Source organism: Humulus lupulus, chromosome 6 (genome assembly GCF_963169125.1).
Source record: "Humulus lupulus chromosome 6, drHumLupu1.1, whole genome shotgun sequence".
Classification (NCBI taxonomy): Eukaryota; Viridiplantae; Streptophyta; class Magnoliopsida; order Rosales; family Cannabaceae; genus Humulus; species Humulus lupulus.
This window is the reverse complement of record NC_084798.1, coordinates 194,488,093-194,560,181: the sequence shown is the minus strand read 5'-3', so window position 1 is coordinate 194,560,181 and position 72,089 is coordinate 194,488,093. Positions and strand designations below refer to the sequence as shown.

General features: G+C 37.7%; 3 protein-coding genes across 3 annotated transcripts; all 3 read left to right on the top strand.

Moving 5' to 3' along the window:
• Positions 1 to 5,416: 5,416 nt before the first annotated feature.
• LOC133782897 (uncharacterized) lies at positions 5,417 to 8,394 on the top strand. The gene is made up of 3 exons (XM_062222343.1): positions 5,417 to 6,030; positions 7,498 to 7,742; positions 7,924 to 8,394. Exons 1-3 carry the CDS (start codon positions 5,575 to 5,577, stop codon positions 8,171 to 8,173), a joined length of 951 nt encoding a protein of 316 aa, XP_062078327.1. The 5' UTR covers positions 5,417 to 5,574; the 3' UTR covers positions 8,174 to 8,394.
• Positions 8,395 to 45,954: 37,560 nt separating this feature from the next.
• LOC133785813 (uncharacterized) lies at positions 45,955 to 49,296 on the top strand. The gene is made up of 6 exons (XM_062225028.1): positions 45,955 to 46,267; positions 46,355 to 46,609; positions 46,733 to 47,299; positions 47,384 to 47,932; positions 48,014 to 48,222; positions 48,571 to 49,296. The coding sequence occupies exons 1-6, from the start codon at positions 45,955 to 45,957 to the stop codon at positions 49,294 to 49,296; spliced, it is 2,619 nt and encodes an 872-aa protein (XP_062081012.1).
• Positions 49,297 to 65,252: 15,956 nt separating this feature from the next.
• LOC133785812 (uncharacterized) lies at positions 65,253 to 65,951 on the top strand. The gene has a single exon (XM_062225027.1). It carries the CDS (start codon positions 65,253 to 65,255, stop codon positions 65,949 to 65,951), a length of 699 nt encoding a protein of 232 aa, XP_062081011.1.
• The last annotated feature ends 6,138 nt before the right edge of the window (positions 65,952 to 72,089 follow it).

Below are 72,089 nucleotides of genomic sequence, written 5' to 3'. Positions count from 1 at the left end.
ATATCTAATTATAAATTAGATACAGGGATACTTGGGTAATTTTACTCCAGCACAGTGAAAAAAATCAATAAAGATAAAGTTTGTGATACGTGGATAAGGAAATTTTGCGTTTTTAAAGTTGACGTTGGACATGCCCTTATCAATTCTCAAAAACTAAAAAATTTGAAAAAGAAAGGCAAATTTGGGTATTTATGCATATTGTAGGTGCATATATCAAAAAAATATCATTCTTTAACATCATTCCAAAATAATGCTAGTATTTGTTTGGTTTACAAAAATACCCTTATCATTTTTTTAGCCTCCATCCGTCTTCTCTCTCGGGTCACCTTATTTTTTGGACATCATCCATCTATCCCTCTATCCCTTATCAATTAAGATACTAATTTATGCATTTCGAATAGATCTTAGCATAATTTTTTGGTTTTTTTTTTGTAATTTTTTTCACAATTTTTTAGATCTGAAACGTAAAAAGTTGCAGAAAACTTGATGTACCTTGATGCCCAGCTCGATAGGTCCTTAAAAATCATGATTTTCAAGAAAAAAACCATCTGCCTCAATAGGTCTCGATACAAATCAATGCAATTGATAGAAATTGCATAAATTTTCACTGGGGTGTCCGTTTGAGGTGATTATTTTTTTTTAATTTGGGTATTTTCTTGAGATCTACACATTTGGGATATGCAAACACATATTTGGGAAGTTAAAAGTTTGAAAACATACCAAACTTCATGTGTAAACATATTAGACGTGTAGATCTCAAAAAAATACTCAAATTAAAAAAAAATCACTTCAAACGGACACTCTAGTGAAAAATTACGCACTTTCTATAAATTGTATCGAGGTATGTCGAGGCTTATCGATGTAGTATCGAGGCATATGGTTTTTTTTTCATGAAAATCATGATTTCTAAGATATACCTCGATAGAACTCGATATACCTCGATGCCCAGCTCAATAGGTTCTTACAAATCATGATTTTCAAGAAAAAAACTATCTGCCTCGATAGGCCTCGATAGAACTCGATAGGTCTCGAGACAAATCAATGCAATTGATAGAAATTGCATAACTTTTCACTCGAGTGTCCGTTTGAGGTGATTTTTTTTTTGAATTTGGGTATTTTCTTGAGATCTACACGTTTGGGATATGCAAACACATATTTGGGAAGTTAAAAGTTCGAAAACATACCCAACTTTGAAAATATAATGGTATTGTTTTTTAACTTTGGTGTGTTTTATAGCTTTCAACTTCCCAAATGCATGTGTAAACATATTAGACGTGTAGATCTAAAAAAAATACCCAAATTCAAAAAACAAATCACCTCAAACGGACACCCAATTGAAAAGTTATGCACATTATATTAATTGCATTGATTTCCATCGAGACCTATCGAGATCTATCGATGCAAGTTGTTTTTTTTCATGGAAATCATGATTTTTAAGGGCCCATCAAGCTGGGCATCGAGTTCTATCGAGGTATATCTTAAAAATCATCATTTTCATGAAAAAAAAACCATATGTCTCGATACCACCTCGATAAGCCTCGACATACATCGATGCAATTCATAGAAAGTACATAATTTTTCACTAGGGTGTCTGTTTGCGGTGATTGTTTTTTTTAATTTGGGTATTTTGTTGAGATCTACACGTCTAATATGTTTACAAATGCATTTGGGAAGTTGAAAGCTTGAAAACACACCAAAGTTAAAAAACAATACCATTATATTTTCAAAGTTTGATATGTTTTCAAACTTTTTAACTTCCCAAATGTGTGTTTACATATCCCAAACGTGTAGATCTCAAGAAAATACCCAAATTAAAAAAAAAATCACCTCAAACGGACACCTGAGTGAAAAGTTATGCAATTTCTATCAATTGCATTGATTTGCATTGAGACCTATCGAGTCCTATCGAGGCAGATGGTTTTTTTCTTGAAAATCATGATTTTTAAGGACCTATCGAGCTGGGCATCGAGGTACATCGAGTTCTATCGAGGTATATCTTAGAAATCATGATTTTCATGAAAAAAAACCATATGCATCGATACTACATCGATAAGCCTCGACATACCTCGATACAATTTATAGAAAGTGCATTGTAACGCCCTGGATAACCAAGACCGTTACACTGTGTGTTTAAAAATAGTACAAGACTTGCTAATCAAGTCATTTAAACAAAGTGTGAATTCAATGTCATCAACAAATTAGGAATAAAAGATTTTGGTCACAAACAGGCTATTTTCATTAAAATGGCAGTTTACTACATGAAAACTCAAAACAGGGTTCGGATGTCTTAGTTATAACAAATTCCAAGAGTTACAAATAATTCAAGCCACTCTAATGGCAAAATATATATTTTAGGTTTCCGTCCCTGTACAATTCCTCGACCGTGGCGGCCGAGCAGCTGACAATGTACACCTCGCCCCCAGAGCTCTCCAACTCATGGTTGATTCAGCTTACCCTTGCCGTTTCCTGCACCACGTAGCACCCGTGAGCCGAGGCCCAGCAAGAAAGCATGATAACATAGCAAGATCAACATCATTAATCAAATATTTCACAATGCACAACCAGGAATTCAGCAGTTCATAACATTTATCCAGTCAGTGACATCACACAATAGATTAACAGTTTGTCATCCAAACAGCCAACAAATCATGTTCATAACACAATATTCACGATCATAATCAACAGTTCATCACATCATCAAATGATATTCAGGGTCAGCGCCCTTAGTCGCACCCTCTATTTAATACACTGTCTTCGGCTCTCTTGGGCCGCCCCCAGTGTAATACTCACTGACTCCGGCCAGCTTAACCGAGCTCAGTGATAGATAAGCTGTCTCAGCTACCAGTGGCCGAGCCGCGCCCTGTGCGTAAATATTGATTCCGACACTCTTAGGTCGGTTATCGCATGTCCCATGGCATAATAATACCATCTCATGACATGATATACAAGTGTAGGGAGCTCTTAGTCCCATCGTGTCCACATGGTTAAACACATTCACATAACAATGCATACAAACATAGGGAACACTTAGTCTCAACCTAGCCACATAATCAGGTGCAGCTTTCTTACCTTTGGCTTTCAGACGAGCTAGTTATAAGCGATGTTCCTTGAGCGCGATCCGATCCCCGAGCCCTAGCTTAGCACCTAGTCACAACCAAGATAAAGGTTACCATTAACAATCTTAAATGAGCTTCTAAACCAAGTTCTAGTCCTCAGAACATTGAACTTCACCAAATATGGTAAAAGACTTAACCCCGAGCACCCTAGGTTAAATTCCCAAGCCTGAAATCTCAAAATCCCAAAATCCCAAAATCCCTTAAGCGCCGCGGCATGGGCTATCCATGTCGCGGCATGGGCCCTGACAGAACCCTCCATGGGTACAAAAACAGGTAAGGGCCACGGCATTGCTTGGACCATGCCGCGGCCCGCCCTCCTTCCTCAGCATGCCACAACATCGAAGGGCCGCAGCTCACCAAGAACCATGCCGCGGCCCGACCCTTCGAACCCAGAAAAAACCACCATTTTCAATCTCTAAACCTCACCTAAGGCCATCCTAAAGCCCCCAACTAAAAACCAATTAATAATAACAACATTAGAATGATTTAGACAACACAACCCAACCAAAAATCCAGCCTAAGACTCACCAAAATCCTAATTCCAACTTCTGAAATTTCAAACTCACAAACTCAAAACCAGCCATGAAAACTCTCAAATTCAACCATCAAACTTCAAATTAATCCTTACCTCAGCTGTAGAATCGTTCTAGCATCCAACCAGCTTCAAGCCTTCAACTCCTCAGGTTCATATCCCTTTATTCCATCCAAAACTCAAACTTAAAAACTATCTCATTAAAACCCAGAAATTCACATCAGAAAACCTTAAAACTTACCTCAATTGACTGGCTTAATTTTGCTAGTTCTTCAAGCTTCACCAAAGTCCCTAGCCCTAAGCTCCATCCTGAGCTTGCTCTAGAATTCCAGCTCCAAAACCCACAAGGAATGGTGAAGAGATGACCCAGCCGAATGAGAGAGAGTGAGATAACTCTAAGTGTTCTGTTTTTCTTTCTTTCCTTCTTCTTTTCTTTTCCTTAAGTTTCTAGGTTTATCTACAACCTCCACTAACATCAAAAAGCAGAATATAGCCTAACCTTAAGTAAGCCAAATGACCACCTTGCCCTCCTAATAATAACTAAACCTTTAAACATTCTAAGGGCATTTTAGTCATTGCTCCTGATTCCCACATATTCCTCAAGTGTCTTAAATATTTACCACTTAATTCTCATCATCTAGTTAGTCACCAATTATATTTCTCAATACCAAATCATCTCCAATATATTCTCCAAGTTCCCAGATGCATCCCCAGGCTCACACCGAGCCGGGTATAAATCCCCGCTGTGACTTTCTCGCTAAACCGCTTGTTAGGATCGCCTCAAACCACAAGCTGCAGACATACCCACATAATAATGTGGTCTCAACGTTAACCTACCAGTATACACATAAGTATGCCATTACGCTCTCAGTGAGCCAAATTACCAAAATACCCTCACAACATAGTATATAACCCCATGCATGCCTTTATCATCATATAATAATATGACCCACATAATCATGCATATAATCATATAATAGCACAATAAATCAATTATGGCCCTCCCGGCCTCCTAATCAAGGTCCTAAACCTTATTAGGGAATTTGAGTCGTTACATGCATAATTTTTCACTAGGGTGTCCGTTTGAGGTGATTCTTTTTTTAATTTGGGTATTTTTTTTAGATCTACACGTCTAATATGTTTACACATGCATTTGGGAAGTTAAAAGCTTGAAAACACACCAAAGTTAAAAAACAATACCATTATATTTTCAAAGTTGGGTATGTTTTCAAACTTTTAACTTCCCAAATGTACGTTTACATATCCCAAACGTGTAGATCTCAAGAAAATACTAAAATTAAAAAAAAAAATCACCTCAAACGGACACCTGAGTGAAAAGTTATGTAATTTCTATCAATTGCATTGATTTGCATCGAGACCTATTGAGGCAGATGATTTTTTTTCTTAAAAATCATGATTTTTAAGGATTTATCGAGCTGGGCATCGAGGTACATCGAGTTTTCTGCAACTTTTTACGTTTCAGATCTAAAAAATTGTGAAAAAAAATTGCAAAAAAAACCAAAAAATTATGTTAAGATCTATTCGAAATGCATAAATTAGTATCTTAATTGATAAGAGATGGATGGATGATGTCCAAAAAATAAAGGTGACCCAAGAGAAAAGATGGATGGAGGCTAAAAAAATGATAAGGGTATTTTTGGAAACCAAACAAATACTAACATTATTTTGAAATGATATTATTTTGATATATGCACCTAAATATCCAAATTTCCCAAAAGAAATCCTACCTATTTGACAAGACCTCTGATGTACTAGGCGGTCGAATTTTCACCACACAATACAACAATCAAGTACACTGTCAGTTATTACCCGCTCTCGTTATTATCACTGTTAATCTACAAGTTCTAGCAGTCAGCTGTTACAATTTTCCTATTATAGCAAAATACAACACACACAACTGAGAAAATGGAGCACTCGACGGTTCCCACAAACGGAATTAACATGCACATTGCGTCCATCGGGACTGGTCCGGCAGTTCTGCTCCTCCATGGCATCCCTGAGCTCTGGCATTCCTGGCGCCACCAGATGCTCTCTCTCTCCTCCTTGGGTTACCGCTGTATAGCCCCCGATCTCCGTGGTTATGGTGACACCGACGCGCCACCGTCGCCGGAGTCTTACAGCGTTCTCCACATCGTCGGTGACCTCGTCGGCCTTCTGGACCATCTGGGTATCGACCAAGTCTTCTTGGTTGGCCATGACTGGGGAGCTTTCATGGCTTGGTATTTTTGCATGTTCAGGCCCGAAAGAGTCAAAGCTTTGGTCAACCTCAGTGTCGCTTACATTCCCAGGAACCCAGCGATGAGATTCTTGGATGAGTTTAGGGCTTTCTTTGGGGACGAATTCTACATGTGCAGGTTTCAGGTGATTATTAAATCCTTAAATCTGTGGTTTTGAAATATCTGGGATTTTTTTTTTGGTCCCTCTGTCATATTAGGCCAACATATTTACCAAAGATTTTACTTCTGCTGAACCCATCCCATAAAGTTGTGTGACTATATTACATATTTTGTCGTATGGTTATAGATCTCCGTTCCTGAAAATCCTAAATAAATCATTTTTCGTACCAAACCAAAATTATCATTAACTAACCGGTTCAAATTTATGTTTGCTCAAAATTAAAGTTGTGTGACTATATTACATTATTTATTTTTATGTTTTATAAAATATAAGTAGATAAATATTTCTTTTGTTGATCTAATCGATTAATTTTATTGATGTCTTGTTTATCGATTTAGTATTTATAGTAGTCTAATTGAGACAGAATTGCGGAGTTTCTAGTTAATTAATGTCTTTGATGAGGAAGCTTAGTCCAACTAGGTTAATATAAGTTAAGTCTCTCCTTATGAATAGTCTCATCGTTATTCTGTAGTCTGATTATCTGCTTCAGAAATAGAAGTTCTAGGGAGGAAGGATTAGTTGATTAGTATTATACTAACAATTCATGTTTTCTCAATGATTAAATCAAGTATGTTTTGTATATTTTTTAATTATTCATTGTGTTCTAAATTGTATGCAAAATTATTAAAAAGATATTGTTTTAATATTTAACACAATTCATTCTCTAGCAACTTACCCTGAAAACCTTAGCGCAATGTATTTTGACCAATGACAGCAAGATAGATTAATCTCACTCCTTTAATTTTTATCAGTGCTTGCTTTGGTACAATTTATTATTTTATTCCAGAAATGCTTTTATCATAAATTTGGTTTACTATCTTGATTAAAATTGCTATTTTTTTTCATTGGATGTCTTCCTTAAAGCTTTTCCAGATTACGAATTACTTACTGCAACTAATTAAACATTCTTATTATTTACTATCCATAAGTAACTATCTGGACTAAGTTTTTGAGTAAGTCATGTTAGTAAATAATTAATCTTACTTATTATCGAATAATTTAGTCTCAAAAAAAAATTGACAATTTTTTCGTACCCAATTTCTATCTTAAGATATAATTGGTGATACAAAACTTTACAAATTTGTATCCTATTTTTTGCATTTTACTTAATCTTTAACTCAATCTAACACTATTTCAGAGATAAATTAGATATGTACGGAAAATTTATGGAATAACACAAACTTCTATCCAATATATTTCTGAAAATTTTGTATCATGTTCAACAAAATTGGTATATGCAAATTGAAATTAAGATAATTTAAACCCGTGAAAGGGAATAGAAAAAGATGGCACTGACTCTGGTATATTGATTGACAAAAAAAGTCAAGTGACAGAGCTTTAATAATGTGTTTGGTTTTCATGGTACGTACTCAAGTCTAAGAAAAACTTGGCGTCAGTTGTACGTAGTAAATGTAATGGTTTGTTTTGTAGGAACAAGGAGAGATTGAAAAAGACTTTGCTTCTGAAGACACTGCAACAGTACTAAAGAAACTTTATACATCTTTTGGGCCAACTCCTTTACTCATACCAAAAAAAACAGAAGGAGGATTCAAGAGTTTAAAAGCTCCAGATACATTACCCTCTTGGGTGACAGAAGAAGTCATCAGCTACTGTGCCAATAAGTTCAACCAGAAGGGCTTTACCGGAGGATTGAACTATTATCGAGCTTTGAACTTGTAGTATTCTTTGTTTCTTTATTTCCTATTATTGAATATAAAATGAGCATTAACATCTACGGTTAATATCCCATGTTTTTAAAGACTTTGGAGGGTGTTAAATGGGTTAAAGAAGCTGTCAAATTTCTTATATTTAGCGGCGAATTCGAATAATCACTACTTTTTCTTTGTGGTTTTGCAGTTCATGGGAGCTCCTAGCACCTTGGACAGGAGCACAAGTCAAAGTTCCAACGAAGTTCATAATTGGGGATCAGGACACCTTGTACCATGTACCCAGCATGAAGGCATACATAGAAAGTGGTGGTGGCTTTAAAAAAGATGTGCCCTTGCTGGAAGAAGTTGTTATAATGGAAGGTGTGCCTCACTTTATCAACCAAGCAAAGCCAGAGGAGATTAGCTTTCATATATATGAACTCATTAAGAAGTTCTGAGTTTAATTTTCTTTGAATAATGTACCAACGTTTTATTTATCTATTCATCCAAATTAAGGTAAAACAGAACAGTCATGATGTACCTGAATAAAATAATTTTTTATGCTGATTGTATTTTTAGTAGCTTGTGTATCATGTTAGTTGTGTCATGAGTTTTGCTTTGTTAAAAGTTTAAGTGGAGTAAATTCTCATCAAATACTTATTTATTGCTTTGGTACTTATTCCTTTGCTAGTGTCAAACTGTCATCTAATCTTCTGTCTCTCTTTTTTTTTTCTTTCCCTAATGAACTGTCATCGTGCTTAAGAAATATTGAGTCATATTACAATTACAAAGGTTCATTGATGTAGCATATTGGAATAGGTGAGCAAAACTCAAGCTAAATTCATGAAAATCAAAGGAAAAATCCCAAGTGGCAGAAGCTTTGCCCTAAATGGGAGTAACTATCTCTCAATGCCTATTTCAATATTCAATAATGTCCTACATTACATTCTTTAATTTCTTGGGCTTATATACCTTTTGTACCAAAATAACAAAATATAACAAACTAATATAATAGACGTTTTTTTAGATAAATCACATAATAGAAATAACCTAACAAATTATATCATACTAGAATATTTCTAGCTATTATCCTACATCATTCACCATGCATGCATAGACATAAAAGAACTCGTCCTTACTCGTCCTTAAGTTCATTTTGCGAGAATAATAAACTGCAACCTAGAGATTCCTTCAAAAAGCTTACCTCAAATCCAAACTAGCATTAATTTAATTGTCGAAAGAAAACTTTTGAAGCACCAAACTACTTGCCACTGACATTGCTTTACTCAGTTTAATTTGAAAATTTCCAAAAGTAATGACTAGTGGTGGACCAAATAATCACTACAAAAAAAAGAAGATTTACCGTTAACACTATACCGAGAACACGTTCTCGGTATAGTTAATTTGGTATCGCGCCATATTTACGCGGTTTTTTCATTTTTAGTTTCTGTACCGAGGTGTTCTCGGTATAGGGTCTTTATAATCTTCATCTTCCCTAAACAAAGAGCTTATTTCTCTGAAACGACAGAACAAAAACACCGTTTTCTCCGCCTCCTTCTTCATTTTTTTGGTATTTCGGCCCCCAAAAGCTTTTGTTTTGGTCAAAGCTTCCCTTCCAAAGAGGATTTAGGTTGCTATAAGGTCTATTAAGGTAAGCATTTACATATATTTCAGTTTTTTTTTTGTATAAATTTTTCAATTTTTTTTCTGTTTTGGTCTTCTATAATGAGATTTTTGTGGTATTATTTTCAGGTTTTGCATTGTTTACAAGCGATTTTACAGGTATTTCGCATTTTCTTTGTAATTTTTTGGTTTTTTTTATATTTTTTGCATAAATATATTTAGGGTTTTTTTGTATAATTTGTTTAATATTGTTAATATATTGTTATTTATTATATTATATATATAATTTCTGATTATGTATTTAAAATAGGTAAGAATAATAATTAGTAATGAAAATTAGTTAAAAGTTTAGTGATATCCAATTTAGAGGAAATAATGTTGTGTAGTATTTTAGTAAAATACACATATAGTTTTAGGATTTAGTTAGTTTAATCATATGGATAAATAATTAATTTATTAGTATGAAAATTTATTAATATAATAGTTTTTTTTTTAGGTATATAATTTGACTTTTAGTTATAAAAATATGTTTGTATGAAAATATAATATTTGAGTGTTTGTTTTTTAGATTGGGTTAAATAATTTTAGTTTTAGATTATTAGATTTGGTTAATAAATTTTGATTATTAGAGTGAGTTTTGTTTATTTAATTTGAATTTTGTTGTTGTTGTTAATTTTTTTATTCTTAGTGTTGATAAATATTGATGCTTTGTTTTTGTTGTTAATTTTTAGTAGAATTATGATATTTTAAATAGAAAATTGAATAATTAATCAAATTTAGAGTAATAATTATAAATTATATAGTCATTTACAATGTATTTGTATTGCTTTGTGTATGTTCTGCGACTGAATATTTTTTTTATGTGTTCTTTGCAGGTTTTTAAATTTTGGGATATATGAAAATACTGTCGTTATGCTGCCCAATTTTTTATAGAATTAAAAGTACTCAATAAAATTTCTAATTTAAGAAATAGTGAATTGATAAGTAGTATAATATATTTTTAATTATGATTAAATAAAATTAACAATAACATTATGCAACCAAATTTTAATAAAAATAAACATTAATCTTGAAATTTTATTTAAATAAGTAATAAATCTTAAAGTAATTATAACGATTTAAACAAATCTTAAAAAATTTGTGTAAATTCATAAAACTATTCAATAAAACATAAGTAAAATATGTTATTTAATAAATACTGAATTTATATGTAAAAATAAAATTAACAATTATATTATTAGAAAACCAATTTTAAACACAATGTTAATCATTATTAAAATTAAAATTAATATTTGAAGTTAGAAAAAAATAAGTCAAATTTAAATAATTTTAATAATATTTACACTGAAATATATTATAGTTAGATATCATAAAACAACATAATTAACTTCAAATAGCATAAGACATTAGAAAAAACATATTTAATTTTATTTTCTTTTTTCTTTGGTAATAAGAAATTATTACCAAAGATATGATAGTATTATTATCACCTAGTGATAATATTATATATTTTTAGTGTTCATCACAAGAAGCCTTAGACCCGTTCAGAGAGGGTGAGTCATTGAAGACTCTTACATTTGCCTCTCTCTGAATTAGGACACACACACAAATTGATTGTAAGTTTGATGATTAGTGTTCCGTGCAGTGCTACATTCATACAATGACGATCGACAAGAGCTGGATTAATTTGACAGATCGATTATCCGATGAGTATGTGTAATGACCCACTACTCTAGACTCTTGGACCATTATCAAACTATACATACAAATTCTTACTAAAACGTACATTTGCGAAAATACCATAATTTATTATAAACTTGTAGAAACAAAGGTTACTTTCATAAAAATAAGTAGGATATGGGTACCCATTGTCTTTAAAACAAAAATAACTTAAAGTGAAAAGAGAGTTACATAGAAAATGCGGAAAATACATGTAAAACCATAAAAAAGTAAAATGAGACTACATCCTTGAATCGAATAACGCTCGGCCCCTTGACTCCATTCACCATCGATACACATCCTCTAAGCGTCACGAATCTTACCGCCTTTAAAGCTATTTTCCTGCACATAAAACAAAAAGGAATGAGCCTAATGCCCAGCAAGGAAAATCTAACACATAGTCATACACATAAATTTCATAATAAACGTAAAGACATATCATAACACTTAATACATACACTTATTATAATGACCATTATTACTTGGGGTCCCATAGACTAAACAAGCTTATGTCCATGAGATTAGTGGGGTCCTACTAGCTAAGTAGGCATATGCCCATAATCTTTTTGGGGTCTTGTTAGTCAAATAGGGCATAAGCCCAAGCCTACAAACATACACATTCATAACATATTCATAAAAAACACATAAGATAACATAATCATAAACATATAGATGACAGAGACTGGGCAACTTGAGTCCATCCCGGATAGCTAGATGGATACTCACCATAAATCAGGCACAGGATGGGTGACAGAGACAGCCAAAAATACTTGGGTACGTTAAGTTTTTTTAAACATTTTTCAAAATTTTAATTGTTGCAAATTTTAATTACATTATACATTGTATCATAGGAGGAATTGCGTGCATACCGCGACACACAGCAGACATAGGCAACTGATACTGAGAGTTCCACACCAGTTTCGAGTGCGCCTGAAGATGAAGACATATCTTTGGTACAAACTGTCTTCGGAAAACGACGGGGCCACCAGAAAGGATATGGACATATCCTTAACATAAGGGACCGAACTCCATTTGATTTACATCCTTCACAAACTAGAGATGAAGAGTTGTCTGAGATGAGAGAGCGTCTTCGACAGTTAGAGGAGCATGTCCGGACTCATTGTATCACCCCGGGATCTCACTGTGCCCCACCACCACCCGATGATCCCGATGTTGGAGCACTGACTCAGTAGGACTTATGTATGAATTTTATTACAATTGACTATTGCATTATCATGTTTAAGACAACTCTTTATTTTGATTCAACGAACGTACTCTTATGTTTTTATTTATATGTTTAATATAAGTGTTTTAATTTTATTCTATTTTTTTTATATTTAATTCAAAATAAATAAATAAATAAATAAGGGAATAACAAATATAAAAAAAAAAATTGGGGAAAAGTCTATACCGAGGACATTGTCCTCGGTATATACCACTAAGATGTCGGTATATACCAGTACAATGACAAATTGGGGGTGGTTGTACCGAGGACTTTTGTCACTTTCTACCGAGGACATTGTCCTCGGTAAAACCTATACCGAGAACATTTTTAATGTCGTCGGTAGAAGTTTTGTTTTACCGACGAGGATGTATCGATAACTTTCTACCGACGACATTGTGTCGGTAGAGGTTATACCGAGGACATTTGGGCTTATACCGAGGACATTTGTTCTCGGTATAGACCTTGCTTTTTGTAGTGAATTGGCCAACAATAATTTGAGATGCCACCAAGAATTTGTCAATACTTGTTTCCTTAATGGTTGACTCTGATGCCCCTGCAGAGGGGGTGGTCTTCGGTTTCTCTTTGGGGTCGGTCGTTCCCTTGCTTTTTTCGAGGCAGATAGGAGAGTCTCAGAAGTTGTTTTTGGAGCTATCTGAGGAGTTGGTTGGGGAGCAGATACATCTCTTGAATCCTTGGAGACCTGATGTACTTTAGGAGGAGGAGGCATGTCTTTTCTTGAGGTAGCTCGGCCGCGCTTCGAGCTCTTTGGCTTCGGAGGGTTAGCGAGAAGATTATCAAGATCATAATCCATAGAATCACTTGCGAAATGTGAAATGAAATAAGTATATGAGTGAATACTTATAAAAATTTCAAAAGTTAAAGTAAGAACCTAACTAGACAAAAGATAATCTAATGATATGTCATCAGAAGATATTGTTGGAAAAACATCCAGAATGCGCAAGGAAATTGCACGGTGGACCCGTTGATTAACAAGAACAAAATTTTTCCCACCGCTCATATAAATAGTTTATACGTTCAAGAATACATGCAGGAACCATTAATATACAATATTATTAATGATGCAACATATATATATACACGTCCATACATGTATATATTACATGCACATGTATACAAATATTTAAGAACAAAAATATTTACCTCTTGAAGCCTATCAAGTGTCATCGAGTCTTTTCATATAAATAACGATCATCCTATCTAACGCTTTGAGTACTCAAACCACGATCTTCCGGAGTTTTCTCTACACCTCAAGATGTGGAAGGGCACATAGAGAACAAATGTTGTAATTTAGAAATCACAAGTTTATCTCAACACATGAGAACTTGGATTATGGCTTGAGAAATGTTGGAATAATAAGAGAAGAAGATGAAGAATTTCTTGTCAGACAATGGTTTTCTAAATCGTTCTTTTCTTATCTCTTATTATCTTATAATATATATAAGTTGTATAATAATAATAATAATAATGATGATGATGATAGGAATAGATTTAGGTAATATCTAACTTATCAAATTTGAAAAATCTATTTTCAAATTATTAATTAAATAAATAAAAATATGAAAAACCAATTCTGATATTTTATCAGTATCACACGCACATGCGTGTAGTCTTATTCACATTCAGGGAATGTTACCATTTTCCTATTTTCTTTTATTTATTTAAATAAATTCCTCCTGTAAAATATGATATCATCATTTTAAGGAAAAGATCACAACTATAATTCAAATTTAAATTTTAAATTCAAAATTCAAAATTGATGATAATCATTATCATTATCTTTTAAAAAAATAATAATAAATTGAAACTATTTTGACTTACCACTTTTATTTTCTCCTACTCAAATAAAATAATTAATTCAAAAAATTTATTTATTTATTATTATATATATCTCAAAATTTTAATATTTAAATAAATAAATAAATATATTTTCAAATTTTAATAATTAATTCCAAATTAATTATTCAACATCAATTATCATATAATTGTATATTTGACCCGAAAAATAAAATTCTTCTGAAATTTCCAAATTATAGTTTTACCATTGTATCAACTCCTACATTGATATGGTATTGATAAAGTCAACCGAGGGACCTATGGACCTATAATTTCAAACTCCAATAAATATTAGATTATTAATCAAAGCTCTTTGATTAAATAATTATATTTATTAGTCTCATTATTATTTCACTATAAATATGGGAATCAATTCTTGATATAGACATATATTTACAGAGTACTTTATTAAAGAATAAAGTGTCAATTGATATACTCATTACATACAACGTTAATCCTCTATTAATGGTTCATAATTATAAAGGAATAAAATGATCGTTTTACCCCTTTGACTATATCTAGTTCCTAGTGTACCATTGACTTTACTAGTGAAGGTTGTGTCACAACAAGTTTGTGACGTGAGCGCTCATAACCTTTTCAATCTCAAAAGTCAACCCAATAGGGAACCATTATTCAATCTATATGAAGTTATAAATTTCATATCTGTTAAACTATGTCCCCATTCATATATATCATTGAGTCCACAAAACAATTGTTCTTAGCCTGATCATTCTGACAAACCTTAACGCATGAATTAAAGGATCAGATGACATATATAGGAGTTCATAGTAACCTCAGGATTAAGATCATCGTATATATGATCATTATTTTATGTGTTTGATTAATACTATGAAATGATGTTTAAACAAGTATTAACAAATCACATCTGGTCTAGTTCTGTATATCACTATATATAAAGTACATTTACTAAAGTGTCCTACTACACTAGTGACCCAGATCTAGGTCACTTGTATTCATAATACTAGTGAACCGTAGTAGAAGTAATTAATATAAAGATTAACTTTATTTTACTGCGAACTGTTTCAAGTTTATTATCTCAATCTCGATCCTCTCATACCAATATGAGATTAAGACCACATAGATGAACTTTACAATTTTTCTGATATTTACTTAATATTATGAACATAATATCGGACATAGTCTATATATATAATAATTCAATTCAGTTATTTATTTTATTTAAAATATTTGTCAACTACAAATGCTTTAAGGGAACTATTCACAATAGACATGTTGTTATCTCTAAAAAGTTCTTTATTAGTACTCGACCCTTTATCTTGAAATGTGGGAGACAGCTCGGAGAAATCACACTACTACAAATATAGGGTTTCTCTGCGCTTTTTTTTCAATCTAAAATAAAAAGCGCAGAGAAAAGGATTGAAGGACACTTAGGAACTTTGTTACTGCGGTTTTTTTTTAAAAACGCAATGTAAAGTAGGAAAAGTGGGAGAAAAACGCAGAGAAAAGTTACACTACTTTTCTCTGCGGTTTTCTCAATAAAACCGCGGAGAAAAGTCTTTATTTCTCTGCGGTTTTCTTAAGAAAACCGCGGAGAAAAGGTTCCAGACCTATATATAAACTCATTCTTCCCCACAAGGTTCGTAAACCTACTTCATTTCGCGAAAAAACTTCTTCAACAGCGGCGGTACGTCTTTCAACCTTCATCTTACTATTTTTTTTTTCATCTTTTTTAGCTAAATCTTAGTTAAAAACTGAAGTTGATGCTTAATATTTGTCTATTTTCAGGTTTTTGGTAGTAAAAATGGGTAGGATTTGGTCGAAAAATTGTCCATTTTCACTGTATTTATGGGCATGCATTGTGTTCTTGAGCTTTAAACTAGGTAATGATCTATATATCTTTGTTTGTATAGTTTTTTGTTTTTTTTTTCATCATTATTTTTAGAGTTTATTTTGTGTGAAATAGAAAAATAGAAATCAAAATTTTGAGAGGTTTTTCATAAATCATTAATTTGGTTGCTGAATTTTTTTTCTTCAGATTTTTCGGTAACAAAACCTGAAAATTTTGTTTTTTTTTTTTCAGGTTTTCAGGTTTCTTTTGTATGCAGCTAGATAGATCTCGAAAAAATACCCAAGTTAAAAAAAAACACCAAAAACAGAGAACTGAGCACAAAGTTATGCTTCGTCAAAATTTTTAAAAATTTTACTACTTTTCTCTGCGGTTTTTTCAATAAAACCGCGGAGAAAAGTCTTTCTTTCTCAGCGGTTATTTTAAAAAACCGCGGAGAAAAGTACATCTTTCTCTGCGGTTGGCTTACTACAACCGCAGAGAAAAGTGACACTTTTCTCCGCGGTTGGCATACCACTTTTCTCTGCGGTCGAATACACTGCGCTTTTCAATACTCTCGAAAACCGCAGTGTATTGAGTAAAAAAACCGCAGTGAAAAGCCTTTTTTGTAGTAGTGTCATGCCAATCATTAGAGCCGCATTGAGATCCGAGTCATTCCCATAATTCATTAATACTATACATTATTTGACTCTTAGAAAGAAAACTATCATCCTCTATGGTCTATGAAGTCTACTTCTGACGAGGTCAAAAATTTATTCTCATGATTATTAAATGATGGAAAAACATTCTGCTCGCGTTGTTAAAGGGTGGGAGACCACCCTGATTGGTCTAGAATTACTTTACCTCCATTGGTTAAGCTCGATGAGGCTTCGTCTTGGGCTTCGTGCCCCGAGCCTGATTGCTCAACTGGAGGGGAGGCTGAGCATGTTCTGAAGAACCTGAAACATGGACATCTATTATGATTGGTTAAATACAAGGTGAAATTGATTAGGCACGAAGAGGTGCAAAACCCATAATAGTTTCACTAAAGTCAACATGTGAGAGTTGAATTTTGGTACAGACATTTATAAATAATATTTTTGGGTCCAAAGTGTTTCTTTGGAGTATATAAGAGTACTCAAAAAATTTGGGAGCATTTGGAGATGATTTGAAGCAAGTTTTGGGGAGCCAAGTCAAGTCCATAGGCATTGCGTCGCCTCTCGGAGGCGACGCATCGCCTAGACCTAAAAGGACCAAATAGGTAACACATCGCCTAGCTACAGGCGACACGTCGGTTGAGCGGTCTGTACGGGACCGTACAATGACGTGATTTTGGCTCCAAAATTAAAACTAAAATGCTATAATCTCATTGGTTGAATCTAATGATGGTTCCTATACTATTTAAAGGATTCATTTGAGTTAATTGGTAACTGGATCACTCATCTCTCTCTCTCTCTCTCTCTCTCTAGAAACCTATCACTCTCTATCTAACTTTCGAGATTACTAGTTTTCTCCAAGATCTTCATCAAGAAAGCTTGACTTACAAGAAGATTCAGGCTTGTGAATTCCAATCTCATTCCATTGTAGTAACTTCAAGCAATCTCAAGGGGAACTAGGAATAGAGATTTTTGGACAACAAATCTTCATTTGTGTCAAGCCTTGGTTACATTTTTTGGTTTACATAAAATCATAGACTTGTGATTTTATGTATCAAGGTTCTTCAACAATAAAGGTCAATTCTACCACTTTTCTATTTTTGTTGTGTTCTTTGTAATTTTCTTCCATTAGAGTATAGATTATCATTATTTATTGCTTTTAGTTGTAACATAAAAAAACTTGGTATATGCCCTGAAATCCCCAAAAATAAAAAATATCTATCTCTAAACCCAAGTTTTGTATCAAAGTTTGTCAATCTCAAAGGTTTATCTACTAACCAAAGCTATGGAAGAAAGCTCATCATTCTCAGCCCTCAAGTTCATGACCCAAGATCTAGTGAGACTAGATAGATTCGAGGGCTCTAATTTTGTTCGTTGGCAAGACAAGATCAAGTTTCTTCTCACAACTTTGAAGGTGCATTACATCCTTGACAAAGATTTTGGGACTTTGGAGGCTCCAAAGGATGATGATACTCAAGAAGTGATCAAGGAAAGGAAGAAAAGGGAAGAAGATGAGCTCGTATTGTAGCGCACCGAATTTTTTTTTATTAATTTTGTGTTTTCTTTTATTTAATTGTTAAGTATTATGAATTCTTTTTATTGTTAGAATTGTTTGGTAGAAATTGTGTGAATTTAATTGTTAATTATTTTATTTATTTATTAATTTAATTTGTGAATAAAATGAGTTTTGATTGAATATACCGAGGTGCATGGTAAGTAGAGATGCACCTTAGTGATTTTGTGTGTGCATGTGCATGATTTCATGATGTGCATGCAATAGATTTTGTACACATTTTATTATTTTCCTTTTATTAGATTTATTTTATTTATTTAGAATATATATAGGAGAATTCTCCTATAGGGGCTTCAATTTAAGCCCTACTGGTGGGGCTCTCAGTGTTCACGACTCGTGAACAGTTTTCGGCACGATTTTTTTTATGACCGTGTATATTGTAGCTATTTGGAGCATCGTGCAAATTTTCAGAAAATTTCAAATAGTTTACAGTGCCGAAAACTAAGTTCAAACATGTTGTTGCACGTGTGACTAATTTTTTTTTATGCGCGTGGAAAGCAACATGTTTGAACCTAGTTTTTGGTACTGTAAACTATTCGGAATTTTTTGAAAATTTGCAGGATGCTCTAAATAGCTACAATATACACAGTCATAAAAAAATCGCGCTAAAAAACTGTTCACCGGTCAAGAAAAACTGAGAGCCCCACCAGTAGGGCTTAAAGTGAAACCCCTATAGAAGAATTGTCCTATATATATATATAAAGAAAGAGAAATTAAGAGAGAAGGCTCTAGAAGGCTTGTGTTCACACAAGAAAAAAAAAAGGGAAATGTTGGGCCCAAAATGTTTTTCCACTTTAGGTAAGTTGAAACGGATCGTTTTCACCCTGCAGAAGCTCCAACGTCAAAAGCCATGAGTTAGAGGCGGTCTGCACCTCTGACCTTTGCACATTTAATTGATCCAAATGTATTTTGGAGGGAAATTCAGTTATTCCTCCCCCCAATCAGGGAATCAACTTAACCAACTAACCACCTCACATTTTTGTTCTATAAATACTGGGCTCTTATTCAGATGAAGGTATTGAAAATCTGACTTAGGCATTGGAGTGTCTTTCTTGCAGGTACCCTCGACGGTTCAACAATCGACAAAGTTATCTTCATCATTGGAGAAGGACCGGAGAATCAGAATTCGTCTGCAAGTACCTCCAGTTAAAGAAAGGAAAAGTTGTTGCATCAACAAATTGGCGCCGTCGGTGGGAAACCAGTTCCCTCTTTAACAACATCGTTAAATCAAGATATCTTTCCTTGCAATAAAGATTCACTCGGACACAAAAGATATGCCGCCAAAGAACAATGAAGCACCAGGTATCGTCGCCCAGGTCACCCCACCAACGGACGTGGACGACCAAATCGACAGGATGTAACGACTGCTGGAAGCTGGCCAACAGAGATCCGACGAAGCCATTAGGACACTGACCGAAGTTCAGATCAGACTTGAAGCTGAGATCGCCGAATTACGAAAAACAAATGAAGTCACACGCAGGGCCCAAGACAAAGAAAATCTCGACCTTGATAGGACTGGAGCTCCGATCGTCCAGATCGACTCCCTTGAGAGGGGCACCCACCACATCAGAGAATGGTCCCAAGGTCCTCTACCCTCCTCTCCAACTCGTCTTCATCAAGGGGCTAAGGAACAATGGGCAGTTCGCTGCGAAGCACATATGCGAGCCGGTGTAGAGCCCACAAGAATAACCCAACCAGTCCCTGAAAATGGACCCAGCAGACCCAAACATGGACCATGCAAGATACACCAGCCGAGGAGCGTACCCCCTCTATCCGATTCTTGGACAGCTGGAAAGAGGAGATGACGCGAGAAGTGATGCAGAAGCTCTCGGATGGAAGCTCTGCCTAATGCCACTTCCGCCCTAACACCGCCCGTGGAAAACTCCCTAAACGCGACTTCCACGAGCTCACAAAAGCCTCTCAAGAAAATCCCCATGATACACGGAATCGTGGAGCTCACCACAGAACAGGAACGGGCATCCAAAAATCGTAAAAGAATGGAGGAAAGGGTGAAGTGATATAGATCATTAGGCCACACCGTCAACCTTGTTGCCTCGGAAGATAGATGCTATCCCACCTCTGCAATTACCTTCACAGAAGACAACTTGCGGGGTGTGCGCCTACCCCATGACGATCCTTTAGTCATTTCATTGCAGGTCGACCATTGCCAGCCGGGGAGAGTTTTAGTCGATAGGGGAAGTGGTGTTGACGTCCTCTTTTGGGAAGCCTTTCAGAAGATGGGGCTCGAAGAAAATCAGATCAGGCCATCTGTTGTCCAATCCTGGGGTTCAATAGCCAAAGGGTGTACCCAAAAGGCGCAGTTAGGTTGAACGTAGTCGCCACAGAACGCACTCTGCCAGTGGACTTCTTCATAGTAGACTTCGTCACAAGCTACAACGCTATCATGGGGAGGAATTGGATCCACAGAATGGAGGGAGTGGTCTCCACTTTGCACCAAGTTATGGGGTGCCAATCACTCAACGACAGTTACACAATCGACATAAAAGGGTGTCCGAAGCAGGTAAAGAAATGCTTCCTCACCCTGAAAGAGATAAATGATTTTGGCCCCTCCTCTCTTGACGACAACCCCACCAAATAGTAATCACATGACAGCTTACTGGCATGTCTCAGAGGCATAGATGAAGAGGAAAATCGCGAAAAGCCCCAGACCACCCTTGATGATCTAGAAGAAATCTATATAGATGATGATGACCCATCCAAAATATTGCTGGTAAGTGCCAAGCTTCCTGAAGCAGAAAAGCAGACCTTAGTCTAGTTCCTGAAAGCCAGAATTGGGACTTTCACTTGGTCTCTGCATGATAGACCCTTCTGTCATGAGTCACAGCCTCAACGTATCAAACAGCTTCTCACCCGTCAAGCAGAAGCAGAGGAGGTTTGCTCCCGAAGTCTACCAGGCCATACATGAAGAGGTGCAAAGACTTCTGAGCATAGGAGCAATCGAAGAATGCCTGTATCCCAGTTGGCTAGCCAACTCTGTAGTGGTCCCAAAGAAAAATGGGAAGAAACGAGTGTGCATAGACTACACCAACTTGAACAAAGTCTGTCCTAAAGATAGCTACCCTCTCCCAAAAATTGATCAAATGATAGATGCCACGGCGGGGTTCGAAAGAATGAGCTTCCTTGATGCCTACTCAGGATACAATCAGATCCCAATGAAGGCAGAAGACCGAATCCACACGGCCTTCATAACAGAATGCGGCCTATACTGTTACAAAGTTATGCCCTTCGGACTAAAAAATGCAGGAGCAACATACCAGAGGCTGATGCACAAACTTTTTTCTTCATTGCTTGGGAGGAACATGGAAGTATATATCGATGACATGGTCATCAAATCTCAACAATGTGTTTCACATGTCGAAGATCTAACCGAATGATTTGACATCCTTGACGACTATAAAATGAAATTGAATCCAACCAAGTGTGCTTTTGGGGTGTCCTCTGGCCAGTTCTTAGGGTATGTGGTCAGCCAGAGAGGCATCGAGGCCAATCCAACCCAGATTGCCTCGCTCTCAGAAGTTAAGGAACCTAGAGCCATCCAAGATATTCAAGCTCTGACTGACAAAATAGTAGCACTAAGCAGATTATATCCCGCATGTCCGATCGTTGCCAACCTTTCCTCTAATGCATTAGGAAATATACCAACACCACCTGGGGGGCAGAACAAAATAAAGCATTCGAGGAATTGAAATCCTATCTGAGCACTCCTCCCGTATTAAGCTCTCCCGTCCCAAACAAAGATCTCTTCCTGTACCTGTCTGTTTCACACTTTGCCGTGAGTTCTGTGCTCTTTCGAGAAGGCGAAGGCCGGTAGAAGCTAGTGTTCTACTACAATAAGATGCTACTAGATGATGAAACGCGCTACAACATGATGGAAAAATTGGTCCTCGCACTAATTACAGTAAAAAAGAAGTTGCGACAATATTTTGAAGACCATACCATCATTGTATACACGGATTACCCACTGAAGCAGGTCTTGAACAAGCCTGATCTCTCTGGTAGATTATCGAAATGGGAAATTGAACTCGGGACGTATGATATACGGTTCCTACCGCAAAAAGCAAAGAAGGCCAAGTTCTAGCTTATTTCCTAGTTGAGATACAATATTTTACACTAGAGACCTTACCTGAACTGTTGGATTCAGAAGCTGAGTGGATGTGGACGATGCACATAGACGGAGCCTCCAATTCTCAAGGAGCCGAGATCGACGTCGTATTGGAGGTACCCTCTGGACTGAAAGTTGAGGAAGCCATACGGTTGGAGCAATTTGCCACAAATAACAAAGCCGAGTACGAGGCTCTGATTTACGGTCTAGAATTAGCATGAGACATGGGCATCAGACGACTAAGAGTCAGAGGAGATTCAAAGCTAATGATAGAGCAAGTGGTTAGAAATTTCAACACTAAGGCACCCCACCTGACCAGACTATTGGAAAAAGTATCTGAATTGAAGTCATAATTCCATCAATTTGAGCTCGTACAAGTACCAAGGGAACAAAATCAGAAGGCTGATGCCCTTGCCAAGCTAGCCTCTGCGGGAGAGTGTTCTCGGCACTCCGCAATTTCCACAAGCCACTCACCAGGAGCTTTAAAATTTTTCTTGATCTCGTCAGAATCAGAATGTTGGATGGATCCAATCATTCGCTACTTGACCAAATATGAATTGTCAGCCAGTGCAAAAGGCGCAAAGCTTCTGCGCCTTAAAGCTCAATGCTACTCCATCATCCATGGAACTCTATAATGCAGATCCTGTAACGGCCCCTATCTTCGATGCTTACGTCCCTCATAAGCTAAAAAATTATTAGAGGAGATCCATGAAGGGGCATGTGGGAACCACACATGGGGACGAAGCTTGGCACACAAAGCACTCACAGGAGGGTATTACTGGTCATACATGATGACAGAAGCGCGTGACTATGCAAAGATATGTGAAAAATGCCAGCGGTTTGCACCCACCATTCATCAACCCACACAAGTTCTACATTCCACTATCGCGTCTTGGTCTTTTGCAAAGTGGGGGATGGACGTAATAGGAGAACTGCCCAGAGCTGCTGGAGGAAAGCGGTATGCTTTGTTAGCCACCGATTACTTCACTAAATGGGTCGTACCAAAGGCCTACATCACGGTCAGCAAAACAGACATCATGAGCTTCATATGGAAACACATCACCTGCCAATTTGGGATACCATGGGAAATATTCGTCGACAACGGGACCCCGTTCCAAAACGCCAAAGTACAGGAGCTATGTGACACATACAAGATAAAATTGAGTTTTTCTTCTGTCACATACCCCCAAGAAAACGGCCAAGCAGAGGCCTCCAACAAAGTCATTTTTGCCAACATCAAGAAAAACTTGGAAGATAAAAGAGGCGCGTGGGTAGAAGAGTTACCAAAGGTTATATGGGCATACTGAACGACAGAAAGGTCCTCTACATGCGAGTCGCCTTACGCCATGGTGTATGGAACAGAAGCCATCACCCCAACAGAAGTGGGCCTGTCGACGCTTCAGACGAAAATAGCTTCTGATTTGATCTCAAACAGCGTGCAGTTAACACACAACCTCGACCTCCTGGATGAGTTACGCACAACAGCAAAAATAAGACACAAAAAATACCAAAAGGTAGCAGAACGCTATTCCAATAAAAGGGTCCATTCACGCACGTTTAAGAAGGGAGACTGGGTTCTGCGCAAAGTCACTTGCAACCCAAAGAAGCTGGAGCCAAACTAGGATGGACCCTTTGAAGTCACAGAAGCACTAGGGCGAGGGTCTTATACTCTTAAAAATGTACGTAGTGGCAAACATGTACCTCGTACTTAGAATTCAATGTCTTTGAAACAATATTATTGTTGATAGTTGTCCTCTATAATTCGAAAGTAATAAAACAACTTTCCTTTCTTACATTACTCTAAGATATTTTACATAGTCAACTTTTGCTGACACAATTCCGCATGAGGAATCTTTCCTGACGAACCATAAAAAGAACACGCCTGTGACAACTATCAATTTACTTGCTTTGCACTAAGAGCTGCTAGTAAATACATATTTTAATATACCCTTACCTACCCATATGAGAAACAACATTATTCACGTGCACTAAGCTCTACCTACCACTTCCGCTATAAATAACGACCATTGGGTCACTTGTGAATATAAGTTTTTCATCCATTTAAAATTTGGTTGAAACACAGCAAGATTTGATAATTCCATGTAGCTATTTCATAAACATTGAGAGTCCCTTAGTGATAAGAGGATGTTTGTTAGAATGTGGAAAGTGGTGCATGGTAAGAAGCATGAGGTTCCATCTCAAAACCAATTGACCACTTCAAACGCACAAGATACATACAAAGGCATGTTGCCTCTGCCACTCCACTCGATCTCTTACCAACAACATTTAGGGTTTCACTTAATGGATTTTAATCTAACTGGACTAAACTAATGGGGAACTAAGGACAGTCATTTCGTAGTCTAATCTAGTCTGACTACGCGAATTTGGCTGACCATCAAGGGTACACTTGACCATCTACCCTGCCCTCTTACTTTGTTGTGCCCACAGAGGAGCTCCATTGGGTCCAGCAAATAGAGGAACCCTGCCATGCAGTTTAATCTGCCCTAACTACTGCAACAGAACTATCAGACACCCCACTTCGGTTCTACCTCCGTTACACAGTAACTTGTTTGGAAATCCAAGGCTGGGAGGAACTTTTCCCGCAGTTGCACCCACATCCTACACGACGGCTACTTCTGTTGGGTTTGGGAGCCTACCCAAGCAAGTCGTGCCAAATACGCCTTGGTATGGGTGCTCTGGGAAGATGTATGATCCTGGGTTCTGCCTCCATCAGCTCTGCCTCGACACCCAACCTCGCATGCTGCGCTCTACGTCCGAGCTGAACCATGCCACTCCCTCTGACAAATGGTAAAGCATCCACCTTTCTTTTTCAGGCACCCAAGGGGACGACTTAGTTCTAATAAGAGAGCAACATGACTCTCTCAAGGAAAGAAGGTTCAACGCAAAAAAATAAATAAAATAGATTTCATAGAGCACAAAACTATCATGCTTGTGATCTTCAACACATGCTAGGCAAGAAACTACCTACGCACTCGACTCTCACAACAATAAACGCGAGTAATCAGTGTCAATTTTGTAAATCAGAAAATCAGCTTTGTTTACAAAATATGTTATATTAAATATTAATTCACAGTTGTTTACAAAATATGACTTTATTTACTATATTCCCCCTTGAGATACAAATAACATAATCTACAAAATACACATCTTGGGAGTATCTAATCCCATTCAATACGACACGTATACTCTGCCATCGCACTCTCTAGCTTCAGATGACCTAATCCATAACGCTCGCATGGTATGTAATACGGGATTCCACTTGTCACTAACTCATTCAACGCCTATGTCGAGTATAACCACTATGGCTTATCAAAGATCCGCCTAAAAAACGGCACATTTACCCAATCACGATGTTCACCTGAAACATAAATGTCATCAACACCAACCACTCGCTTCAACATTATGCCAAATCACTCACGCAATACTTAACTGGGCATTCTCTCCCACCATCTGTACAGGCTCTTACTGCATCTCACACGCAACGGCCTAAAGGGTCTATGAAGCTTCTTATTAGAATACGTCAATTGACTCTCACCTGCTACAATATTTTAATTATTATAGTATCAAGAAAAACACATTCACTAACAACTAGACAAAGAACATGAAAGAATTTTTGTAAGTTGTATTAATAATTTGCACAATTACATCTACAACTGTCCAAGCAGTAACAAACAAAGAAGGCTAAGCATGCATATACAAGCACAAAAAACTGCGTCGATCATTCTACGACACCTTTTTCACCAATTGGCCTTGCCTCTGTCATTGGAGCAGGCTCCACCACCATCTGTTTGGCAGCCTCTGCCACGACAACAGAGGATGCCTGCCCTGCGATATCACCTTCTTCAACAGGCTCCCCACTTGCAGTATAAATTGAACCCAAGGTGTCACCCTTTAGCTTCAATTTTTCAAGATACTGTGCTGGGTAGGTGATTTTGCAGATCCCCGAGTTCATTAAGATACTGATCGACATTATATTCTCCAACTTTCACATCGATGCTTTTACAGTACATCTCCAGTTTAGCCCATTTCTCCTTTGGAGTCTACTTCTTATTACGCAGTGCAAGGTCTAGGTACCTTGCAGTGTCCACTTCAACAATCCTCATGAACTTGCGTTCGGTAATCTTACGATCCTGGATGCGCTGCCTCGTGGCCTCTACTGCAGCCTCTTCTTCCTTCTGCAATACAAACTAGTCAACTAATCAACACATGCAAACCAACACTTAACCATAATATCGTCATATCAATATATAAAACACATACCTTAGCCATTTCCTTTAACTGTTTCTCAGTTTTAGTGATGACCTCCTCTTTCTCCTTCAACTTATTTTTTAACTGGAGTTTTACCTCCAGTTTTTGCTTCTACGCGTCTGCAACGTTCATTTCCAACCCCCCCCCCCCCCCCCCCTCCCCCCCACTTTTCGCTGCAACTCTTTCTTCTCCTTCTCTAATATCTCTTTATCCGTCTGCAAGGACACTACATATTCCTACAAATCATTTATCATGTTATCTAACTTCTCCATCCGGGCTTCGTTCTACACACAGAATTGGCTTTTTTCCATCCATTTATTCGTCATCGCCACTAGGTCAACTTTCAGTTTGTCATGCTCCAACTCTAGCCCAACAGAACCTAGTAGTTTCTCCTCCGTGGCAAGCACTTTCTCTTTTACCTCTGCTAGCTGCGCTTCCAACTTTTTTTTTTTGGCCTCCATGAGCACATCACAATTTTCTTCGGCCATCTTTCTCCCTGCTCGCTCCTCCTCAAGAATGGCCACCTGCTCAGCCATCTTAGCACTGTTCTGAACAACTGCCGCATACTCCCTTCTAGCAGCAGAAGCGCACACCTAGCTCTGGAAAACATTAACTACACTTGTTACACATTAAACAGGACAGACACCACACGATACTCACTCTAGTAAATACATGGTACTCATGCTCATATTACACAAACTTACCATCCATATGTGGTTAGACACTTGTTGAAGCAAGTCACCTTGACCACTTAACGACCCGACGTCTTTCGCAGGAAGATGAAGTCTACTGATGCGCAACATCTCCACCATCACCTCTGTTGACGCAGAAGACACATATTTTTGCACACCCACTACTCTATCATTTGCTTCTCCCCTACTAATGCAGCAATAGAAGCAACGGGGGTAACCTGTTCCCCGCCTCTCGCTAGCGATGACACCATAATGCTATCAGATGTCAAAGGAGCAGTTCCTATTCCAGAAAGATGTGGCATGGAGGGATGAACAAACGTCCCTTCTCCAACATCGTCACCTAAGTCACTTGGCACATACACTGGCGTCTGTACTGCATAAGACGTCAGTTGCTCTAAAAAAGGCACTAGGCGACTCAAAATTACTTGTACCCTCTGGGCATACAATGATGACCTCCCCCAAAGGAGTTCTAGAAGTTTCAGGAGATGTCACGCGAACATTAACACCCAAGTTATGGCCACCTGCGGCCTCGGTAGCTCCTGATTTTTGACGTACAGGGAGAGTCTCTGAAGTAATGATTTCTCCTGCATAAACTGGCTGAGAAGGACTACTCATAGACCCAGAGCCACCCCCAAAAGCATCTTCTAAGAAACGATTCTTGTGGGAGGCAGAAGAAGGGCGTCTCCCCTCTGATCCTTGCCTATGGCCTGTGTTAGACCTTCCAGTCGAGGTAGAGGCAGAGGACAACGCCTCTACTGATCTCGTACAGGTGCTAGGAGATCTCATCTCTACTAGAAAATCACCATGCACCCCAGTAATAGTTACCGCCTCTGACAACTTGACCATGCAGAGGGCGCAACGCTTTTCGGGCCATTCCTCTGGGAGGACCCTGATGTAGAGGAAGAAGAGGATGGCGGAGGTAGAGAATCACTGGAGGCAGACCCCAGAGGCATCTTGGGTAAGGACAGAGCTTGCCCAATTGGTAACTTCCCTGGCATAAGCTTGGGGATTGGCAGAGAAGAGCCTCTAGCGGCAGAAGGAGAACCTCTTGAAATCCAAAGCTTGGATGAAATGCATTTTCCATTGTCCTAGTCTTCGTCAGAGGATTCCTCTTAGAACTTCCTCTTTCCTAGGGCATCCTTTGGCAGAGGCACCTGTTGGAGAGGTTGGACCTGCAGAGCATCAAATGGTGTGGAGGACCGCCCGTGTATACGAGAAGACTTGTGTGCCAAAGCAGATTTTTCAGGGGACAATTTTGCGGCAGGAGCTAAGTTAGAGCCGTCTCTTTTCTTTCTCTTAGGGATCCCTTGTCGCTTAGCACATGCGGCAAAGGTCTCGGAGCACGCCCTCTCATACTCAGTCTTTGATAATGACAGAGTCGAAGAAGCAGGGGGAGACCTTTTTAAGAACACTCCCAACTGCTTCGCACACGTAGCCGTGATCTTGGCAAGGGACATGTCGCCCTTCTGTGTTTTGATTCGCATGGCACCAAGATTAGTTCGATCCATAAAATAGAGCTGAGTCATGATTTGCATACAGTAGGGGTTCATTACCCCTCTGATGCTAATGGCATTTTCCTTGGACTCATGAAAGGGTCCTTTCTCTGTCAACAGGTTTTGTCTCTCAGGACTCAAGCTGACCTGAGGCCACGTGAGATCTAGAACATAAAATAAAATGGCAACTGTTGCATAAATTTAAGCAATTAAAATGTGCAAGTGTACACAATCAGCAACAAGTAATACAGTGATAAGTGAGTATCGTCTCCACAGGGATTTTAAACTAAATAATTGCAAAAATCAACTAAAGAACAATTTAAAAATAAGATAACAAAATTAAGAACACGATTGGAGTATAAATCTGAAATTAAATGGGTATACGTAATTTAATCTAAAATAAAATGAAGAACTCAGAAAAAATTAATTCAGAGAAGATCTATGTGAACAATTAGATTTGGATGGCTATTTCCCCCTATGTTAATCTACCCAGTTGTTATAGCAATCGTTCAACAATTATGCATAGAGTTAACAGATTTCACAATAAGCCAGTAAGCTTTTTCCAAAACCCACTGATATAATTCCACAACTTAATTCAACACATTCCTATATTAAATCAGGTTGTAAAACATGCATTTATTCACCAAATCTCAGGTTATACAAGGTAGCAAAATATTCCTATTTCACTACTAAGAACTACCTAAACATGGCATTTCTCTTGCATCATTCAAGTTGATTCCACTAGATAGATTCTTTCCAAAATCAGGTCTAGCTAGTTTAATTGTTAGTTATGGCCAGTAATCAACAATCATTAAACATTAATTTCACTTGAATGAACAAAGGCAAATTAATAAACTCATGCATTGCATTAATACTTCATCACATAAGGTTCATAGCCACCCAAATCTCAAGGTGATTAGTTCATGTCTAAACTGAAAATTACAATCCAAAACAGAAATTGTTCATCCATAGCAAATATTCAGTTCACAAATTATAGAATCAAGAGTATACACTATAGAAAAGGAAATATAGAAGAAAGAGAAGAGTAGAATCGGGTTCTAGAGTCCTCCTCCTTCCTTGGCCGTGATTCTCCTTCTGTAGGTAATGCCTTTTTCTGTGTATATCTCTCTATTTTTTTTTTCACTCTACTCTTCTTGCTGAAAGATTTTTTCTGTACTGTGTCCTCTACTATCCCTGGTGTATTACGGCTGCCCCCTTCTTTGGGTACTTTCCCTTACCCTAATTAGAAAGCCCACTCCATCTTTGGTCCACCTCTTCTTGCCACCTCAGCCAGCTGACTTCATTCATTAAAATGGGTGCCACATAGGCGCTGAGGTAATTACTTAAGTGCAGCTGGCTTCTGTCCACGTCATCCTTCTTTTCCCAGAATTGCTACGAGTTTGGCCTACAACATCTGAGCAGCAATGCTCCCTTTCTGTCCCCTTTGTCTTTTGATTCCTTTAATTTCCCTTGGCGCTTTGAAGGTTCCTTTCCTAAATGACAAAAACACACAAATTTACATAAATATTTATAATTACTAACAACAACTCACAAACTCTTAAATGGACTCACTACTTAAAACATAAAGGTAAAAGTTGAACAAATTTACAATTAACACATTTTCATTACTCTTTTCAACCTAAAAATAAGTTCAAAAATCATCAAAATAACTCTAAATCATGGAGTTATCAGCAACGCATAGGACCAGATCAATGGACAATCATTTCAACGCAAAATGCTTACATGAAAGAAAAGAAAGAACAAAGTAAAGATAGAACTCACCTTTTATAAAAACCTTGGCCAGGGGGAAAATTTCTTGAGGTAGAAATTCAAGGTACCACGCACCTCCAATTGCAAAGAAATATTTGTCCCAATTCCTATGGGAGCTATCAAAATCAGTAAAGATTATTCAATCTTTTTTGGGGGAAAGGTAGAAGGTCTTCTAGGGCTTGCCTTCTATCACTTTGTTCATCGATTTAGTGAAGCATGCATAGATGTCATCCGACTGAATGTCAACGTTCTTGAGAGCTCTGATCATTTGAGCCCCAACTATGGATTGAATAACATTCGGAAGAAATTGAGAAACGTGAGCTCCAGAATTTGAAATTATCTGCACTAGCAGAACGGGAAGAGGAAATCAGAGCCATTTTATGTGCCTCAAACTCATGATGATCTCGCTGGGGTTGACCACATCCTCAAATCGCCATTCTCTCAGCTCAGAATCTGTGAGCATTCGGACTGTGACGTTTTCTGGAATGTCAAACGATTTGCGTATGTGATTGTATGCAGCTTTGTACGCTTCGCGGTCCACAGGCTTGAGAGATGATTATGAAGACATGATAAGGAGAATTGGGAGATTGGTTACGAGAATGGAAGGACGGTCGATCTTAGGGTTTTTTCTTCTTAGCTTTTCTCTGGAAAGGCTGAAATGAAGTTTGAAAAATTTGAAATGAAGTTATTTGAACTAAACCAACAAAATGGGACACAAAATGCCTTAATCGAGTGCAATAATCGATAAATGTGCTTGCATTGAATTCTGAATGATGCAAGCCAAGGGTCTATGTCATCGTGTGCCTGCGGCCCACCTCGATTAAAAGGGAAGTGATGGCTTTGGGCGAAATTTTTGGAGTTAAAGAGACGACCCAAGGTTTGAGTGAATAGGCGTGCCTCATCCGTTCGAAGCTTGGGCCGGGGGGCATCTGTTGGGCCCAAAATGTTCTGCCCAAAATGTTTTTCCACTTTAGGTAAGTTGAAATTGATCGTTTTGACCCTGCAGAAGCTCCAATGTCAGAAGCCATGAGTCAGAGGCGGTCTACGCCTCTGACCTCTGCACATTTAATTGATTCAAATGTATTTTGGAGGGAAATTCAGTTATTCCACCCACCAATCAGGGAATCAGCTTAACCAACTAATCACCTCACATTTTTGTTCTATAAATACTGGGCTCTTATTCAGATGAAGGTATCGAAAATCTGACTTAGGCATCGGAGTGTCTTTCTTGCAAGTACTCCCGATGGTTCAACAATCGGCAAAAGTTATCTACATCATCGGAGAAGGACCAAAGAATCAGAATTTGTCGGAAAGTACCTCCAGATATAGAACGGCAAAGTTGTTGCATCAACAAGAAACAAATGTTGAGAAGGGATAGAGTTGTCATTATTGAATTCTCGTAACCCGGACCCAGCCTCAGTAAAATATGTATAACTTAGGTTGTGTATATTAGATTCAGACACAACAGTTACCGTTAGAAAGCTAATGCAATTATCTATGTTTTTTGTGAAATAGCATTTTTCCTAAATGCAACAAAATGTGGTCAAAACCTAGACCAAAGTCACAGGACCTTAGAGCTACGAAAATTACTTTTCTTTTCCCCTTTTTAGTGTAGAAAGCCAAGGAAGGAAAGAGGGAGTGGAAAATTGTAGCTTCCTTTTTGGGTAAATCAAAATGTATTTATTTAATTAATTAGTTAATGGAATTAATAAATAAATTTATAAGAAATTAACTTTTATTATTTTAGAAAAAAAAAACCTAGAGATCACCTATCCAGAAGCCCCTTTCTACCATTTTTTGAAAAACTTTGGTCGCCCATTTAGAGAAAGAAACAAGAGAAAGAAGGAGAAGGAGAAAAGAAGAAGAATGATTCAAAATTTGGGGTATGTGTGTACTTTTTTTTATTTTTGAATCCTCTAAGTCTAAGCCCTCTTCTTCTTAATTCTAAGATTTTATTTTCATTGTGGTGTATTTCGAATATCCCTAGGTTGCCAAGGATTGATCAATCTTGTGTTTATTATAACGAGGTAATGAAAAGTTTGTTGTTATATTATTCATTTCTTGAATGGTTGATGTTTATAGAAAATCATGAAAGGGTTTCATGTTATGCATGATTTGATGTTCTTATTTCATCTCCAAAGTCGAGATCATGTACGCTAAATTTGGTTTGATTTCATCATTGAATTTTTTTATGGATTTTGGTGATGTGGTTTCGGCATAGGCATGATCTAGGGTTCTAGTATGTTTTTAAAATAATGTTGCTATGATGAATACATGTGTGGGTTTGATATTTTGAATAGCAAGAACACTAGGATTCATTCTCCTTTGAAAGCTATGGTTTGATTTTTGATGCATGCTGTGTTGTTTTTGTTTTGTGTCACCTATACTCATTAGAAACATGCTAGGGTAATTGGTTAAATTGAGAATTAATCTTGGGTCTTTTATAAATGATAATTTAGTGATACATGAAGGTTATGGTTTGAGTTTTTTTTTTTTTTAAAAGCATGAATTAAAGATGAATTCCATGTTCATTATGCTTGCTGATTTTTTATAATTGGTGAGTAAAATTGGTGAAACAATGTTTTAAATCCTCATGTGATGTCTCTAATGATAGTTTGATTTTTATGTAAATAAAAGAGTGTTTTATTTCACATTTAAATGGAGTTTTATCAAATTAACACATGCTGATTTTTGTGAAGAAAAAATGTGATTTTTATCCAAGTTTGTGATTTTGGATGAAATATTAGTTGCTAGAATTTTTAATTAAAATTAAGAAATGTCTTTTAAATGAGATAAATAATGTGGGTGTATCAAATAAATTATGTCCTAAGTTATGTATGTGTAAAAATGATATATATATTTTTAAATATAATCATGAATTTTAACATTATTTTTAAAGTGTAGTTTTTTTTATTTATTTATTTAAATGAGGAAAATAATTTGGTTTAAATTCACTTATGAATTTAAAAAAAAATAAAGAGTTGCAAAAAGTTTATGTTGATAAGTTAAAATTATTATTTTGTTTAAAAATAAAGGATCTTTCACCTACATAATTCAAGCCTTAAATAATATAAGTGAAAAAACACTTTGAAATTATGAATTATCATTTTAATCATGTAATTTTTATTAATTTAGAAAGGCTATATTTTTCTTAAGGAAACAAGAAATTTAATGAGTATTTCTAAATGACTACATATTATGTTATTTTTCTATGAAATTTAAAAGAATAAATGGAATTATTATTTTATGAGGAATTAGGAAAAAGATAAATGAATTATTTTTATCAAGTAAAAATAATGTATTAAAAGGTTTAATCAAACTTTGAGATCTAAAGAAACAAATAATAGTAAAGAAACCATGTTGCTGATTTTTATTTGAAAAAGTAAGAAATAAGCATCTAGGAATTATCGTTTTTAACGTCACTTTTTAACAATGCTAGCTCCCACGTATGCATGTCGCATGCAAATACACTTTTACATTCAAATACATGCCTATTATTCAACCATATAATTTTTACATGAAAACAATGCATGAATAATAAGTAGAATTGACATTATTCTTTTGTGGTTCTATGTGAAAAATGTGCTTGTTTAGGACATTATGTATAAGTTGCACCATGTGTGCATGGCCCATGTACACATGGTATATGTGTTGGGCACAAGAAATCTCATGTGATGCTAAAGAGTACTATTTGATTATGATTATAGGCTCGTTGTGAAGTTTGCTCCATTTTTGCTTTGCAGACCCGAGGCACGAAAGTTAGATATAATCTTTTATTTATGCTATGGAGTGGTAAGATTGGTTTGTATGAGGATATGTGCTATGTATAATGATGTACTATGTGATATGAAGTATGAATTGCTATAATGAGATGATGTGATAAATTTGATGAATCATGTATTTCCTTGTATTGATATGACTGAATTGCATGTATTTTGTATGTTGTATGAAAAGTAAAAGGTTGTTAGCGTGTTGAACGCGACAGAACAAAGGGGTTACTAAGGATATAAAGACGTAACCTGAGTTACTAAGGCACGACGTAACTCATAGGGTGGACGTGCCAAGGTTATTCAAGGACCAGAGCCTCCTGCTTACCTCAAGATGTGACATGGACAAGAGAGGGGCCATGTTTACAAGGATGTGATGATGATGATGTTTTGAATATGTTAATGATATATGATGCATGATAACGATGCATGATGTATGATGATGACGTTTTTGTATGATGTATGATGATAACATTTATGTATGATGTATGATGATGATGTTCATGTATGATGTATGATCATAATGTTTATGTATGATGTATGATGATGACGTTAAGTACTATGTATGATGATGTATTGATATGATGTTGTATGAGTATTACGATATGATTATATCTTTGTTGTGTTTTTCTTTGTTTGTTGTTTGTATTTCCTTACTTAGATTTTAGCTCACCCCCTTACCTTCCCTTTCAGGTAGTAAATAAGGTTTCTCTTTGGCACACGTGGTGATGTGGGGAGTTTCGTTAGAGTGTGTATGGCGTGGGGGTATCCTATGGGCGAGTAAACGATCAACTTAAACGCCATTTTTAAGGAATGATGTTATGTTTTATTTTGGTTTCAAAACTTATCAGTGGGACTTGAACTATATTTATATTTTAAAAACGTTGCATGAGAAATTTTATTTTATTCTAAACTATTGGGCCCAACTTGCATGTTTTAGCAGGGCTCCACTAGAATTTTCATATAATAAGAGGTTTTCTTCTATAAGTTGATGAGCGTGGAGATGTTTTACAAACTATTAGTCTAGGGCATTTTACAAATGGTATCAAAGATGGTTGTCCATGTTTCCAAGTAGTTGCTCCACATACACGCTAAAGACGATAAAATCTCACCTCACCGTGTCGTAAGTACTTGCTCTAAATGTTATCTATATTCTTTCCTACTTTTAAATTTTGTAGTTTTGTAATTGTTGTGAAGAAAGTATGCCTCTAGTAATTAGGACTTCTAGAAAGAAACTTCTCAATGAGATCAGTTGGATATCAAGGGTTCATATAGATGATGTAAACGATGAAGATGAGTGGATATCAGTTCCCCGGAAGATGTTTGTTGTGAATGAACGTATTTAATGGATGAGATGCACCATAGGAAATCACAAGTATGACACTATCAAGTTTCAAGAAAAGAGAAGAATGGAATATGTCAATGATAATATAACTGGACACTATCAAGATCAAAGGACACATAAGGCTTGCGACGTGATTGTTAATATAGACATAGGTTAGGGATTTTACCCCACGACATTATCTTGCAAGGTGATATTGTTAACTAAAGGGATACGTGCAGTAGCAGAGTAGCACACAAAGTGGGCACGCCACCACATTTAGTAACAAATAACAACAAAACCTCAATGGAGTAAATGGAGACTAAGGAGGCGGAGAGGTGAGTAAATCCACGATAACATATTTGAACATAGAGTACAATGACAAGCTACGAACTGACGCAACAATGAGTATAAGTAATGAGTTGCGACATGACAAAATAAGACAAAGGCTACTAGTACAGACTAAGGATTTCCAGGGACAAAAAGATAATTAACAATCCTAAAAATGGGTGCTAGAATTTGGTGGGACATGGTTAAGAAGACACAAACTTTAGACACCATGACTTGGGCTGACTTTGTACAAGTTTTCAGCAAAAAGTATTACAATGCTACAGTACTAGCAACTAGAGTTAATGAGTTTATGACACTGACACAAGGTAGTCTTTCAGTCACAGAGTATGACAGTACTAGCAACAAGAGTTAATGAGTTTATGACAGTCTGGCAATGTTTTCACCTGAGATAGTCTCAAAAAAGGTCATGAGTGTTAAAGGATTCATAAGGGGGACTGAAGCCTATGATTGCCAAGGATGTCAAAATGACCAGTACAAAGCCATTTAGCTATGCTGAGATTCTGGACAAAGCTTTAGACATTGAATGCATGAAGAGTTGTATATGGAAGGAAGATGCTACAAGGATAGAAGCTAATATGAGTAAATTCTTTCAAGAGAGTAATAAGAGGAGGCCTAATAGGGTCAAAGCAGTGGCACTGACAAAAGGCCCAAGGTCACAGCTCTCAATGGAAATCACAACAACCGCAACAGTCACAATAATGATTGAAACCGTGGGAATCACCAAAGAAATAAAGTTGAGAACCCCAGCTGTCCTAAATGCTTGAGACGACATATGGGAGAATGTCAAGATGACACCAACAAATGTTATAAGTGCGGTCAGGCAGGACATCTGAGACAAGATTTCCCACATTGGAAAGCAGGATAGGATAGTAACAGCAACCTAGTGCCAGCACGAGTTTTTGCTTTAACCCAAAATGAAGCAGCCAACAGTAACACCGTAATCATATGTCAGCTCCCTATATCTGGTATGATGAGTAGAGTCCTTATTGATTCTGGAGTGACTCACTCTTATATTTCCATGAATATGATTGATAAGTTGGGTATGCCTTATAAAATGTTTGATCATAGTTTTAGTACAATGTTACCGTCGGGAGACATGATGTTGTCAACTAGGTTGTAACGCCATACCTCCTTAAATTCGTTACTAAGTGAGTTTAAAACGTGACATAAACTCGCTAATCGAGGTTTTAGGTTAAAAGTGTGACTAAACTGAGATAAAACCTGTTAAAAGTTATTAAATACAAAACATTTGGTTATACATTAAAATCTCGAAATTTTTTACAGTTGGGATCCCAAAATTCTATTTAGAAAATATATTACATATAAAAATATACACTTGCTTGACTTAGGCGACAAAAAAATTATTATAGTACATTTCATTTTCGCAAAACAACCCTGGCCGTAGCAGCCAGGTAAGCCGAACATGTACCCATCGCTCCACGCTCTCCGTACTCATGATTGGTCGACGTTTCCCTTGCCCTTACCTGCACCATAGAGCACCCGTGAGCTGAAGTCCAGGAAGAAAACTCAACACAAAGCAAATAACATATGCATATCTATCAACAACATAAAACAAAACAACCAACAGGCTAAACACATAGCAGGCATGCCGTCCTAGACGCTTTACCAGGCCCTGGGTTCACGGTCTTCACCGAGAGGATGACTCTAGCATTCTAGGAGGGTCTCATCCTAATGGCCTACACTCCATGTGCTCAACGCTGTTCCCGACCCCTTGCCATACTCGGCTTTGCACTCCGCATGATCAACGTCATTCCCGGCCCCTTGCCGCACTTGCTTTTTGCCGTTCTTGGCCATCGTCGTTCATTCACAAATATGCACTACATAGCATAATATACCCATTTATTTAAACATATACTAAACATAAACAATAGGGCTATGCCCTACAATTCATTCACATAAGGCCATGCCCTGCAATACAAACAATAGGGCCACGCCCTGCTCTACGGGTACAACAATTTTCTTACCTGTGTCCCAAGCTTCTTGAGCACCGCAGCACATTCCTCTAACCTGACCCTCGCTGAAAACCTAGTCACAACGCATTTACAATAGCCATCCATCAAGCTCTAATCCAATAAATAATTTCAGAATATGAATCTAGCCTCTAGGACTTTGGATTCTACCAAACCGAGTGGTAAAATCCTTCTCGAGCCTTAACATTTGGGTTCCTGAGCTAAAAAACTTCAAACAACCAATATTTTGAATTTGAGCCACGACCCAGCCCCTTAAGGGCTAAGACATGCTCAAGTCAGAGGCAAAATGCCTCTCTGTTGAGGGACACGGCCCGCAGCGCTCCAAACCTTGGGTCGCAGCGCGCCTGGGCAGACAGAGGCTTCCAGCCTCTTCGACACACATGGGCTGCGATGCCTGAAGAACAGGGTCGCGACTCGAGCCTCCAAACCCAGAAATTTCATGCAATTCTACAAGCTAACTTCCCTAAAAATCATTCTAAACACACCCCCAAAATCAAAATTGAGTCCCACAATCATTGTAAGACACCTTAAGCAGTGCTAGAACCCCAGAAACTAAATAACTCATCCCAATTCTCAACAAAGCCAGTCTTAAGTCCAAAAGCTCAACTAAATTCAATCTCAACCAAATTGATCCTCAAAACGTGAAACCAACCTTACCTCAATGAAGATTTTTGAGCTAAATCCAGCTCTTCAGCACCCTAGGCTTATCCTCCCCAAGTTCCAAGCTTTAGTTTTGAGTTTCTCCTCCAAAACTCCAAAATTCAAATAAGTCTTCTAGAGGATAAGAAAAAGAGCTCACAGAGAGAGAGAGAGAGAGAGAGTGTTTCTATTTTCCCTTCCTTCTCCTTAGTTCTAGTGACTTCTCTACGCTACTCAGCCTACTCCAAACCATGTATATCCCCTGCCAAAAGACCAAACTACCCCTTAAGTCAATCTAAGTCCTCAAGTGCCACTAAGGTCAATTTCGTCATTTTCCAAATCCCGTTAATTCCTCGAGTGTTCCTATAAATCCCCGTTTAATCCCAACATGTCCAAAACATTACTAAATTACTACCCGTTACTAAATAATTCCCGAACACACATAACATTCCCAAAATACCCCTAGGCTCCTCCCGAGCCGAGTATTTGACCCCGTTGTGACTTTTTAGCTAAACTGCTCCCTAGGTCCGTCTCAGATCGTGCATCACAAATATATCACCACTCACTCGTGGTATCAATCACAATATACACAAATATCACATTTATGCCCTCAATGGGCTAAAATTACAAATATGCCCTTACTAGCCAAATGGATCCACATGCATATTTAATTCACCTAAACATGCATTTATAATCACATAATCATCAAATTCTCATATTAACATAATTAACTCAATTATTTCCCTCCAGGCATGCTAATCAAGGACCTAAGCCTTATTAGCGAATTTGGGACTCTACATAGGTGGTTACAGTCAACACCTATAACGATAGAGGACAGGGAGTGCCCGAAAGACCTTATAGAACTACATATACCAGACTATGATGTCATACTTGGCATGGATTGGTTATCCAAACATGGAGCGTCAATTGACTGTCAGAGGAAGACTGTGGAATTCAGACCGAAAGAAGGAGAGCTCTTTTCTTTCAAAGGAGAAGTAGCGGTTTTCGTACACCCATAATATCGGCTCTGGAAACACGGAATATGATGCAACATGGTTGTTTGACATTTCTGGCTAGTGTGGTGGATAAATCCAAGGAAACAGAGTTGAAACCAGAGAATATGCATATTGTTTGCGAGTTTCCGGATGTTTTTCCCAAGGAATTACCAGGATTACCTCCGGACAAAGAAATTGAATTTGTGATCGAACTTGCACCAGAAACAACACTAATATCTAAAGCACCCTATCGAATGGAACCTTTAGACTTGAAGGAACTCAAGTAGCAACTACAGGAATTGTTGGAGAAGGGGTTCATAAGACCTAGTCATTTGCCATGGGGATCACAAGTTCTGTTTGTGAAAAATAAAGACGAAAGTATGAGAAAGTGCATCGATTACCGAGAACTTAATAAGGTCACCATTAAGAACAAGTATCATTTTCCCAGGATAGATGACCTCTTTGATCAACTGCAAGAGGCAGCGATGTTCTCAAAGATTGATATGCGATCCAGGTACTATCAGTTAAAGGTGAAGGAGGGAGATATTCCAAAGACGGCATTAAGAACCCCCTAAGGGCACTATGAATTCTTAGTGATGTTTTTTGGATTCACGAATGCCCCAGCAAAATTTATAAATATGATGAATATAGTATTCAAGGACATTTTGGATAAGTTCGTAGTGGTGTTCATAGATGGCGTCTTAATCTAATCTAAGACTAAGAAAGAGCATGATGAGCATTTACGACTGATGCTTAACAACCTTCAAGAACATCAACCCTACGCTAAGTTTTCCAGGTGTGAATTCTAGTTAGAACAAGCGACTCTCCTAGGGCATATAGTGTCCAAAGATGGAATAATAATGGACCCATCAATGATTGAGGCCATTAGAGACTGGCACCAACCCAAGAATGCCTTTGAGGTTCGAAGTTTCTTAGGACTAGTAGGTTACTATCGGAAGTTCGTTGAGGACTTTTCCAAGATCGCAACACCCTTGACCAATCTGACCCGCAAGCACCTGAAGTTCACTTGGGCAGAGAGATGTGAAGAAAAATTTCAGACTATGAGAAATAAGTTAATCTCTGCACCTATCCTTTGTGTTCCCACTGAAGAGGGATGTTTGTGGAGTGTTGTAATGCATCTAAGAACGGCATGGAGTGTGTGTAGATGCAGAATGGGAAAAGGGTAGCATACACCTAGAGACAGTATGAGCAAAGATAACCTACCTTTGATCTTGAATTGGCAGCAGTAGTGTTCACACTGAAAAATATAGAGGTACCTCTCCAGAAAGAGATTATAAATGTCGGTATTGAGTTCGTGAAAAGAGGCCTAACAAACCTTATGCTACAATCCTCCCTACTGGAACAAATTAGAGAAGGACAGAAAATAGATGAAGCCCTTATAAAGCAGGAGGTTTGGTACAAAATGGTGATAGCGGTGACATCACTATGTTTAATGGTGGATTGCAACAGTATAAGGATCGGATTTGTGTGCCTAATAATGGCAAGATTAAATAAGGTATTATGAAAGAGGCGTATACAACACCCTACTCCTTACACCCAGGGTCCACGAAGATGTACCAAGACCTTAAGGCGCTATATTGGTGGCCCAGAATGAAGAGGGATATTGCTGAGTTTATTGCCAGATGCTTGACATGCTAGCAAGTCAAAGTTGAACACCAAAGGCCAGCAGGGTTACTTCAACCGCTTTACGTCCCGGAATGGAAATGGGAGGATATAACAATGGATTTTGTGGAAGGGCTACCCAGGACCACAAAGCAGTATGATTCTGCTTGGGTAATAGTGGATAGGCTCACTAAGTCCGCCCATTTTCTGCCAGTTAAGACCACCTACTCGGCGGACCAATATGTAGAATTATATGTGAGTGATATAGTGAGACTTCATGGGGTTCCAATGTTGATAATTTCTGATTGAGGATCAGTGTTCACATCAAAATTTTGGAAGGGAGTACAGAGAGCTATGGGAACAAGGTTAAAGTTTAGCATCGCGTTTCATCCTCAGATCGATGGGCAGTCTGAGAGAACTATACAGATTCTAGGGGACATGTTGAGATGATGTGCTTTAGACTTTTCAGAGTCTTGGAACCGATACCCACCCCTAGTGGAGTTCTCCTATAATAACAATTATCAATCCACTATTGGGATGGATCCTTATGAGATGCTTTATGCGCGCAAGTGTAGATCTCCTTGATACTGGGATGAAATTGGGGAGAAACAGATTTTAGGCCCCAAGGCAGTTAGGGATTCCATTGAGGCGATCGAGAAAATTAGCCAAAGGATGCTTACCGCGCAAGAGGGCAAAATGTTTGCGTGGACCTTAAGATAAGGGACATCGAGTTTTCAGTCGGCGAGTTTGTATTCTTGAGAGTCTCGTCGATGAAAGGTGTTATGCATTTTGGAAAGAAAGATAAGTTGAGCCTGAGATATATAGGTCCATTTGAGATTTTAGACAGGGTAGGGAAGGTTTCGTAATGTTTGGCACGGCCCCCAACACTAGCCAAAACGCATAATCTCTTTCACATCTCGATGTTGCGTAAGCACGTGTCAAATCCCTCTCATGTTTTGAGTTACAAGCCGTTACAGCTGAAGTAGGACTTGAGTTATGATGAACAGCCAGAACGTGTTATTGAAAAGGGAATCAATGAACTAAGATCCAAAAAATTCCATTACTTAAGGTCTTGTGGAAGAATAGTACGGAACGAGAAGCAACATGGGAGTTGGAGGAGGACATGAGAGAAAGATATCCTAAGTTATTTGGAAAGAAAGAATTTTGGGACGAAATTCCATTTAAGGAGGGTATATTGTTGCGCACCAATTTTTTATTTATTAATTTTGTGCTTTGTTTTATTTAATTGTTAAGTATTATGAATTATTTTTTTATTGTTAGAACTGTATGGTAGAAATTTTGTGAATTTAATTGTTAATTATTTTATTAATTTATTAATTGAATTTGCGAATAAAATGATTTTTTATTGAATATACCAAGGTACATGGTAAGTAGAGATGCACCTTAGTGATTGTTTGTGTGCATGTGCATGATTTCACGGTGTGCATGTAATAAATTTTGTACACATTTTATTATTTTCCTTTTATTAGATCTATTTTATTTATTTAGAATATATATATATATATAAAGAAAGAGAAATAAAGAGAGAATACTCTAGAAGGCTTGTGTTCACACAAGAAAAAAAAATGGGAAACAAATGTTGAGAAGGGATAGAGTTGTCATTCTTGAATTCATGTAACCCTAGACCCAACATCAGTAAAACAGGTATAACGTGGGCTATGGATATTCGATTCAGACACAGCTGATAACGTTAGAAAGCTAATAAAATGATCTACATTTTTAGTGAAATAGCAATTTTCCTAAATCGCAACAGAAACGGGTGAAAACCCAACCCCATGTCGCAGGACCTTAGAGCTATAAAAATGACTTTTTTTCCTTTTAGTGTAGAAAGGCAAGGAAGGATTGGGAGTGGACAATTGCAGCTGTCTTTTTGGGTAAATCAAAATGTATTTATTTAATTAATTAGTTAATGGAATTAAATAAATTTATAAGAAATTAACTTTTATGATTTTAGAAAGAAAAAAAACCTAGACATCACCTATAAATAGGTCATGAAGCCCCTTTCTACCATTTTTTGAAAAACTTTGGTCGCCCATTTAGAGAAAGAAACAAGAGAAAGAAGGAGAAGGAGAAAAAAAGAAGAATGATTCAAAATTTGGGGTATGTGTGTACTTTTGTGGATTTTTGAATCCTCTAAGTTTAAGCCCTCTTCTTCTTAATTCTAAGATTTTATTTTCATTGTGGTGTATTTTGAATATCCTTAGGTTGCCAAGGATTGATCAATCTTGTGTTTACTATAACGAGGTAATGAAAAGTTTGTTGTTATATTATTCATTTCTTGAATAGTTGATGTTTATAGAAAATCATGAAAGGGTTTCATGTTATGCATGATTTGATGTTCTTATTTCATCTCCAAAGTCGAGATCATGTACGCTAAATTTGGTTTAATTTTATCATTGATTTTTTATGGATTTTGGTGATGTGGTTTCGGCATAGGCATGATCTAGGGTTCTAGTATGTTTTTAAAATAATATTGCTATGATGAATACATGTGTGGGTTTGATATTTTGAATAGCAAGAACACTAGGATTCATTCTCCTTTGAAAGCTATGATTTGTTTTTTGATGCATGCTGTGTTGTTTTTGTTTTGTCTCACCTATACTCATTAGAAACATGCTAGGGTAATTGGTTAAATTGAGAATTAATCTTGAGTCTTTTATAAATGATAATTTAGTGATACATGAAGGTTATGGTTTGAGTTTTTTTTTTTAAAGCATGAATTAAAGATGAATTCCATGTTCATTATGCTTGCTGATTTTTTTATAATGGTGAAACAATGTTTTAAATGATCATGTGATGTTTCTAATGGTAATTTTATTTTTATTTAAATAAAATGGTATTTTATTTCACATTTAAATGGAGTTTTATCAAATTAACACATGCTGATTTTTGCAAAGAAAAAAAATGTGATTTTTATCTATATTTGAGATTTTGAAAGAAATATTAGTTGTTGGAATTTTTGATTAAAATTAAGAAATGTCTTTTAAATGAGATAAATAATGTGAGTGTATTGAATAAATTATGTCATAAGTTATGTATGTGTAAAATTGATATTTTTTTTTTAAATATAATCATGAATTTTCACATTATTATTAAAGTGTAGTTTTTTTTTTTTGTTTAAATGAGGAAAATATTTTGGTTTAAATTCACTTATGATTTTTAAATAAAATAAAGAGTTGCAAAAAGTTTATGTTAATAAGTTAAAATAATTATTTTGTTTAAAATTAAAGGATCTTTCACCTACATAATTCAAGCCTTAAATAATATAAATGAAAATATATTTTTCCCACACTTTAAAATTATGAATTATCATTTTAATCATGTAATTTTTATTAATTTAGAAATGCTATATTTTTCTAAAGGAAACAATAAATTTAATGAGAATTTCTAAATGACTACTTATTATGTTATTTTTCTATGCAATTTAAAAGAATAAATTGAATTATTATTTTATGAGGAATTAAGAAAAAGCTAAATGAATTATTTTTACGAAGTAAAAATAATGTATTAAATGGTTTAATCAAACTTTGAGATCTAAAGAAACAAATAATAATAAAGAAACCAAGAAACCAAGTTGCTGAATATAATTTGAAAAAGCAAGAAATAAGCTTATAGGAATTATTGTTTTTAATGTCACTTTTTAACAACGCTCCCACGTATGCACGTCGTATGAAAATGCACTTTTACGTTCAAATATATGTATAATGCCCTAGACAACCAAGACCGTTACACTGTGTGTTTAAAATAGTGCAAGACTTGCTAGTCAAGTCATTTGAATAAAAATGTGATCCTAAAGTCATAAACAGGTTAGGATTAAAAAAATTTGGTAAATGGATAATTTTGATTTTGATAACTGTTTAGTACATGGGATCCCAAAAACAGGGTTTAAAGTATAAACTCACAAAATTCCAAATGTTATATACAATCAAGGCCACTCTAATGGCAAAATACACATTTTAGGTTTCTGTCCATGTACAATCCCTCAACCATGGTGGTTGAGCAGCTGACAATGTACACCTCACCCCCAGAGCTCTCCAACTCATGGTGGATCCATCTCACCCTTGCATTTACCTGCACCACATAGCACCCATGAGCCAAGACCCAGAAGAAAACCATAACAACATAGCATAATCAATAATGATAATCAAATGATTCGCAAGACAAATAACCAGATATTCAAAATGCCATAGCAGACACACAATCTAACCAGTAATGACAGTCAATGAATCACCAATCATTTGTCCAGATATTCAACAAGCTATAAGCATCAGATTAACAACAGTAAACATATTTATCACAATCATCATACAATACTCAGGGTTGACGCCCTTAGGCCGCACCCTCTGTTTAACGCACTGACTCCGGCTCGCTTAGGCCGAGTCAAGTGTTTTATCTGGCTAATCTCAGCTCTCAATGGTCGAGCCAGATCCTGTGCGCAATTATCAGCCTCGACTCTCTTAGGTTGTTTATATCATGCTCACATGGCATATCATAACAAGGCCAGGATAACTCATCTCAGACCTCATCAAAAAAGGAACCGATACCCCAACATGAGGAACTTCTAAAGGATCAAGGGTGGACTACCCCGAAAAACCCAGGTACATTGAAATCGAAATCCCCTGTTACAGACTAGAATATTAAAAATACTTTCAGTGTTCTTCAAGAACAGAAGTAGTCTCTTAATGACCCTTCATTATTATTGAACTTGAATGGACAATTTCAATATAATGAGTTGGAATGTTAGAGGTATAAATAAGAAGAATAAGCAGATAACTATTTTGGATGTCTGCCAGATGAATAAGATTGGTATTGGAGCTCTTCTAGAAACAAAAATTAAGGTTGATAAACTGAAGGAAGTAATGGAAACTAGTTTTCAGGGTTGGAATTATCATAATAGTATGAGGTTGGAGGGTCGAATTCTTTTGATATGGAAGGATAGCTGGGTCAAAGTGGAAGTTATTAAAGATCATTATCAATTTCTGCATTGTAGAGTTCGGTTTTGTATCACTGGCCAAGAGTTTTGCCTTACTGTGGTATATGGTTCTAATCAATTGGAAGCCAGGAAATTTCTCTAGTCAGAGTTGTCTAATATTCCTCTTCCTATTAACCCATGGCTTATTATTGGAGATTTTAATGCTGCTTTTGATCCTAGTGACAGAAGAGGTGGTAGATGTATTTCGAAAAAAAAGCTTGAAGATGCTAGGAATTGGCTTGATCTTGGTCTGGTGGAAGAAATGAAATTACTGGGCTCATTTTACACTTGGTCTAAACTAGACAGGGTTTTTGTCAATGAGGACTGGCTGGACATTTTCCCTTCTGTTATAGCTGCTGCTCGTTGGGAAGTGACTTCAGACCATTGTGTTGTTATTCTGAAACGAACAGGTATTTTAAATGAGGGTATAGCTCCTTTTCTGTTCTATAATATGTAGACAAACCACCCTCAATTCAGAATCACTGCCCTATCTAACTAGAACAAAGACTTAAGAACCAAGGGGTGTGGTTTAGATCAGATTTCATGGAAACTTATTCGGCTTAAGCACGAGTTGAAGAAGTTTAATTGGAAGATTATTGGGGATGTGGCTAGGAATTTTGAGGATAGTAAAGTTGAGCATCAAAAGGCAAAGTCTGAGCTCTTTTCTGACTCGCAGAATCAAATCATAAGTTCAGCTGAGAGAATATCATTTATGAGATTTAAAAACCAAGAGAAGATCTATGGCAGCTTCCTTAGACAAAAAAGTAAGATAGAGTGGCTCCAATTTGGTAATGAAAATTCCTCCTACTTTCACGCCTATATGAAGCAAAGGAAGAGAGCTAATAGAATAGCGTCTTATATAACAGAAGATGGCAGTGTTGAGGACAACTATCCTAAGGTAATTCATCACTATGTTGAGCATTTTAAAACTGCCCTGGGTTGTCCTAATAAAGCTACAGGAAAGACAGATTATGCCATAACAGATCTGGGTCCGACTTTGAGTGTTGAAGATCAGCTGGCTCTAATCAAGCCTTTCTCAAGCAAAGATGTCAAAGCAGCGATGTTTAGTATTAGCTCTATAAAGAGCCCTGGTCCAGATGGTTTTGGGGCTGGGTTTTTTAAAAGTTTATAGAAAGACATAGGGAAGGAGGTGTCTAAGGCTATCCTTGATTTCTTTGAAACAGGGTATATTCCTAAAGCAATGAATAATACTATTCTAACCCTCATCCCTAAGGTTGATCACCCAAATATAGCTGCTGATTTTAGGCCAATAGCCTGCTGCACTACCCTTTACAAATGCATTTCCAAAATGCTATGTCATAGGATGATTGGTGTTCTTCCAAAGTTGATCAACCAGAACCAAGGGGCTTTTATAAAAGATAGGACTCTTGCTCATAATGTTTTAATTCTCCAAGATCTCTTAAAGGGTTACAAAAGGAAGCATAGTTCTCCTCGGTGTTTATTGAAGATTGACTTGAGCAAAGCCTATGACTCCATTGATTGGGACTTTATAGAGAATCTGCTGAAAGCTTTAAGATTTCCTGATCGTTTTATAAGATGGATCATGAATTTTTTGAGAGGTGCCTCTTATTGCCTTATGTTGAATGGTCGTCTTCATGGTAGCTTTCAAGGAGGTAAAGGTCTTCACCAAGGTGATCCCATTTCACCTTTGCTTTTTGTTATAGTTATGGAGTATCTTACTCGATCCCTGTTTCAAGAAGCTAAAGAAAAAGGTTTCAAATTTCACCCATTATGTAAATCATTAAATCTAATTAGTCTATGTTTTGTTGATGATTTGCTTATTGTGTGTAAAGCCAATACTAGCTCTATTCAGATTATTCAGCATACTTTAGATGAATTCTCTTCTGCATCAGGTCTGCTTATCAATAAAAGAAAATCTAGAGCCTATTTTGGAGGGGTTTCGGTTCATGATAAATCTGTTCTGCTAAATATATCCCAGCTGGTTGAAGGGGAGTTTCCCCTGACTTATCTTGGCCTACCTTTGAGACCAATAAAATGGAAGGCAATGGATTGTGACTTAATCTTAAAGAAGATAAGACAGAGACTGTGTGTTTGGGCCAGTAGGAACCTCTCCTATGTAGGGCGGGTTCAGCTGATTTAGTCTGTTCTGTTGGGCATTAGGAACTACTGGATGAGTATTTTCCTCTTACCTCAGAGTATCCTTAAGGAGATTGACCATCTTTGCAGATTATTCCTTTGGGGAGGAAAAGGAAGTAGGAGCAAATTTAATCTTACGTCTTGGGAGCAAGTTTGTTGCCCAAAAAGTCATGGAGGGTTAGGTTTCAAGGAGGGGCCCCTTTGGAATCGAATGTTGCTTACTAAATTCATTTAGGCTATATCTTCTAAACAGGATTTGCTTTGGGTTAAATGGGTTAACTATATTTACTTGAAGGGGACTCAGAATTGGGATTACAATTTGCACCAAGATTCAAGTTGGTATTGGAAAAAACTGATCAAGATCAGCAAAGCTCTCTCATTTTCTTTGCTGGATTATGTTTCAGCAAATGGGAAATTGATTCGGTCTAGGCTTTATCACCTGTTTCTACCTAGCAGGCCAAAGCCTATCATGAAAGCAATTTGGTGTTCTATTTCAGTGCCAAATCACAAGTTCACTTTGTGGCAAGCTATTCATCAAAAGTTGGTCACAAGGGATATGTTACTTTACTATCATTTTCCTCTTCCTTCTCTGATGTGCCCGATTTATGACCAAGTGCCTGAAAGTCACTCTCATTTATTTTTTGAGTGTGTCTTTTCAAGGAGAGTAGTGCAGTCTATCTTTGAGTGGTTGCAAGGTCTCTGTTGGCCCTCTAAGTTCTCTGACTGGAGCAATTGGCTGGAGGCAGACAGGAAAAGTTTCAAGGACCGGATTACTCTAGCTGTTCTTGCATCTTCAGTTTATTATATTTGGCATACTCGGAATAGATGTTATTTTGACAGTAGTTGTCTTATGATTCCTTCTGTAATCAGCTTGATTAAATCATCTGTTTCAGCTAGAATTCTTGGCTTTAAGCTTAGATCTAAGTTTGTGGCTTCTAGAGCTAATCAAATGATTCAGTTTATTTCTAGTCTGTATTGAGTTGGAGCTTTAGCTCTGGTTTGTTATTTGTATTGGTTTTGTGTTGATCAATAAAATTTCTTTTCTTGATAAAAAAAAAATATAGGGAATCTTAGTCCCAACACATCCACGCAAGGGTGCAGTTTTCTTACCTTTAATTATGAGCGGAGAAAATTATATGGTTCCGAGCATGATCCTCAGCACCGAGCCTTGGCGATAAACCTAGTCACAAAGGCCAATGGGTATCCTCATCATATAATCCCCAATAATTTAAACAGGAATCAACACTCCAATTCAAACACAAGAATCACAACAATATCTAATGAAATTTCTACTCAAATCATCAGCCAAAACAGAACTAACCAACACCTATAATTCCATCTAAATTCAGCCAAAAACTCTAAAGATGAAGTTCTTAGAATCTTACCTCAATTTATAGCTCAATTATCCAATATCCAAGTTGAATCCCCTGGGTTGTTGCTTCAATTCTTCAAGGGTTTCCCCTCAAAGTTTCTCTAAATTTCTCCTCAGCTTGAACCAACTTAAAACCAGCTTAAATTCCCAATTGATCACCTTCAATTCCTTCAAAGAATCCAGCTCAAAGATTGGGTTTCAACCCTTTCTTTCCTTCCTTAGCTTCAGAGAAAAATTTGAGTGAGAAAGAGAGAGAGAGAGAGTACGTGGAAGAGAAAGAGAAGAGTATATGAGGTTATGCCACCTTCTCACTTAATTCCTAAGAATAAACAACCTACCGAAAGACCATTATGCCCCTCCATATAATCCTAAATCCTTTAATTGTTCTAAGGGTAAATGGGTCATTTCCCCCTAGTTCCCACTATTTCCTCCAATGCTCCTAACATTTACCAATTAATCCCGTCCTCAACATGCCAAAATTACAAATATGCCCTTATAAGCTAAACATGGCCCACATGCATATTTAATACTCACAATCATGCATTTCACATATCCATATAATCATATAATCATGCATGTCACAAAATTATGCATTTAATCATTTAATCACACATATATATATATATCACTTATGACCTCCCGGCACGCTAATCAAGGCCCTTAAGCCTTATTAACAATTTTGGGTCATTACATCTATCCCCTACTACTGAGAATTTCATCATCGAAATTTACCTGAATAATTTAGAATTTTGGTCCCGCATTGCTGACTCAAGCTCCCAGGTCGCTTCCTCAACCATGCTATTCCTCCACAATAATTTGACTAGAGGTATCATCTTATTCTGTAAAACCTTGTCTTTCTAGTCTAAGACCTGAACAGGTCGCTCCCCTTATGATAAATATGTCTGAAATTCCATGTCCTCATACTTCAACACATGAGTTGTATCAGAGACGTACTTTCGAAGCATATAAATATGGAATATGTCATGAACTCTCGACAAGGACAGTGGCAAAGCTAACTTGTAAGCCACCTGCCCAATCCTCTCCAGAATCTCGAAAGGTCCAATGAATCTAGGGCTCAGCTTGCCCTTCTTCCCAATCCTTCTCACCCCTCGCAGTGGTGAAACTCGCAGAATCACGTGGTCCCCTACCTGGAACTCCACATCCCTACGCTTAGGATCAGCGTAGCTTTTCTGTCTGGTCTGTGAAGCAAACATTCGAGCACGAATCTTCTTGATAGCCTCATTAGACTTCTAAACAATGTCCAGTCCCAAATTCCTCCTCCCACCCTTCTCATCCGAATGAATGGGCGATCTACATCTCCTCCCATATAACATCTCATATGGAGTTACTCCAATCGTTGATTGATAACTGTTGTTATACGAAAATTCAATCAACGGGAGATACTTACTCCAAGCCCCCTCAAAGTCTATCATGCATGCTTTGAGCATGTCCTCCAATACCTGAAACGTTCTCTCAGATTGTCCATCTGTCTGAGGATGAAAGGATATGCTGAACTTCAACTGAGTCCCCATATCCTTCTGCAATCCACCCCAAAACTTGGAGGTAAAGATAGGATCCTGGTCTGACACTATAGACTTGGGAACCCCATGGAGACGTACAATCTCCCTCACATACACCTCTGCATATTGATCCACAGTATAAGTCGTCTTCACTGGCAGAAAGTGACCTGACTTGGTGTATATGTCTACTATCACCCACACCGAGTCATGTAGCCCCACTATCCTGGGTAAACTTCCCACAAAATCCATCCTGATATCCTCCCATTTCAACTCAGGAATACCCAAAGGCTGTAGCAACCCCATTGGCCGCCGATGCTCAGCCTTCACCTGTTGACAGGTCAAACACCTGGCAACGTACTCCACCACATAATTTTTCATTTCAGGCCACCAATACAACGTCCGTAGATCCTGATACATCTTCATGGTGCCTGGATGAAGTGAGTACGATGTAGTATGGGATTCATCCAATATATCACGTCTAATCCCTATATCAGCCGGAACAAAAATCCGACCCTTGTACCGTAACAAACTCCTAATCCAGGATCGTTACACTGTGTACTTAAAATTGTGTCAGATCTGCTAATCAGGTCATTCGGTTTAAAATGTGTAGCTAAGGTTAGTGACAAGGGTTAGGGTTAAAAATTATGGTCAAAGAACCGTTGACTTTTATTTAAAAATTTCATACAAACATGGGATCCCAAAATATTACAACTAAACTTTCAAAAAAGTACGTATACATAAAAATTACATTTAGCCGACCTAAGCGGGAAAACAGGGCTTCAACCGTAGTTTCTCTGAGATAACCCCGGCCGTGATGGTCGAGCAGCCGCATATGTACATGCCGCCACCAAAGCTCTCCAACTCATGGTTGGTAAAGCTTTCCCTTTCCCTTACCTGCACCGCAAAGCACCCGTCAGCTGAGGCTCAGCAAGAAAACTCAACATATGCATGAATACAGAATATAAACCTTGAAATGCCCATTCAACATAATCATTCATATCATCTCATAGATACTATCATTTAGATTCAAGCAAATGATCATTGGACCAACTTGGGGCTGCTGCCCTAATCAGTTGGCCTTAAAGCCAATTCCCGGGGCCTATGCCCTAGCTTCATGACGTAGAGTCACTCGAGGCCCTCGCCCTTAGCTTTATCTCACTAGCCATAGAGCTAGCCCAACCCCTTGGTTCACCATCGACCTTAATGTCGACCAACGTAATAGTATGTTACTTGTTTAGGCCTAAGCCTTTCGACCAGCGTGCAGCGCGCTATTGCCATCATTGACTAATAAGTCAAGCCCTGATCCAGGATTACAGATCTCAGCACAGAAACAGATATGGATAGACATATCCCAACAAACTACGCACAAATGCATATTAATCACATAACATCATTGAATAACCATTCTCGCAATGCTGATCATATCTACTTAACGGGGCCTCATGCCTTAACCACAGAGTTCATACAACAATTACAAAGCACTTAGGCGAGCATCAAACAACACGTGAAGCAGTAGCCTAAGCATAAATATCCTTGGGGCCTAAGCCCTAGTTATAACAAACGATAGCAATTGGGCCAACCCTAATCATGACAAACCATAATAGTTGGGCGAAGCCCTAATCACAATAAATGATAACCGTCAGGCCAAGCCCTAATCACATATAAGACGTATTGGGTGCAGTTTTCTTACCTCAGGTCCGAGTAAGCATAAATAAGAACAACCCTCGAGCATGGTCCCAGTTCCGAGCCCCTAGCAATACCCTAGTCACAACCATAAAATAGGATTCCATTAACAACGAGCGAATAAAGGCTTTCGGACCAAGTCCTAGCCTCCGAGGCTTCGAGTTCCACTAAACCGGGCAATGGAATCGATCCCGAGCCTTAAGGAAAAAGGTTACATTTAAATCAAACTCCCTAAGGCAAAAATGCCCAGGCTGACCGCAACATGCCCTAACAGGTCACGGCGCACCCCTCCTACCAGAGAGCCTCCTTGCCTCTGTCTAGAGGCACGGGCCGCGACTTGCCCTAATAGGTCGCGGTGCACCCGCCAAGCAGAGGCCTCCCAAGGCGTCTGGGCGCAAGCTGAGTCGCGACTTATCAAGAACAAAGTCTTGACTTAGCCCCTCGAACCCATAAATTCCTCCATTTTCAGCAACCAAATCTAAACCAAACTAACTCAAAATCACCCCAATATCATAATTCAATTATCACAATAACTCTAACACCTTCCCAGCAACAAAACCCAACAAAATCTAGTCTTAAAACTCATCAAAACCACACTTTCAATCTTTGAGCTTAAAGGTTCAATACTTTTCAAACCAGCCAAGTAAAAACACATAATTTAAATGCCAAAACCATAATTCAATGATTACCTTTACTGAAGATTGAACCCACAAGCTACAATTGAGTTAATCCCCAAGTTTAAAGCTCCAATTCAGTGATTTCCAGCCCAAAATCCCTCAGTTCTTCAATAGATAACTCAAAGGAAGCTTAGAGAAGGAGAGAGAGAGAGAGAGAGAGAGAGAGTCGGTCCACAATTTCTAAGTGTGTTCTTTTGGTGTTTCTTTCTTTAGTTCCCTAAGTTAAGTGACTTAAGGTAATCCCGAGGCTCGGGGTACCAAAAATGTCCACGGGGGCAAAATAGTCAAATTCCCCAATATTCCCTCCTAAACTCTCTAACTTCAAATATATCTCCAATTATTTATTTCCATAAACCGATTAAATACCTAATACCCAAAATACCCCTTGACTCGCCCCAGTCGGGTATGGGTCTCGTTGTGACTTTCATGCTAGCTTGCTCCCTAGGATCGTCTTATGCCTAGTAACCTAGAGAAACCCACATCATAATGTGGTCTCTCACATATATCACATATATGCACATAAATATACAATTATGCCCGCAACGGGCCAAATTACCAAAATCGCCCTTCTAATAAGAAACGGGCCCACATGCATATTTAATACTCCTAAATATACACAACTAGTTATATTATCACATAATTATAATTAATATAACAATTAAGCACATAATTCAATATATTTCCATCATGGCCCCCTAATCAAGGCCCTAAGCCTTATTAGGTAACTTTGGGATGTTACACAAACCAACATCAGAAATGGAATAATCCTTAGCCACTCTCGCTAAGACATCCCCTCTAACTTTCTATAGCAGTGTATCTACTAATTGACCCTCCTTAATCCGCTCTAGTAGGGTCGACTGCAATGTAATGTTGGCCAATCGGCTTACCACAAACTCTATCTTCGCTCTGGACATCTCTTCTGCTAACTCTCTCGATATCTGGGTAGAACTAAACAATTGTCTGGGGGCCCTCCGGCTTAACGCATCTGCCACTACGTTGTCTTTCTTTGGGTGGTAAGGAATGTTGCAATCATAGTCCTTCACCAACTCCATCCAACGCCTCTGCCACATGTTCAGGTCCTTCTTGGTGAAGACGTACTTCAAATTCTTGTGATCGATGTGTATCTTTCACTTCTCTCCATACAAATAATGTCGCCAAACTTTCAGTGCGAACACCATCGTTGTTAACTCCAGATCATGGGTAGGGTACCGTTGCTCATACTCCTTCAGCTGTCGTGATGCATAACCTATAACTTTCTCATTCTGCATCAACAAGCATCCTAAACCCAACCTCGATGCGTCACAATATACCACAAAATTTCATCCCTCTGAAGGAAGACTCAACACCGGTGCTGTAATAAGCCGTCACTTCAATTCCTGAAAGCTATTCTCACACTTGTTTGACCAGATGAACTTCAGATTCTTTCGTGTCAATTCTGTCATCAGTGCAGCAATCTTCGAGGTCCCTTCCACAAACCGCCTATAATAACATGCTAACCTGAGGAAGCTCCTAACCTTTGAGGTGTTCCTTGGCCTCGACCAATCTCTCACTGCCTCTACCTTAGATGGATCCACCTTAATCCCATCCTCACCAAATAGCCAAAACTCACACTTCTTAAACTTAGTGTACAATCGATGCTCTCTCAACCTCTGTAAAACCTGTCATAGACGTTTTTCATGCTCTACCTCTGAACTGGAGTACACTAGGATGTCATTGATGAAAACAATCACAAGCTGATCTAAGAAGTCCTTGATCACCCTGCTAATTAGGTCCATGAATGCTCCTGGGGCATTGGTCAAACAAAACGACATGACCAGAAACTCATAGTGCCCATACCTCATTCGGAAGGCCGTCTTCGGTATATCCTCGTCCTTGATCCTCAGCTGGTGATAACCAGATCAAAGATCAATTTTCGAGAACACTGAATTTCCCTGCAGCTGATCAAACAAGTCGTCGATCCTTGGTAAGGGGTATTTATTCTTGATGGTCAACTTATTTAACTCTTTGTAGTCTATACACATCCTTAGAGTCCCGTCCTTCTTCTTCACAAACAAAATCGGAGCACCCCATGCGAGTAGCTAGGCCTAATAAACTCCAAATCCAAAAGTTCCTATAACTGTGTCTTCAATTCTTTTAGCTCCACCGGAGCCATCCTATATGGTCCCCTCGACACTGGCTCTGTCCTCGGTGCTAACTCGATGATGAACAGAATCTCCCTGTGCAGCGGTGGCCCTGGTAAATCCTTAGGGAACACATCCAAGAACTCACGAACTAATCTGGTCTCTCCTGGCCCTTCTGGAAAAACTCTGGCAGTATCCACCACACTAGCTAGGAAACCTATACAACCTCCCTATAGTAGATCTCTAGCTCTCAAAGAGGATATCATACGTATGCGGGATCCACATACCGCACCCACGAAAACAAGGAGATCCTCTCCCTCAGGCTCAAAAGTCACCATCTTCATCCTGCAATCAATGGTAGCCCCATATTTGACCAGGCAATCCTTCCCTAGAATCATGTAAAAGTCCTCCATACCTACCATCAACCATCACTGGCAGTGTTCTAATCCATCTCCTAGAAACTACTAGTTCCCCTGTAGGCAATATAGTCCCGAACCCCGCGGTATTGTACTCACTAGGTCTACACAATCTATTAATCACCTTACTAGAAACAAATGAATGTGTAGCACCAGAGTCAATCAATAGAGTAAAAGGACAGTCAGCGCTACAAAGTTGACCTGTCACCATCGACGGACTAGCCTCGGCCTCTGCATGCGTCAAGGTGAACACTCGAGCTGGAGTCAAGCTGTACACCTTCCCTGCTTCCCCCTTCTTCACTGTTGGGCAGTCCTTCTTAAGGTGTCCCACCACCCCACACACATAGTAGGCCTTTGCCCGACATTCACCCAGATGGCATCTTCTGCACCTCGTGCACTTTGGGTAGCTTCTCCATATATCACTGCCTCCCTGGCGACCATCCTGAGCACCCCAACCCCTCCTATCAGGACCAGCAGCGGTCGAAGTGTCAGGGGCCTTCCTCTTCAATCACTGAGGCCTTTGCCCCTAATGGACCCTGGATATTAAGGCACCGCCCTGCGAACCTCCTGTCTCGCAGCGTTCTCCCTCCAAATCTTATTTTCTGCCCCCTTAGCGGTAAGAGCCTTCTCAACAGCTTGGGCATAAGTCGTCCTCCCAGGCACTGTTGTAATTATCACATCTCGGGCTATTATAGCATTAAGCCCTCTGATAAATCTATCCTACCTAGCTGCATCAGTAGGCACTATGTCTGGTGCGAACTTCGCAAGCCTGTCAAACTTTAGGGCATATTATGTAATTTTCATGTTTCCCTATACTAACCCCACAAACTCATTTACGTTCGTTGCCCTGACGGCAACATTATAATACTTCTAGTTGAACAAGTCCTTGAACCCATCCCAACTCAGCATACGCACATCCCTGGTCTGTGATGCCACTTCCCACCAAATACGAGCATCCTCTCTCAGCATATAGGTGGCACAGGCCACCCTATCATTACCTTCTACCCTCATTAAATCTAGGATAGGGGTAATCATACTCGTCCACTATTCGTCCTTCACTGGATCTGGTCCTCCCTCAAAGGTTGGAGGATGCTGCCTCCTGAACTGCTTATATAGTGGCTCCCACCTGTTCCCAGTCTCATCTGCCTGTACAACCAGTGCCATAATAGGTGGCACAATAAGTGTAGCGCTCCCTGACGGAGTCTACTCTCTTAATAAATGAATCTGCTCTTCCTAACTCTGCAATCGAGCTTGCATGTCTACAAGTATCTGCTGCCACTTCTCAAGGACTAGCGGAGGGTTCTAGCCCTGGTCATCATCTCTAGCCTCAAACCCAGTGCTGGCTAGTCGTATGGATCACCTTCGACAAATAGCTATCCAAGTTTATCTCCAATCAATGACTCAGCGGTCAGACTATGATGACAAGGTAACAATATTTCCATGATCCACCGTTGGAACTCAACCAATCACAAGCAATTAAGATATAAAAAATTATCCAAATATTCATCCACATGCAACAGCAATGCTAATAAGCATGCCTCATTATCATCACACAGTAGTCAAGGACCAAGCCCTATCAGTATCTCATGCTCCCTATTAATCATATAGTAAAGCAATCATATTTTATTCAAGCACTTAAGCATATAATCTCACATATACAATTACCAAACCCTAAGTCAAGCTTGTCTTTAGCAGCGAGTGTACATGTCCAACCAGTCTTCAAGAACCCTTAAACCTAACCTGGCTCTGATACCAAGTTGTAACGCCCTGGATAACCAAGACTGTTACACTGTGTGTTTTAAATAGTGCAAGACTTGCTAGTCAAGTCATTTGAATAAAAATGTTATCCTAAAGTCATAAACAAGTTAGGATTAAAAGATTTTGGTCATAAACGAATAATTTTCATTATGATAAATGTTTGGTACATGGGATCCCAAAAACAGGGTTTAAAGTAAAAACTTACAAAATTCCAAAAGTTATATACAATCAAGGCCACTCTAATGGAAAAATACATATTTTAGGTTTCTATCCCTGTAAAATCCCTCAACCATGGAGGTTGAGTAGCTGACAACGTACACCTCGCCTCCAGAGCTCTCCAACTCATGGTGGATCCATCTCACCCTTGCATTTACCTGCACCACGTAGCACCCGTGAGCCCATGCCCAACAAGAAAACCATAACAACATAGCATAATTAATAATGATAATCAAATAATTCATAAGATAGATAACCAGATATTCAGCATGCCATAGTAGACACATAATCTAACCAGTAATGACAGTCAATGAATCACCAATCATTTGTTCAAATATTCAACAAGCTATAAGTATGAGATTAACAACAGTAAACATATTTATCACAATCATCATACAATACTCAGGGTTGATGCCCTTCGGTCGCACCCTCTCTTTAACGCACTGACTCTGGCTCGCTTAGGCCAAGTCGAGTGTTTTATCTAGCTAATCTCAACTCTCAATGGCCGAGCCGCATCCTATGCGCAATTCAACCCCGGCTCTCTTAGGCTGTTTATATCATGCTCACATGGCATATCATAATCATACAACATTCATACAACATTTGTATTCAAATATAGGGAATCTTAGTCCCAACACAACCATGCAAGGGTGCAGTTTTCTTACCTTTAAGTCTGAGCGAAGAAAATTAAATTGTTCTGAGCAATATCCTCAGCACCGAGCCTTGGCGATAAACCTAGTCACAAAGGTCAATGGGTATCCATCAACTTCCAATCCAAATAAATACTTAGGAGATATAAACTAGCCTTTGGAAACTCAATTTCTACTAAACCAGGTAATAGAAATTGTCCCAAGCGCCTAGGTTCGAACCCTCGAGCCTTGCCAATTCTACGCCTAAAATCCCTAGGCGGATCGCGACTTGCCCCCAAGTCAGAGACCAAGACCCAAGCCAAAAGGGGGGAGGTGGGTCACGACTTGGCCTAGTAGGTCGCGGCGTGCCCCCAAGTTAGAGGCCACGCCCAGGCCAAAATCGACACAGGCGCCGCGACGCTCCCCCTTCGAACCCAAAAAATCTGGGATTTTCTCAAGTTTCTCCCAACCAATTTTCCCCTTAATTTCCTTAACAAACCTCCCTAATTTAACGCCAAGCTAACTACGAGTTTGGACCTATATTCACATATTTTCATCATATAATCCCCAACAATTTAAACAGGAGTCAACACTCCAATTCAAACACAAGAATCGCAACAATATCCACTAAAATTTCTACTCAAATCATCAGCCAAAATAGAACTAACCAACACCTATAATTCCATCTAAATTCATCCAGAAACTTTAAAGATGAAGTTCTTAGAATCTTACATCAATTTACAGCTTAATTCTCCAATATCCAAGCTGAATCCCCTGGGTTGTTGCTTCAATTCTTCAAGGCTTTCCCCTCAAAGTTTCTCTAAATTTCAATTCAGCTTGAACCAACTTAAAACCAGCTTAAGTTCCCAGTTGATCACCTCCAATTCCTTCAAAGAATCCAGCTCAAAGCTTGGGTTTCAACCCTTTTTTTCCTTCCTTAGCTTCAGAGTAAAATTTGAGTGAGAGAGATAGAGTACGTGGAAGAGAAAAATAAGAGTATATGAGGTTCTTCCACCTTCTCACTTAATTCCTAAGTAGAAACAACCTACCGAAAGACCATTATACCCCTCCATATAATCCTAAATCCTTTAATTGTCCTAAGGGTAAATGGGTCATTTTGCCACAGTTCCAACTAATTCCTCCAATGTTCCTAACATTTACCAATTAATCCTGTCATCCCAAATAATTACCATATACTTATTCAAAACCTAAAAATTCCCGATATATTCTCTAAATTCCCCAAAAATACCCCCAGGTGCCCCCGAGCCGGGTATTGATCCCCATTGTGACTATTTTTCCAACTTGCTCAGTAGGAACGTCTCGAGCCATATGTTGCAAATATATCCACATAATAATGTAATCTCAACAATTTATCACATATAATCACACTTATGCCCTCAATGGGCCAAAATTACAAATATGCCCTTATAAGCTAAATAGGGCCCACGTGCATATTTAATACTTAAAAACATGCATTTCACATGTCCATATAATCATATAATCATGCTTGCCACAAAGTCATGCATTTTATCATTTAATCACATATATATCAATTATGCCCTCTTGGCACGCTAATCACGGCCCTTAAGCCTTATTAGAAATTTTGGGTCATCACAATATGCCTATTATTCAACCATATAATTTTTACATGAAAACCGTGCATGAATAATAAGTAGAATTGGCATTATTCTTTTGTGTTTCTATGTGAAAAATGTGCATGTTTGGGAAATTATGTATGCGTTGCACCATGTGCATGTTTGGCCCATGCACACATGGGGTATATGTGTTGGGCACAAGAAATCTCATGTGATGCTAAAGAGTACTATTTGATTATGATTATATGCTCGTTGTGAAGTTTGTTCCAGTTTTGCTTTGCTTGGACTTGAGGTAAGGAAGTTAGATAGAATCTCTTATTTATGCTATGGAATGGTAAGATTGGTTTGTATGAGGATATATGCTATGTATGATGATGTACTATGTGATATAAAGTATGAATTGCTATTCTGAGATGATGTGATAAATTTGATGAATCATGTATTTCCTTATACTGATATGACTTGATTGCATGTATTTTGTATGTTGTATGAAAAGCAAATGGTTGTTAGCGTGTTGAATGCGACACAACAAAGGGGTTACTAAGCATATAAAGACGTAACCCGAGTTACTAAGGTACGACGTAACTCATAGGGCGGACGCAGTGAGATTATTCAAGGACCAGAGCCTCCTATTTACCTCAAGATGTGACATGGACAAGAGAGGGGGCCATGTTCACAAGGATGTGATGATGATGTTTACGATGATGATATTTTGAATATGTTAATGATATATGATGCATGATAATGATGTATGATGTATGATGATGACGTTTATATATGATGTATGATGATAATGTTTATGTATGATGTATGATTATGACGTTCATGTATGATGTATGATGATAACATTTATGTATGATGTATGATGATGACATTAAGCACGATGTATGGATATGATGTTGTATGAGTCTTACGATATGATTATGCCTTTGTTGTGTTTTTCTGTGTTTGTTGTTTGTACTTCCTTACCGGGGTTTTAGCTCACCCCTTACCTTCCCTTTTAGGTAGTAAATAGGGTTTCTCTTTGGCATGCGTGGTGATGTGGGGAGTTCTGACGTTAGAGTGTGTATGGCGTGGGGGTATCCTATTGGCGAGTAAACGATCAGCTTAAACGCCAATTTTAAAGAATGATGTTAGGTTTTATTTTGGTTTCAAAAATTATAAGTGGGACATGAACTATATTTATTTTTTTTAAAAGTTGCATGAGAACTTTTATTTTATTTTAAACTATTGGGCCCAACTTGTATGTTTTAGCAAGACCCCACTGGAATTTTCATATAATAAGAGGTTTTCTTCTATAAGTTGATGAGCATGGAGATGCTTTACAAAGTATTAGTCTAGGGCATTTTACAAATGGTACTAAAGACGACCGTCCATATTTCCAAGGACCATACCCATACACACTAAAGATGGGAAAATCTCACCTCACCTCACCGCGTCGTAAGTACTTGCTCTAAATGTTATCTATATTCTTTCCTACTTTTAAATTTTTTAGTTTTTTTAATTTTTGTGTAGAAAGTATGCCTTTAGTAATTAGGACTTCTAGAAAGAAACTTCTCGATGACATTTGTGGGATCTCAAGGGTTCATATAGATGATGTAAACGACGGAGATGAGTGGATCTCAGCTCTCCAAAAGATGTTTGTTGTGAATGAACGTATTTAATGGATGAGAAGCATCATAGGAAATCGCAAGTATGACACTATCAAGTTTCAAGTAAAGCGAAGAATGGAATACGTCAATGATAATATAACTGGACACTATCAAGATCAAAGGACACATAAGCTTTGCGACGAGATTGTTAATGTAGACATAGGTTAGGGAGTTTACTCCACGACATTTGTTAGGAAGGAGTTTCCTAATACGCATTGAAATGGTGGTGGGTTGGCCTAGTTTACAACAAAAATTTTGTAACATATTTAAACTACCTTTAAATATGCCAATCCATTAATATACATACATTAATTATAAGCAAGAATACAAAACATACCTCTAGATGTCTATCAAGTGTCCTTGCTATCTTTTCGTAATTTGAACGAAATTCCTATCCAAGTTGCTCCCAGGTACTCACACCAAGATCTTCCACAACATTTTCTACACCTCAAGAAGTGTGTGGGCACTTAGAGAATAAAGGATAGTTAATTTCAGATTCTACTTGATGTACTCAACACATGAGATCAAGTGAATAGGTTGAAATTGGTTATGTACCTTCAGGGAGAGGTAGAAAGATATCGTTATTTTCTTAGAGCGAATAAAACAGTGACTTCTTCTGAATATTTTTTTTTAATTTTCTGATAAGTCTAACTTAAATAGAAAATATTCAAATTTAAAAAATAAATCTGTAACCAATTTACAATTTATCTTTTAATTAATTAATTATCTTATTAATGAAAATATCAAAAAACCAACATTTGAATTTTTCATTAATTAATTAATCAAATAAATAATATTGAAAAAATCTATACCTGAAAAATTGTGTAGTACACGCCACACACAGTCCATGGACTGTGTGTTGTGTACCATCCTATATTTTAGGGATATTTAATTTTTCCATAATTATTTAATTATTTATTCAAACTACCTTATGAGATAAAAATCCAACAACGTGATAATTAATTACAATATGAATTAATTATCTTTTTAACTAATGATCAAATATAATTAATTATTTGAATAAATATCAATCTTCTAAATTCAAACCTAATTTGAACTTATCAAATTATTATCTCCCACTCAAATAAAAATATTTAATTAATTCTACCAATTAACTGAAACCAATTTAAATTAAACAATAATTTCATAATTAAATATTTAATTTATTACAATTTCAAAAATTATAATTTATTAATTATTTAATATAATTTCGAAAATAAATTTAATTATTTAATATAATTTTGAAAATTACACAATAATTAAATATTAATTGATTTTGTTAATTACAACTAATTTGTAATTAATTAATCATTATTATCACATAATTGTATATTTGGCCCAACGAAAAAATTTCTTCTTAAATATGTCTTTCAACAATATTTCCCTTTATATCAACTCTTGCCTTAAATAATGTTGATAGAGCCGCTGTGGGGACCTATGGGCCTATAATTCCAAGCTCCACTAAATTTGAGATTATTAATTAAATAATCTTAATTTATTAATCTCATGATTACTCTACTGTAAATATGAGACTGCACTCTTGTAATTATAGACATTTCATTTACTGAGTACTTTATAAAATAAAGTGTCCATTGATATTATCATTACATACAAATTAACCCTCTAATAATAGTTCATAATTAATCGGAAATAAAATTACCATTTTACCCTTTTAATTATATCTTGTTTCCTTAAGTACCATTGACTTTACTAATGAAGGTTAATTCATAACTAAATTATGGATTTGAGCTCAATAACCTTTTCAGTCCCAAAAGTCAACCCTTAAGAGAACCATTATTCAATCTCTTACGAGAAGGTATAGATTCAATATCTGTATACTATGTCCCCAGCCATTTACATTAATGAGTTTCCAAAACAAAAGTTTCTAGCTTGATCATTCTGACAGACCCTAACGAGTGAATGAAATAATTCATATAACATAAACAAGAGTTCATAGTAATTTCAGGATTAAGATCTATTTTTATATGATCATCGGTTGATATATTTAATTAATTCTTTGAAACGGTATTTAACTAAGTATTAATAAACATATCTGGTCTAGTTTTATATATTCTCTAATTATAAAGTACCTCCACTAAAGTTTCCTACTACACTAGTGATTCGGATCTAGATCACATGTATTCATAATACTAGTGGATCCTACTTGCAGTAATTAATCTAAAGATTCCACAACTTTATTTTACTGCGAATTATTCAAGTTCATTTATCTCAAACACAATTCTCCCGTACCAATACGTGGTTGAGATCACATATATGAACTTAGGAATGTTTATGATATTTACTTAATATTATCACATAATAATATAGTCCAGAAAATATATGCATAACAAACAATGTCTACTACATATGCTTTCAGGGCACAATTCCCAACAACATTATCTTGCGAGGTGATGTTGTTAACTAGATAGATATGTGCATTAGCAGAGGAGCACACAAAGTGGACATGCCGCCACATTTAGTAGCAAACAACAGCAAAACCTCAATGGAGTAAATGGAGACTAGGGAGGTGGAGAGGCGAGTAAATCCATGATAACATAGTTTAACATAGAGGACAATGATTTGCTACAAACTAACGTAACAATGAGGATAAGTAAGGAGTTGCGACCTAAAAAAATAAGACAAAGGCTACTAGTACATACAAAGGATTTCCAGGGACAACAAGATAGTTAGCAATCCTACAAATGGATGCTAGAATTTGGTGGGATGTGGTTAAGAAGACACAAACTCTAGACACCATGGCCTGGGCTGACTTTGTACAAGTTTTTAGAAAAAAGTACTACAATGCTACAGTACTAGCAACTAGAGTTAATGAGTTTGTGACACTGACACAAGGTAGTCTTCCAGTCACAGAGTATGCCTAGAAGTTTGACAGACTGGCAAGGTTTGCACCTGAGATAGTCTCAACAATGGTCATGAGTGTTAAAGGATTCATAAGGGCACTGAAGCCTATGCTTGCCAAGGATGTTAAAATGACCAGTACAGAGACAGTTAGCCATGCTGAGATTATAGAGAAAGCTTTAGACACTGATACATGAAGAGTTGTATATGGAAGGAAGGTGTTGCAAGGATAGAGGCTAATAAGAGTAAAGTTTTTCAAGAGAGTAACAAGAGGAGGCCTAATTGGGTCAAAGTAGTGGCACTGAAAAAAGGCCCAAGGTTGTAGCTCCCAATGGAAATCACAACAACCATAACAGTCGCAATAATGATTGAAACCGTGGGAGTCACCAAAGCAATAAAGTTGAGCACCCTAGCTGTCCTAAATGGTTGAGATGACATATGGGAGAATGTCAAGAAGGCACCAACAAATGTTACAAGTGCGGTCAGGCAGGACATCTGAGAAAAGATTTCCCACAATGGAAAGCAGGACAGGATAGTAACAACAACCTAGTGCCAGCACGGGTTTTTGCTTTAACCCAAAATGAAGCAACCAACAGTAACACCGTAGTCACAGGTCAGCTCCCTATATCTGGTATGATGAGTGGAGTCCTTATTAATTGTGGAGCGACTCACTCTTATATTTCCATGAATATGATTGATAAGTTGGGTATGCCTTATAAACTATTTGAGCATAGTTATAGTACAATGTTACCGTCAGGAGACACAATACTGTCAACTAGGTGGTTACAGTCAACACCTATAACAATAGAGGGCAGGGAGTGCCCGACTAACCTTATAGAACTACATATACCAGACTATGATGTCATACTTGGCATAGATTGGTTATCCAAACATGGAGCGTCGATTGACTGTCGAAGGAAGACCATGGAATTCAGACTGAAAGAAGGAGAACTATTTTATTTCAAAGGAGAAGTAGCGGGTTTTTGTACACACAAAATATCGGCTCTGGAAGCAAGGAATATGATGCAGCATGGTTGTTCAGCGTTTCTAGCTAGTGTGGTGGATAAATCCAAGGAAACAGAGTTGAAACCAGATAATATGCATATTGTTTGCGAGTTTTCGGAAGTGTTTCCCTAGGAATTACCAGGATTATCCCCGAACAGAGAAATCGAATTTGTGATCGAACTTGCACCAGAAACAACACCGATCTCTAAAGCACCCTATCGAATGGCACCTCCAGAGTTGAAGGAACTCAAGAACCAGCTACATGAATTGTTGGATAAGGGGTTCATAAGACCTAGTCATTTGCCATGGGGAGCACCAGTTAATCTGTGAAAAAGAAAGACGAAAGTATGAGAATGTGCATCCATTATCGAGAACTCAATAAGGTCACCATTAAGAACAAGTATCATTTGCCTAGGATAGATGACCTCTTTGATCAACTGTAAGAGGAAGCAGTGTTCTCAAAGATTGATCTGCGATCCAGGTACCATCAGTTAAAGGTGAAGAAGGGAGATATTCCAAAGACGGCATTCAGAACCCCCTATGGGCACTATGAGTTATTAGTGATGTATTTTGGATTCACTAATGCCCCAGCGAAATTTATGGATATGATTAATAGAGTATTCAAGGTCATTTTGGATAAGTATGTAGTTGTGTTCATAGATGGCATCTTAATATACTCTAAGACTAAGAAAGAGCATGAGGAGCATTTAAGACTGATGCTTAACAACCATCGAGAACATCAGCCCTATGCTAAGTTTTCCAGGTGTGAATTCTGGATAGAACAAGTGACTCTCCTAGGGCATATAGTGTCCAAAGATGGAATAATAGTGGACCCAGCAATGATTGAGGCCATTAGAGACTGACACCAACCCAAGAATGCCTTTGAGGTCCGAAGTTTCTTAGGAATAGCGGGTCACTATCGAAAGTTCATTGAGGACTTTTCCAAGATCGCAACACCCTTGACCAATCTGACTCACAAGCACCAGAAGTTCACTTGGGCAGAGAGATGTGAAGAAAAATTTCAGATTATGAGAGGTAAGTTAATCTCTGCACCTATCCTTTGTGTTCCCACAGAAGAGGGAAGTTCGTGGTGTGTTGTGATACATCTATGAATGGCTTGGGGTGTGTGTTGATGCAGAATAGGAAAAGGGTAGGATACGCCTAGAGACAGTATGAGCAGAGATACCCCACCTATGATCTTGAATTGGCAGCAGTAGTGTTCGCACTGAAAATATAGAGGTACCTCTCCAGAAAGAGATTATAAACGCTGGTATTGAGTTCGTGACAAGAGGCCTAGCAAACCTTATGTAACGCCCTGGTTACCCCAAAGCAGTTACGGTGAACAGTGAACTGGAAATTTGACTCGCTACCCGAGTCCTTTGGTTAAAAACGTGATCTAGGTACCATTAACAGGATAAGGTGAAAAACCAATAAAAAGGAAAGGGTACATTTCATTAAGTAAATAAACTGCTCATGAGCCTTTTAAAATGTTTACAAGACGTCCACAATACAAAAGAGTCGCTATAGTTTCAAATTTACAATCCCCGCCGGCCTAAGCGGTAAAAATAGGGTAAACCCCTAGTCCCTCTGAGAACTCCTTGACCGTGGCAGTCAAGCGGCCATGTATGTACATCACATCGCCTAAGCTCTCCACTCAAGGCTGGCCAAGCTTTTCCTTTCCTTTACCTGCACCACATAGCACCCATGAGCCAAGGCCCAGCAAGAAAACATAATAAAACATGATATAATATCAACAACGATCATAATAACCATTCAGGACTATCAGTCCAACATATAGGTGACAATAGCCAAAAGTCACAATAATGAGCATCGCTCCCTTTAGCCATGTGACGATAGGGTCACCAGGGCTTAACTGATAGGTGATTCTTTCATAAGTTCGTTCAGGACAGATGCATGGTGTTTGGTCACCAACATAACCTTCCTCACGACTCTAGAGTCGAAACTATGGACAACGTCCCTTAGCCACGTGACAAACGGTCACCGGGGTCATATACCTTGGCTATAGTCATCTGGTTGTAGACCAGGCAAGCGCTTATAAGTTCTTCAACCCTAGGGTCGGTCTAGCATTAATGCCATAGAGCCATTCAATGCATAATTCTCGACTCTAGAGTCGGTCCCTGACTAGTCAGTGTCTTGAACAGATAATCAGCGTTCATTAGCATTTAATATGCAGTCAATGTCCACATATATCAATCAACATGCCCCAATATCAAACCATGCGTGTCATATACCTATACAGGGTGCAACTGTATTCATACACCGTTTTCTTACTTCTAGTTCGAGTGAGAATAACTATATGAACGACCCCTGAGAACGATCAACCTTTAAATTCCTCGACGGTCACCTGGTCATAACCAAATTATAGAATTTATCAATAAAAATGATAACCTTGGGTTCCCAAACCAAATCCTAGCCCCCGAGACATCAAATACTACCCAACCGGGTACTAGGTCCAACCCCGAGGCCTATGGTTTGAATCCCCAAGCTAAAAACCACTTTTTAGCAAAATCAACCTTAAGGGCCGCGGCCCTCCCCTGATGCGCCGCGGCACGCCCTCAAACAGAGAGGGCTCCCTGCCTGCCAAACGCCAAAGGCCGCGGCGCACCCCTACTGCGCCGCGGCGCCCAGTCCAGTTCAGCAACAAGCCCACGCACAAACCAGATTTTCCCCCTGTGCGTTTTTCTCTCAAACCAGTCTCTCAAACAATCATAGAACCTCCTCCAAACATGTAATTAAACCCCCAAATAACACCCTTAGCTCACTCACACCAAACTCCAATCAAACTAACACTAAACCCCCTTTGATTCTCATTTCCCACATCAAAAACATGAATTGAAAGCTATAAGCAAAACAGAGCACCAGTTGTAACTAATGGCCAAAAATCACCTTGAGACTAGCTTTAAATCTCCCACACAGGCTAACACAAGTGCTCCAACCCAACCTTAAGTTTCCCTAGCTTGAATCACCACCAAGAACACAAAAACCTCAAAGGAGGAGTGAAGAAGATGATGCAAGGAGAAGGTACGAGAATGAAGGAAGTAAACCCCTGTTTTGCTCTGTTTATTCTACAGCTTTCTAAGCCACTTAAGTCACATATATCCTCCTAAAAAGACCAAAATACCCTTGTGTCATCCTAAGCCTTTTAAACCTACTCAAGGGCAAAATTGGTACATTCCACTAAACCCGTTAATCATAATTAACGCTTCCCAATTTCCGCTAATCTCAATATCCTCAAACACCAATAATTCACATCCCGTTATCCTAAAATCCCCGAGACTCACCCCGAGCCCCGAGCTCAAACCTGTTATGACCAAACCGAAAAATCATGTTTAAAGATCGTCTCATGTCGAAATACTCGAACCAATCCACATTATAATGTGGTCTTTTAATAGATCATTAACACGCAAACAAATATTCAATTATACCCTCAACGGGCCAAATTACCAAAATACCCCTGTAAACAAATGTGGACTCACATGCATGCATTTAACATCATATTATAATATAATTCTCATAAACACGCATAAACACATTTAATGGCATAATTAAACAGTTATGGTCCTCCCGGCCTACTAATCCAGCCATTAACCATAATAGGGAATCCGGGGCATTACACCTTACGCTACAATCCTCTATACTGGAACAGATTAGAGAAGGACAAAAAATGGATGAAGCACTTATAAAGCAGGAGGCTTTGGTACAAAAAGGTAATAGCGGCAACATTACTATGTCTAACGGTGGATTGCTACGGTATAAGGATAGGATTTGTGTCCCTAATAATTGTAAGATTAAAGAAGGTAATATGAAAGAGGCGCATACAACACCCTACTCCTTAGACCCAGGGTCCACGAAGATGTAGCAAGACCTTAAGGCACTGTATTGGTGGCCTGGAATGAAGAGGGATATTGCTAAGTTTGTTACCAGATGCTTGACATGCCAGTAAGTCAATGCAGAACACCAAAGGCCAGCAAGGTTACTTCAACCTCTTTACGTTCCAGAATGGAAATGGGAGGATATAGCAATGGATTTTGTGGTAGGATTACCCAGCACCATAAAGCACCATGATTCTATTTGGGTAATAGTGGATAGGCTCACTAATTCCACCCATTTTCTGCCAGTTAAGACCACCTACTTGGCAGACCAATATGTAGAATTATATGTGAGAGATATAGTGAGACTTCATGGGGTTCCAATGTCGATAATTTCTGATGAGGGTCAGTGTTCACATCGAACTTTTGGAAGGGGCTACATAGAGCTATGGGAACAAGGTTAATGTTTAGCACCGCGTTTCATCCTCAAACGGATGGGAAGTCTTAGAGAACTATACAGATTCTAGAGGACATGTTGAGATGTTGTGATTTGAGCTTTTCAGAGTCTTGCAACCGATACCTACCCCTAATGGAGTTTTCCTATAATAACAGTTATCCATCCACTATTAGGATGGCTCCTTATGAGATGCTTTATGGGCGCAAGTGTAGATCTCCTTTACACTGGGACGAAGTTGGGGAGAAACAGAATTTAGGCCCCAAGGTAGTTAAGGAAGCCAATGAGGCGATCGAGAAAATTCGCCAAAGGACGCATACCGCGCAAGTAGGAAAAAGAGTTACGTGTAACTTAAGAAAAGGGACTTCGAGTTTTCAGTGGGCGAGTTTGTATTCTTGAGAGTCTCGCCGATGAAAGGTGTTATGCATTTTGGAAAGAAAGAGAAGTTGAGCCAAAGATATATAGGTCCATTTGAGATTTTGGACAGAGTAGGGCAGGTTGCGTACCGCTTAGCACTACCCCCAGCACTAAGCGAAATGCATAATGTCTTTCACATCTCGATGTTGCGTAAGCACGTGTCAGACCCATCTCATGTTTTGAGTTACGAGCCGTTATAGCTGAAGCAGGACTTGAGTTACGATGAACAACCAGAGTGTGTTATTGAAAAAGTAATCAAGGAATTGAGATCCAAAGGATTCCATTACTTAAGGTCCTGTGGAAGAATAGTACGGAACGAGAAGCAACATGGGAGTTGGAGGAGGACATGAGAGAAAGATACCCTGAGTTATTTGGTAAGAAATCATTTCAGGACGAAATTCCTTTAAAGGAGGGTATATTGTAGCGCACCAAAATTTTTTATTATTAATTTTGTGCTTTGTTTATTTAATTGTTAAGTATTATGAATTATTATTTTTTTATTGATAGAATTGTTTGGTAAAAATTGTGTGAATTTAATTGTTAATTGTTTTATTTATTTATTAATTTAATTTGAGAATAAAATGAGGTTTGATTGAATATACCAAGGTGCATGGTAAGTAGAGATGCACCTTAGTGACTGTGTGCGTGCATGTGCATGATTTCATGGTGTGCATGCAATAGATTTTGTACACATTTTATTATTTTCCTTTTATTAGATTTATTTTATTTATTTAGAAAAAATATATGTATAAATAAAAAGAAAGAGAAATAAAGAGAGAAGGCTCTAGAAGGCTTGTGTTCACACAAGAAATAAAAAAGGGAAAGAAATGTTAAGAAGGGATAGAGTTGTCATTCTTGAATTCCTGTAACCCTGGACCCAGCCTCAGTAAAACGGGTATAACTTGGGCTTTTCCTGTATGAGTCTTATGATATGATTATGTCTTTGTTGTGTTTTTCTTTGTTTGTTGTTTGTACTTCCTTACAGACTGGGCTTTTAGCTCACCCCCTTACCTTCCCTTTCAGGTAGTAAATAGGGTTTCTTTTTGGCACGTGTGATGATGTGGGGAGTTCCGACGTCAGAGTGTGTATGTCGTGGGGGTATCCTATGGGCGAGTAAACGATCTACTTAAACACCAATTTTAAAGAATGATGTTATGTTTTATTTTGGTTTTAAAACTTATCAGTGGGACTTGAACTATATTTATTTTTTAAAAACGTTGCATGATAACTTTTTTTATTTTATTTTAAACTATTGGGCCCAGCTTGCATGTCTTAGCAAGACCCCACTGGAATTTTCATATAATAAGAGGTTTTCTTCTGTAAGTTGATGAGCATGGAGATGTTTTACAAAGTATTAGTCTAGGACGTTTTACACGTATGTAGAGGCCACATAGTCAATCCTCTATCAAATCATCTCTATGATCTGCACACAAACACTACATCAGGAAAGGAGATTGGGGAAGCTCTTGAGAAGAAGTACAAAATCGAAGAAGAAGGTACTACGAAATTCCTCATAACTCAATACATGGAATTTAAATTCTTTGATGGAAAACCCTTACTCCCCCAAGT

Coding starts and splice junctions, on each gene's coding strand:
- LOC133785813 (XM_062225028.1), top strand. CDS start 45,955: ATGAGTTGGAATGTTAGAGGTATAAATAAGAAGAATAAGCAGATAACT. Junction 47,300..47,383: donor AAAGAGCCCTGGTCCAGATG/GTTTTGGGGCTG, acceptor TCTTTGAAACAG/GGTATATTCCTAAAGCAATG. Junction 48,223..48,570: donor TGAGACCAATAAAATGGAAG/GCAATGGATTGT, acceptor TCTTCTAAACAG/GATTTGCTTTGGGTTAAATG.
- LOC133785812 (XM_062225027.1), top strand. CDS start 65,253: ATGGGAGAATGTCAAGAAGGCACCAACAAATGTTACAAGTGCGGTCAG.
- LOC133782897 (XM_062222343.1), top strand. CDS start 5,575: ATGGAGCACTCGACGGTTCCCACAAACGGAATTAACATGCACATTGCG. Junction 6,031..7,497: donor TCTACATGTGCAGGTTTCAG/GTGATTATTAAA, acceptor TTTGTTTTGTAG/GAACAAGGAGAGATTGAAAA. Junction 7,743..7,923: donor TATTATCGAGCTTTGAACTT/GTAGTATTCTTT, acceptor GTGGTTTTGCAG/TTCATGGGAGCTCCTAGCAC.